This window comes from Aegilops tauschii, chromosome 1 (genome assembly GCF_002575655.3).
Source record: "Aegilops tauschii subsp. strangulata cultivar AL8/78 chromosome 1, Aet v6.0, whole genome shotgun sequence".
Lineage (NCBI taxonomy): Eukaryota > Viridiplantae > Streptophyta > Magnoliopsida > Poales > Poaceae > Aegilops > Aegilops tauschii.
In genome coordinates, this window is record NC_053035.3 from 332,393,482 (window position 1) to 332,465,570 (window position 72,089).

The 72,089-nt window shown below is 44.0% G+C and overlaps 1 protein-coding gene and 1 non-coding gene across 2 annotated transcripts; one reads left to right on the forward strand and one right to left on the reverse strand.

The window, feature by feature from the left end:
* The first annotated feature begins 11,601 nt into the window (after positions 1-11,601).
* On the forward strand, positions 11,602-13,134 carry LOC109748924 (phytochrome A-associated F-box protein). Its single transcript, XM_020307938.4, has one exon. It carries the CDS (start codon positions 11,785-11,787, stop codon positions 12,883-12,885), a length of 1,101 nt encoding a protein of 366 aa, XP_020163527.1. The 5' UTR covers positions 11,602-11,784; the 3' UTR covers positions 12,886-13,134.
* A 2,692-nt stretch (positions 13,135-15,826) lies between these two features.
* LOC109748911 (uncharacterized) lies at positions 15,827-23,251 on the reverse strand. The gene is made up of 5 exons (XR_012182909.1): positions 22,928-23,251; positions 20,699-20,859; positions 19,922-19,955; positions 16,684-16,786; positions 15,827-16,445 (listed from the first exon to the last, which is right to left on the reverse strand). It is a non-coding gene; the product is annotated as an uncharacterized protein (transcript).
* Between the last annotated feature and the right edge of the window lie 48,838 nt (positions 23,252-72,089).

A 72,089-nucleotide genomic window follows, 5' to 3' on the forward strand; every position in this document is an offset into this window, starting at 1 on the left:
CAAGTTCTATAATGAAAAATTCCCACTAGTATATGAAAGTGACAAAACAAGAGACTCTCTATCATGAAGATCATAGTGCTATTTTGAAGCACAAGTGTGGAAAAAGGATAGTAGCACTGCCCTTCTCTCTTTTTCTCTCATTTTTTTGTTTGGGCTTCTTTGGCCTCTTTTTTGGTTTGGGCTTCTTTTGCCTCTCTTTTTTTCTTTCCTCACATGGGACAATGCTCTAATGATGATCATCACACTTTTATTTACTCATAACTCAATGTTACAACTCGATACTAGAACAAAAATATGACTCTATGTGAAAGCCTCCGGCGGTGTACCGGGATATGCGATGAATCAAGAGTGACATGTATGCAAAAATTATGAAAGTGGCTTCGCCACAAATACGATGTCAACTACATGATCATGCAAAGCAATATGACAATGATGGAGCGTGTCATAATAAACGGAACGTTGGAAATTTGCATGGCAATATATCTCGGAATGGCTATGGAAATGCCATAATAGGTAGGTATAGTGGTTGTTTTGAGGAAGATATAAGGAGGATTATGTGTGCTAGAGCATATCGTATCACGGGGTTTGGATGCACCGGCGAAGTTTGCACCAACTCTCAAGGTGAGAAAGGGCAATGCACGGTACCGTAGAGGCTAGCAAATTGCGGAAAGGTAAGAGTGCGTATGATCCATGGACTCACATTAGTCATAAAGAACTCGTATACTTATTGCAAAAGTTTATTAGCCCTCGAAGCAAAGTATTAGTACGCATGCCCCTAGAGGGATAGATTGGTAGGAAAAGACCATCGCTCGTCCCCGACCGCCACTCGTAAGGAAAGCACTCAAAGAACACCACATGCTTCAAATTTGTCACACAACGTTTACTATACGTGCATGCTACGGGACTTGCCAACTTTAACACAAGTATTTCTCAATTTCACAATTACCCAACTAGCATGACTCTAACATTACCACCTTTGTATCTCAAAACTATTATCAAGTATCAAATTTATCATACTTTTTAATGCACTATATATGAAAGTTTTATTATACCTATCTTGGATGCTCATCATATTAGGACTAATTTTATAGCCAAAGCAAACTACCATGCTGTTCTATAAGATTCTCAAAATAATATAAGTGAAGCATGAGAGACAATAATTTCTATAAAATAAAACCACCACCGTGCTCTAAAAGTTATAAGTGAAGCACTAGAGCAAAATTATCTAGCTCAAAAGATATAAGTGAAGCACATAGAGTATTCTAATAAATTCCGATTCATGTGTGTCTCTCCCAAAAGGTGTGTACATCAAGGATGATTGTGGTAAACTAAAAAGCAAAGACTCAGATCATACAAGACGCTCCAAGCAAAACACATATCATGTGGTGAATAAAAATATAGCCTCAAGTGAAGTTACGGATAGACGAAGACGAAAGAGGGGATGCCTTCCGGGGCATCCCCAAGCTTAGGCTTTTGGTTGTCCTTGAATTTTACCTTGGGGTGCCTTGGTCATCCTCAAGCTTAGGCTCTTGCCACTCCTTATTCCAAAATCCATCAAATCTTTACCCAAAACTTGAAAACTTCACAACACAAAACTCAACAAAAAATCTCATGAGCTCCGTTAGTATAAGAAAACAAATCGCCACTTTAAGGTACTGTAATGAACTCATTCTTTATTTATATTGGTGTTAAACCTAATGTATTCCAACTTCTCTATGGTTCATACCCCCCGATACTAGCCATAGATTCATCAAAATAAGCAAACAACACACGAAAAACAGAATCTGTCAAAAACAGAACAGTTTGTAGCAATCTATATCAAACGTATACTTCTGTAGCTCCAAAAATTCTGAAATAAATTGGTGGACATGAGTAATTTGTCTATTAATCATATGCAAAAATAATAAACCTAAAATAACTCTCCAGTAAAAAATGGCAGCCAATCTCGTGAGCGCTAAATTTTCTATTTTTTACAGCAAGATCATAAAGACTTCACCCAAGTCTTCCCAAAGGTTCTACTTGGCACAAACACTAATTAAAACTTAAAACCACATCTAAACAGAGGCTAGATGAATTATTTATTACTAAAAAGAAACAAAAAACAAGAAACAAAAATAAAATCCGGTTGCCTCCCAACAAGCGCTATCGTTTAACGCCCCTAGCTAGGCATAAGATTCCAACGATGCTCACACGAAAGATAATAATTGAAACACAAAGAGAGCATCATAAAACATGTGAAAATCACCTCTGAGTCTAAAATACTTCCTATGCATAGGCATTTTATAGGAAAAAAATTAGCAAGACAAGCAAGATCTAGCATATGCAAGGAAGAAGAAAGAAACAATAGCAATCTCAACATAACGAGAGGAAATTTAGTGACATGAAAATTTCTACAACCATATTTTCCTCTCTCATAGTAATTACATGTAGGATCATAATCAAATTCAACAATATAGCTATCACAAAACATATTCTTAACACGATCAACATGTATGCAAAGTTGACACTCTTCCAAAATAGTGGGATTAACATTAACTAAAGTCATGACCTCTACAAACCCACTTTTATCAAAAATTTCATAAGATTGAACATTCCCCAAATATGTGGGATCTAAAGTTGACACCCTTCCAAACCCACTTTCAATATTATTGCAAACATTACTATCAATCTCATATTCATCATGGGGCTAAAATAAATTTTCAAGGTCATAAGAAGAATCACCCCAATCATGATCATTGCAACAAGTAGTGGACATAGCGAAACTAGCATCCCCAAGCTTAGGGTTTTGCATATTATTAGCACAATTGACATTAATAGAATTTATAATATCATCATTGCAATCATGCTTTTTATTCAAATATCTATCGTGAATCACTTCATAAAGTACTTCATCACAATTTTAGATTCACAAATTTCAAGCAAAACTTCATAAAGATAATCTAGTGCACAAAACTCACTAGCAATTGGTTCATCATAATTGGATCTCTTAAAAAGATTAGCAAGCGGATGAGAATCCATAGATCTTAGGTTATCTGTTTAGCAATAAATAAACAATTATTCCAACCAAACGAGCAAACGAGCCAAGTAAGACATCAAGGCAAACGAAAAGACAAAAAGAAGAAGGGCGAATAAAACGGCAAGGGTGAAGTGGGGGAGAGGAAAACGAGAGGCAAATGGCAAATAATGTAATGCGAAGGATAAGAGTTTGTGATGGGTACTTGGTATGTCTTGACTTGTGCGTAGATCTCCCCGGCAACGGCGCCAGAAATGGCTAGTTGCTGGGAGATCAAATCTTGACTTGACTTGGCGTAAGCCTCCCCAGCAACGGCGCCAGAAATCCTTCTTGCTACCTCTTGAGCATGCGTTGGTTTTCCCTTGAAGAGGAAAGGGTGATGCAGCAAAGTAGCGTAAGTATTTCCCTTAGTTTTTGAGAACCAAGGTATCAATCCAGTAGGAGGTTACACGCAAGTCGCCTTGTACCTGCACAAACAAATAAGAACCTTGCAACCAACACGATAAAGGGGTTGTCAATCCCTTCACGGCCACTTGCAAAAGTGAGATCTCATAAAGATAATAAGATAAATATTTTTGGTATTTTTCTTGTATAGATTGGAAAGTAAAGATTGCAAAATGAATAGCGGCAGAAATAGCAAATTGATAGGAAAATGATATGATGGAAGATAGACCCGGGGGCCATAGGTTTCACAAGTGGCTTCTCTCAAGATAGCATAATCTACGATGGGTGAACAAATTACTGTCGAGCAATTGATAGAAAAGCGCATAGTTATGAGAATGTCTAGGCATGATCATGTATATAGGCATCACGTCCGCGACAAGTAGACCGAAACGATTCTGCATCTACTACTATTACTCCACACATCGACCGCTATCCAGCATGCATCTAGAGTATTAAGTTCATAAGAACAAAGTAACGCATTAGGCAAGATGACATGATGTAGAGGGATAAACTCAAGCAATGTGATATAAACCCCATCTTTTTATCCTTGATGGCAACAATACAATACGTGCCTTGCTGCCCCTGCTGTCACTGGGAAAGGACACCGCAAGATTGAACCCAAAGCTAAGCACTTCTCCCATTGCAAGAAAGATCAATCTAGTAGGCCAAACCAAACTGATAATTCGAAGAGACTTGCAAAGATATCAAATCATGCATAAAAGAATTCAGAGAAGAATCAAATGTTGTCATAGATAATCTTGATCATAAACCCACAATTCATCAGATCTCAACAAACACACCGCAAAAAGAATTACATTGAATAGATCTCCAAGAGAATCGAGGAGAACTTTGTATTGAGATCCAAAGAGAGAGAAGAAGCCATCTAGCTAATAACTATGGACCCGAAGATCTGTGGTAAACTACTCACACATCATCGGAGAGGCCATGGTGTTGATGTAGAAGCCCTCCGTGATCGATTCCCCCTCCGGCGGAGCGCCGGAAAAGGCCCAAGATGGGATCTCACGGGTACAGAGGGTTGCGGCGGTGGAAATAGGGTTTCGTGGTGCTCTCGGATGTTTTCGGGGTATATGAGTATATATAGGCGAAGGAAGTACGTTGGTGGAGCCATGAGGGTGGGGGCCCGCCTACCCCCCTAGGCATGCCCTCCTACCTCGTGGCCGCCTTGTTGCTTCCTTGACGTCCACTCCAAGTCTCCTGGATTGCGTTTGTTCCAAAAACGATCCTCGCGAAGATTTCATTCCGTTTGGATTCCGTTTGATATTCCTTTCCTGCGAAACACTGAAATAGGCAAAAAAACAGCAATTTGCACTGGGCCTTCGGTTAATAGGTTAGTCCCAAAAATAATATAAAAGTGCATAATAAAGCCCATTAAACATCCAAAAAGATAATATAATAGCATGGAACAATCAAAAATTATAGATACGTTGGAGACGTATCATTGGGCCCAAATATTCGGCGAACAATTAATGGGCCAGATCTGGCTTCGGGCCGTAAATGGGCCTTATTAAATAGGTCGTTATTGGGCTGGCCCACTAGTACCTGAGTAAGTACTACGGGCCTTTGACTGGGCCGGCCTTTTTCACCTATATGGGCCTTTGTTGGGCCGTGCCACGTGTCGACGTATCATAGGCGCCTCCTGTCCAATGAATGGATGACATTTGTCCCAACGGTGAGCCAACACGTGTTTCCTCCGGCCAATGACAATTTTACACGTGGAAAATCCTCATTGGTCCGGGCTATTAACGGGTTATCGGATCCAAAACCGGACCCGATAGCTTAACAGCGACCCGTTACGGTGGATGCCACGTGTCGGTCACCCTTGATGAAAGCACTTCTATGACGCGCAATTTATCGTCATGGAAGTGGATACTTCCGTGATGATAATTTTGGTAATGTCATGGAACACTTCTACGACAGCACAGGTATGAGTATCTTGATTCTGTCATTAAATCGTCATGGATGTACATGCATGACAGAAAATGTGACCTGCTATGACAAACACGTATCATCACGGGAGTGTCTTTTTTTGTAGTGTCATGCCACAAAACTCCTAGCCTCGGAATCTTAGGGTCACACGAAATATTCTGGTGCAAATAGTTCTGGTTCTGCTCTCAAGCCGGATGTCCGGGCCACACACCGGATGTCCGGGCCACACGCCGGATATCCGGCCCGCACGCCGGATATCCGACACCTACTGTCCAGAATGCACCATATGCTGGTGTTTACGCCGGATGTCCGGCCCTCCATGCCGGATGTCCGGGCCTTTCATGTTCCCCGGATATCCGGGCTACCCAAGCCGGATGTCCGGCCCCGTCTATCTAGAGTGCTGCTGAAGCATATGATTTCGCCGGATGTCCAGGTCTTCCAGCCATTCCGGATGTCTGGACTTTGCCCCGGATGTCCGGCCCCTCTGTCTTATCCTCTGCTTTCTATTTCACTTCACTTGTGCTACACCAGGCCAGACATCCGGCCCCTGACCCGGATGTCCGGCCTGCCCTGTCACTTACACTACAACGGCCATATTTGGAGCACTACTATACATAGCCCTCTTCCTCCTCGGGAGAGGGTTGCCATTCACTTCAAGCAAACCCTAGAACACATTTCACTCTCTCTCTCTCTCTGTCTCACTCTCCTACACCAAATCTTAGATCCCTAAGGGATTTGAGAGCATTTGAGAGAAGTTGTCCACCCAAGTGATAGATCCACTCCTTCCCCTTCTTTGCACCAAAGAAATCCGTGATTTGAGCAAGTCTTGAGCTTTTCCCCATCGTTCTTGTTACTCTTGGAGGTTGGAGACTCCTAGGCGGTAGGAGTCTTTCGGAGAGGAATTGACCATTGTGATTTCCCCCGGAAAGTTTGTGAGGGTTTGGAGACCACCCCAAGGTCTACCACTAGTGGTTGAGAAATGCCTTCATGGTGTTGTCTCAAAGGGAGAATAGGGTGGTCCTTCGTGGCATTGGTGTGCCTTCGTGGTAACATCCACCTCTCTAATGGTGATGTAGCTTCCCTCCAAGGAAGTGAACATCGGCATACATCCTCGTCTCTCGGAGTTGCGGTTATCCCTAACCCTAACTTCCTACTTGTGGTTACTTGTCTCTTAGGCCTTACTTATATCATATTGTGCTTGCTTACTCATATATTTGTGTTACTCGTTTACCTTGCTTAGCTCTTAGCATCTTACTTGCAATTGTTAGGCTCACTTTCATATTCCGCATTATTGCCTAAAATTGCTAAGTAATAATTAAAATTTGTAATTGTACCTATTCAGCCCCCCTCCCCTCTAGGTCCATCTCGATCCTTTCACTTGGGCATCCCCAAGCTTAGGGTCTTGCCACTCCTTATTTCGTAGTCAATCAAAATTTTACTCAAAACTTGAAAACTTCACAACATAAAACTCAACAGAAAACTCGTGAGATCCGTTAGTGAAACAAAGCAAATAACCACTTTTAGGTACGGTTTTAAACTCATTCCAAATTTATATTGGTGTTATATCTAATGTATTCTAACTTCTCCATGGTTCATACCCCTGATAGTACCCATAGATTCATCAAAATAAGCAAACAACACAATGAAAACAAAATCTATCAAAAGCATAACAGTCTGTAGTAATCCAGACATTAGCCAAACTTATGTAACTCCGAAAATTCTGAAAAATTAGGACAACGTAGGAAATTTGTATGTAAATAAACTTTAAAAAATCATAATTTTTAGTCGCTTTTGTGATTTTTAAAAATTCAGCTATTGGACGCAAAAGTTTTCGTTTTCTCACAGAATCAAATCAACTATCACCATAGATCATCCCAAAGGTCTTACTTGGAACAAACACTAATTAAAACACTAGAACACAATTATTACAGAAGTAATATTGCATATTCTAATAAAAACAGAAAAAAAATTGGGTTGTCTCCCAGCAAGCGCTATTCTTTAAAGCCTTTTAGCTAGGCATCGATAATTTTAATGATGCTTACATGAAAGACAAGAATTGAAGCACAAAGAGAGCATCATAAAACATGTAACAAACACTTTTAAGTCGAACATACTTCCTATGCATAGGAATTTTATAAGCAAACAAATTATCATAGCAAGCAAAAACTTGCATATGCAAGGAAGAAGAAAGAAACAATAGCAAGCTCAACATAACGAGAGGTAATTTAGTAACATGAAGATTTCTACAACCATATTTTCCTCTCTCATAATAATTGCATGCAGGATCGTCTTCAAATTCAACAATATAGCTATCACATAACATATTTTCTAATTGTTCCACATGCATGCAAAGTTGACACTCTTCCAAAATAGTGGGATTATCATAAAATAAAGTCATGACTTCTCCAAGCCCACTTTTATCAAAAATTTCATAAGATTGATCAATCTCCAAAGTAGTGGGATCATTGTTACCTAGAATTGACACTCTTTCAAACCCACTTTTAATATTATTGCAAACATATTCATCATGAGGCTTAAATAAATTTTTAAGATCACAAGAAGCATTATCACCCTAATCAGGATCACAGCAATAAGTAGTGGACATAGCAAAATCAGCATCCCCAAGCTTGGGGTTTTGCATATCATTAACACAATTGACATTAATAGAATTTATAATAACATCATGGAAATCATGCTATTCATTCAAGCAGTCACTTCATAAATTTCTTCTTTTAACACGTCATCACGAATTTCAGATTCACGAATTTCAAGCAAAACTTCATAAAGATAATCTAGTGCACTCAACTCACTAGCAATTGGTTCATCATTGGATCTTTTAAAAAGATTAGCAAGTGGACGAGGATCCATAAAATTTTTGCTTTATGATTTGGAATAAATATGCAATTATGCCAAGCAAACGAGCAAACAAACCAAGTAAGACATAAAGGCAAACGAAAAAGAAGGCAAATAAAATGGCAAATAACGTTTTAGAAGTGGGGGAGAGGAAAACGAGACGCAAATGGAAAATAATGTAAGTGCAACAGATGAGAATTTATGATAGGTACTTGGTAGGCTTGATGTAGAACCTCCCCGGCAACGGCGCCAGAAATTCTTCCTGCTACTTCTTGAGATTGCGTTAATTTTTCCCTTGAAGAGGAAAGGGTGATGCAGCAAAGTAGAGATAAGTATTTCCCTCAGTTAAGAACCAAGGTATCAATCTAGTAGGAGGTACACGCAAGTCTCCAATAGATGCACCTGCACAAACTAACAAACTCTTGCACACAACGCGAAAAAGGGGTTGTCAATCCCTTCACAGTCACTAGCAAGGGTGAGATCTGATAGAGATTGATATAAAAGATGAATAAAAGTGTAAAATAAAGTAAATATAAATAAATTGCAGCAAGGTATTTTTTGGTTTTTTGTTTTATAGATCTAAAAATAATATGATAAAAATAGACACGGGGGCCATAGGTTTCACTAGAGGCTTCTCTCTTGAAAGAAACATATGATGGGTAAACAAATTACTGTTGAGAAATTGATAGAAAAGCGCAAAGTTATGATGATATCTAAGGCAATGATCATGAATATAGGCATCACGTCCGTGACAAGTAGACCGACTCCTGCCTGCATCTACTACTATTACTCCACACATCGACCGCTATCCAGCATGCATCTAGTGTATTAAGTTAACAAGAACGGAGTAACGCCTTAAGCAAGATGACATGATGTAGAGGGATAGATCCAATCAATATGGTAAAAAACCCATCTTTTTATCCTTAATGGAAACAATACAAATACGTGCCTCGCTACCCCTACTGTCACTGGGTGAGGACACCGCAAGATTGAACCCATCACAAAGCACCTCTCCCATTGCAAGAAAGATCAATCCAGTTAGCCAAACCAAATTAATAGATCAGAGAGAAATACAAAAGCTATCTTAAGCATGCATAAAAGAGTTCAGAGAAGACTCAAATAATATTCATAGATAATCTAATCATAAATCCACAATTCATTGGATCTCAACAAACGCACCGCAAAAGAAGATTACATCGAATAGATCTCCAAGAAGATCGAGGAGAACATTGTATTGAAGATCAAAGAGAGAGAAGAAAACATCTAGCTACTAGCTATGGACCTGTAGGTCTGTGGTAAACTACTCACACATCATCGGTAGGGCAGCAAGGTTGGTGTAGAGGCCCTCTGTGATCGAATCCCCCTCCGGTAGAGTGCCAGAAAAGGCCCCAAGATGGGATCTCATGAAAACAGAAGCTTGCGGCGGCGGAAAAAGTACTTTTGGTGTGCCCCTCTGGTATATGGGGAATATTTGGGTATTTATGGAGCTGAGATTAGGGTTAGGGGAGTCCCGAGGGGCCTACAAGCCTGGGCGGCGCCCCCCCCCCCCCGGGGGCGCGCCCTACGAGCTTGTGGCTCCCTCATGGCCCCTCTGGCCTCCTCCCAAAGCTTCGTGGTTGTCTTCTGGTCCAAGAAAAATCCTCAAAAAGTTTCAATCTGTTTGGACTCCGTTTGGTATTGATTTTCTGTAAAAGACAAAAACAAGGAAAACACAACAACTGGCACTAGGCACTAGGTTAATAAGTTAGTCCCAAAAAATGATATAAAATAGCATATTAATGCATATAAAACATCCAAGGTGGATAATATAGTAGCATGAAACAATCAAAAATTATAGATACATTGGTGACGTATCAGCGGTATAAGTCATGCAGAAGTTAGAATACAATAGGTACTATGCAATAATAAAATATGAATGGGTTCATAACAGTACCTAAAGTTTATGATTTTCTTGTTATAGTAATGGATCTCACGAGGTTTCTGTTGAGTTTTGTGTGCTGAAGTTTTTAAGTTTTGGGTGAGATCACAATGGATAAAGGAACAAGGAGCAGCAAGACCGTAAGCTTGGGGATACCCAAGGCACCCCAGGGTAATATTCAAGGAGAACCAAGCATCTATGCCTCGGATGGCATCCTCTCTTTCGTCTACAATCCATCGGCATATAATTGGAGCTATATTTTTATTCATCACATGATATGAGTTTTGTCTGGAGCGTCTTGTATTATGGTAGTCTTTGCTTTGTTTGCTTTTTAGTTTTCCACAATCATTGTTTTGTCGCACACACCTTTTGAGAGGGGCACACATTTATACGTGATTTGTTAGAATACTCTATGTGCTTCACTTATATCTTTTGAGCTAGGCAGTTGCTCTAGCGCTTCACTTATATCTTTTAGAGCACGGCTCTCATGCTTCACTTATATATTTTTGAGAGTCTAATAAATAGTAGGGACCCTAAATAGTAATGGCAATATGCACAAGTTATGAAATTGGTCCTGATATGATTTGTATTCAAGAGGGATATAATAAAAACTTTCATGTAGATCACTGAATATGATAAGTTTGATTCCTTGCAGTAGGTTTGCGACATTGAGATGGTAATATGTGGGAGGTACTAGTGAATGATTGTTGTTTAGTAAGAATATTGATGTTAAGGTTTGTATATATGTGGGATGTATAGGTGAACAATTACGGATTTACCTGGTTTGGTTACACGAAGGATTAGTGTTGAAGCTAGGGAGGAGGGAGGGGACCCACCCATTTGAAATTAGCGCGGGGGGGGGGGGGGGGGGTGTTATTTGGAAGCTTTTGTGAAACGGACGTAGATCACCCGTAGGTTCAGAATTATCGTTTGAGGTACTATTATGCACCTATGTGATTGTAATAGCGTGTGCCATTATATTAATATGTATTAAAAATAGTGTGTTCCACGTAGCTTATGTGAAGCGCACGCTGGGTGCCCTTTGAGATAAATGTTATCCGCGTGGCAAGATTTGTTTTGAGATGTAATTGTATTCTCTCTCTTTAACCATCCAACACCGCACATGGCCTTATTCAGCCTGGTCCTTTTTCTAGAAGGAGGTGATTTTTTTTCTCGTACCTGAAACCCTTCGATACACGTCGGTAGTGTGTGGGTGTGATGGAGTTGTGTTGTGCCTGCATGGTGTTCCTGGGACTGGGAGGGGTGAGAGACAAGGCTCTGTTGGAAGAATGTTGAGCCCCTCGTTTCAATCGAATAAAATAATCCCGGAGGTTGACACACGGGGGCCGAGAGTGACCGCTCATCGTTCGGCACACCCGCGCAGCCTACATCCACACGTTGCGATTGCAGGCAAGAGTTTTGTAACGACAAGAAAAGCATCATCTCATCCGTCTCCACAGCCCCCAGCCCAGGCCACCACCACAGAAAAACGGACACAACCACCCCGAAAGTTAAACCAGCCTCGCTCGCACCCGAACGGCCGAACGGTCCGCAGCGCAGCCACTCACTCACTCGCCAAGAAAGCAGGAGCGCGACGCGGGCCGCAGCCATGAGCGGCGCGGAGCACAAGGAGATCGCCGTCGTCGCCGCCAAGAGGCGGAGGGACGGCAAGGAGGAGGCTGCGGCGGCGGCGGAGGAGGCGGAACCGCTGTCGGCGCTAGCGGACGACGTGCTGCTGCAGATCCTGGGCCGCCTCGAGGGGGACCCGCGCGACTGGGCGCGCGCGTCCTGCGCGTCCCCGCGCCTCGCCGCGCTCCTCCGGGCCGCCTGCTTCCCGCCGCGTCTCTCCCGGGCGCTCCCCGCCGAGCTGCTCCCCGCGGACGGGGCGCCCGCCGCGTGGGCCGCGCTCCACAAGATGTCCGTCTGCTGCCCCGGCCTCCTCCGCGCCGGGGTCCTCCTCGAGCCCTCCGACGACTTCGGCCTCGAGCTCGACATCGGCCCCGACCTCACCGTCCCCGCCTCCTCATCCTCATCCCTCGAGCCCACGGCCACCTCCTCGCTCCAGCCGCCCAAGGCCGCCGCGCAGGCCGAGCCGAGACCCAGCGACGACACACTAGCCACCGCGGACGCCGCCGCGTGGTCCCTCTACGATGACCTGTACCTGGACGCGGCCTACGACTGCTCCGAGACGCAGATCGCCGCCGCGCCCGCGCCAGCGGCAACGGCAGAGGAGAAGGAGGCGCCGCCGGCAGCCAATGCCGTCCGGCGCGGCGTAGTGTCGGGCACCCGCCGGCGGGCGCGGCGGTGGCTGGGGCCCGTGGGCGCGCACCTGGCGTCGGGGTCCTGGACGCTGAGCCGCGAGCAGGGCAACAAGCTGCTGGCCAGCCGGTTCCGCGGCGACCGGCTGTACATCTGCGAGTGGCCCGGGTGCGTGCACGCGGAGGAGCGGCGCAAGTACATGGTGTTCCGCGGCGTGTTCCAGGACTTCGCGCGCTCCCAGGTGCGGCGCGCGCTGCGGGACACGCGCCGCCCCACCGTCGCCGTGGACTGCGCCTTCTGCGGCTGCACGGAGGCGTGGGACCTCTACTCCGCCTTCTGCCTCCGCAGCTTCTACGGGTACCACGACGACGGCGAGCCCGTGGTGCGCGCCTACGTCTGCGAGAACGGCCACGTCGCCGGCGCCTGGACCGAGCGCCCGCTCTACGCCTGACCGCCTGCTCCAGTGCAGCGGCGGCGACATGACAGGCATACTAGAGACGCTCTGCCATTGTTGAATCGATCGCCAAACAGCATATCTCGCAGGCTCTTACGATAAGTTCGGTGTGTGCATGGCCGCGATGTGGATCTCGGCGAGCTCCGAGTGATGCATCTGTTCTCTTGTATCTTTTCATCTGATGTAGTAACTCTGGCTGATGCTTAGCATAAAAGAAGAATGAAAGCTCATGGATTTTTTACATAATTACATTGGCGCCATATGTATATTATACCCTGACGAGTTCTGATTCACAATCCGCGTCCTATGCAACTTATGTTCTACAATTACCGAACGCCGATTACGCTCTTTGCTCCACACCACACTGCTAGGTTAATTAGGGTAGGGTTGATCATCCTTGTTGGCATACTGGGCTTTTGAATCCTCCCCTTTCTGATTATTATCTTAAGCCTCAACTTGCAAGTTAGGGCGAGCATCAAGAGGATCCATGCGTGTCAGAGATTGTCAATATGATAATCAAAATTACCGAAAAAAGAAGTTGTCTGTGTGCACGATTGGTAGTTACTCCACCCCCATTTGGCAATTGGCACTGATCCTCTGGGATTGCGTTGCGTGGGATTCCTCACCAGAAGCAATAACAAAATAAGCTCCCCGTCCATGGCCGTCACTGCTTCCATGCAACTAAGTTAATATTCATTCCCTTTGCCATCACGTGGTGCCGCGACATCCACCCCCGTCCGATTGTTTATAAGTGGCGAGTTCTCCGACTCGGTCACCATCCAAGCGGCAGGCAGATGTTCGGTGACCTGTTGGTTCGTACGGATGGATGATAGTGGGGAGGAGATATGAGATGCCTTTCATCTTTCTGCGGCCCTTCGTTATCCACACAGATTTGCCGTGGAGATTGCAGATATTTGATGCGTTGCTTCTCCGAGGTTTCTTTTTCTTTTTCTTTCGAGTAAATCCTTATTGCTTACTTAATCAGGCATACAATCACGATACAACCCGCGCTAGAAAAAACAGGGACGGGATTAAGCCACAAACATCTTTTCCTCATCCTAATCCTAATCCTAATCCTAATAATAATAATAATAATAATAATAATAATAATAATAATAATAATAAAACTCTATTAAAGGGAATAGGTATTCTTGGTTTGGTTTAGTCCTTTTCGTTTGGTTTGAGTGCACACTAAAGTTTTGTAATGTTGGCTCGTACACAGGCTAAGGGATTTGGGCCAGGTATTTGTATGTTGATGGGTCTTTTATGGGCTTTCATAGAGACCGCGAAAAATAGTTGGATCAAAATAAATTAACATTGTGGGAATTGATCACAGGACCTCCTATCTGGATCTTCGATGTAATAACCAATGATCTATGCACCATTCACATTTAATAATCCCAACTCTCTCTAAATATACAAGTGGCAGTCCTCCTGTTTAGGGCGAGCTAATTAAGCGAATGAGAAAAATTAAAGGAAGGATTGTGGGCGGAAATAAAAGGGTCTGTCTATGTCACATCTAAGCTGATGTCTATTTTGTTTGTGGTCTATTTTTTCTTTCTAGTTTTTTTTTTGCTTCTTGTTGTTGCATTATATATTTGTGGGAGCTTAGATGTGACATCCTTAAAAAACATTTAGATGTGAATTAGACAAACTGTAAATAAAATATTTAAACAGATGTGGCTAATTAAAGAAAGAATTAACGGTAAACCGGTGGAATAAATAAAAGAAAGAATGTTGTCTTGATAAATAGAACATTCAAATAGATGAGGCTAATTAAAGAAAGTACTTGAGGTAAAATGTAGGATAATTAAAAGAAAAGATCTGTAGGCTTCAATGTGTTGCGGCTATTAAATTAGAAAAGGAAGAATTTGATTCCCGACTAAAACGGGTGAGGACGTCAGGGTAATTAAAGGAAGGATTATACTTAAAATGAAATCAATGGAAGATTATGCCAGACAAAGAAAATATAACACGGCTAAATTGCATCATTTTTTTATGTTCATTTTGTAGAAGGATTTGATTCCAGACTAAAACGGGTGAGGACGTCATGGTATTTTTTTATCTTCATTTTCTCCATAGTGAATCCGGCGCCGTGGGACATTGCTTGCATAAAACATCAATTTTTTCCGTTGCAACGCACGGGCATATGTGCTAGTCTTTTCCTAAACTCTATTGCCTGCTTCGCACATAAATGAGCCGCTATATTAGCGTCTTGTCGTATGAATTACTCCTTCCGTAGGAGAATATAAGAGCATTTAAATTATTAAAGTAGTGATCTAAACGCTCTTATATTTCTTTACGGAAGGAGTACACCTAAAGCTCTGAAAACGCCCACTCGGTTCTTTGATCTCCTGAAGAACGCCAGCAATCTCAGCACGACCAAAACCGTCCGTCTTCCACCAAGGCGAGATACGCCATCCAAGTTGAGAAGCAGCTTGTCCCCAACCCGGTGCTCTCGGAATTTTTTGCTTCAGGGATTCTACGTCCTCCCAAGTTGCCCCGGCGACATGCTCAGCAATGGTCCTTACACTACTGAACGATTCCCGCTTTAGACCACTCGGCTACAGAACACCGATAGCAACTTGCAAGATAGCACCACTCCTATTAGAGATGTTTGTCTGTCGTGTGTATTCCAGTTTCTTCAGTCTGATAACCTGGTTCATCAGCTCATTTACTAAAAAAGACACAAAAAAGTAGATTGACACATTATCATATTTGGATGCCATCGTCCTAAAAAACATACTCAGTTCAAACATCCAACTAAGGGGAATCCGCAAAACATAATTGATGTTTAAGCTGTCAAGCAATATATACCAGTGAAGTGTCAAAAAACGTCTTACATTATGGGACGGAGGGAGTAAATCATACTCCCTCCCCGTTCCATAATTCTTGTCGCATGATACTAGCACATGGCAATTCTCATCACAATCAAGGGTGAATGAAATGCTCCAGCATTATATAACTAGTGGACTGCATTGAGTAACCATTCTGCCTCGTGATAAGAGCTGGGCAAGGCCGCAGAGGCAAAATAGGGCAGCCGTATTTTATGTTACACTCATCTCATTTTGACAGACAAGGATAAACTGTGATACTACTACATCAACGAACATAAAAGCATGTCTGTTATCACCTCTCATCTCATTTTCAATTCAATTAGCATTACAAAGGTGTGAAATCAGTGAGCACAAAGACTCGGTAATGGTGCACCACCTTTTAGTGTCTCTGCAGAATTGCAACATACTAGAATCTGACTCTGGTCACCAAATCATTTATTCTTTCCATCACGTTGGTTTCTAAAATTTGGATATTGCCGGTTTCTGAAACTTGATTCATTTCGGAAATCCAAGATCCGAATCATGCTGATTTCAGGAACTTGGTTCATGTTGAAAACTCCAACCAGTTTGATTCATGAAATCCCAACCATGTGGACCAGAGCTGGTTTCTAGAGTACTCTGGTTTCTATGTTTGTCGAGTAAAAACCTGACCCGTTCTGGTTTCTGGCCTTTTCCAATTCTGCTGGCCAAAATTGTTCTCCATATTCATGGGTGCAAACGCTGCATCACAGGGAGACAGTAGATGAGCAAGTGAATAAACACAGATGACAGAAAAGCTCCAAGAAAAAAAAACATTAGATGCAACACTACCTAACACTAACCGTGCAAAAAGAATTTGCAGGGGTGTCAGAGGTGTGTCGAGCAGCCATTGATACTTACAACAAAGTTATAAGATTATGCAACCAATGAATAATGACAGGATAAACAAAATAATCCAGCATAAAAACATGATATTTACCTCGCTCTCTCATTCTCCTTTCTCTGTCATACTCAAACTTGTCACGAATTTGAGTAACCCTTTCCCATGTCTCACCCTGTTTGCTTTCCCCAGAACCAAGGTCCTGCAGTACAAACTTGTAAGTGACAACACATGTGATAGATGCATGACTGGACTGACTCGCAAATTTAGTGTCATTGACACGATTGTTTAATGATGTGGCAAAAGATGCACTCTTAGAGAACTGAGGACAAATGGAAGATCCAGATAAGGAAGCTACACAAATGTCACACAAATATATAATGTTCAGACAAATTTAATTCATTTAGCCATGATTATTGTCAAGGATAATTCGTCGATGCGGTACACTAGTCGCATGTGATTTATGTAGTTGCGGGAACGTCACCTCAGGTCACCAGGGGATCTAGAACACGATATATCCAGGTTGAGGCCCCCTTGCGCGGGTAATAGCTCTACTCCAACTTTTGATGGTATTATATGAGAAAAGTGTACGATGTCGATTAATATCAGTTACAAAGAGAAGATCCAGTGAGTTGATAGGCAACTCGATGGGCAATGGTGGTCGATCTAGGCGATATGCGCCATGATCACTAGGGTTTCGAGGGCTCTGGATTGCTTGACCCCTCTTGTGGGATCATGGACGCCTTTATAAAGCTTCCAGATGGCGGTAATCTCTCCCTTCATGTCAGTACCTTCATCGTATATGGGTAGAAGTCCAGACCAGATGCGAGTAGAACTCGTGGACACTTTCCTACGTAATCCACAAGGTTTCCTTATCCTCCACCTGGAGCGTAGACCTCCTAGGTCGGTGGTACTACGTATGGACTTCCAAGCCCTGTATAAACCCAGGCCGATACGGCCCTTTTATACGATATACACAGCTTTGACTTTGCTATCATCAATTACTCTTGTGCAAAGCCCACTATTCCATTCAAGCATCACCCTTCATCCACAACCTTACAGAAGTTCGAACTACCCCATTTGCATAATGAACAAGGTAATTGTCCTTGTAAACCGAGATGCAACAATGTACTAACAGTTGTTCCAACGTGCAAATAGCCTACTAATTCAACTAAAGAATTCCCAGTAACTCTCATCATAATCAGGAAGTTGTATGCCCAAATGCCAGTTTTATGGTCCAACTGATGCACCCACACCATCACCTATGGGCACAGCCAAACATAAGCTTCAGCAGCGCACAGTGAAAACTAAGATTAATAATTTGGCTTTAAACACTTGAACAAAGGTGCTGCTCAATGTTTTTGTGATTGCAGGTGCTCACATACACTAAGGTTACAGAGGGAGGCCGACCCAGAGAAGACAACAGGAGCAGGAGCAGGAGCAGCGTTAAAGGAAGAGGGAAACATGGTCCCTTTGTTCATGTCACTGGTTTCATTGGTTTCAGCACACAACAAATCATTGATTAACTCTGTTAGTTCTAGGTGGGCTGTGAGACTCCGTTAGGCATTTGCTAGGTGATCATTCACCAATATGCATTTCTAGGTGGTAATCTTATCATACCGAGGATTCAAAAGTTCGTGGAGGTAAGACACGCCTATGCCTCAATTCACCCGAGTTGGAGCATATGAGAATAAACCTAAAGAGCGAAAAACTGGGAGTGTAAGAAGGTACACTGCAGATTTCTGTTTTCTTTAATGGTTCATGCTAGATTTGGTTCAGTTGTAGCAAAATCCAGGTAACATGTGGTAGTATGGTACTTTTAGGCAGCACTTCCAGTAGAATAGAGTACAAGGTCAAGACTGACCAGCATACAGAGCACAACTACTGTTTCCATGTCAATACCTGATGTTTGCTACTCCAACAACAACAACAACAAAGCCTTTAGTCCCAAACAAGCTGGGGTAGGCTAGAGGTGAAACCCATAAGATCTCGCGACCAACTCATGGCTCTGGAACATGGATGGCAAGCTTCCACGCACCCCTGTCCATAGCTAGTTCTTTGGTGATACTCCAATCCTTCAGGTCTCTCTTAACGGACTCCTCCCATGTCAAATTCGGCCTACCCTGACCTCTCTTGACATTCTCCGCACGCTTTAGCCGTCCGCTATGCACTGCAGCTTCTGGAGGCCTGCGCTGAATATGCCCAAACCATCTTAGACGATATTGGACAAGCTTCTCTTCAATTGGTGCTACCCCAACTCTATCTCGTATATCATCATTCCGGACTCGATCCTTCCTCGTGTGGCCACAGATCCATCTCAACATACGCATCTCCGCCACACCTAACTGTTGAGCATGTCGCCTTTTAGTCGGCCAACACTCAGCGCCATACAACATTGCGGGTCGAACCGCCGTCCTGTAGAACTTGCCTTTTAGCTTTTGTGGCACTCTCTTGTCACAGAGAATGCCAGAAGCTTGGCGCTACTTCATCCATCCGGCTTTGATTCGATGGTTCACATCTTCATCAATACCCCCATCCTCCTGCAGCACTGACCCCAAATATCGAAAGGTGTCCTTCTGAGGCACCACCAGCCCATCAAGGCTAACCTCCTCCTCACACCTAGTAGTACTGAAACCGCACATCATGTACTCGGTTTTAGTTCTACTAAGCCTAAACCCTTTTGATTCCAAGGTTTGTCTCCATAACTCTAACTTCCTATTTACCCCCGTCTGACTATCGTCAACTATTCATCCGCAAAGAGCATACACTCCCTCCGTAACAAAATGTAAGACGTTTTTTATGCCCTATGCAAAACCAAAAAACGTCTTACATTTTGGCACAGAGGTAGTACCAAATTAAGATGCCTAAGCAAGAAGAACAAAATCTAGTTGGCTTTCCCACAAATTCCCAACAAAAAGAGGTGGCTTTCCCCGACTGCCAGCTTTAAGGGCTTCCGGTGTAAGCCTAAATAATTCACTGAAACAGTTTGCTTGGGTTTTTTTTTTCAACAGATCTCTCAGCTCGAGTACTTTTCCCGCTGCCAGCTTAAATAGCTTCTGGTGTGATCATAAATATTTAACTGAAACAGTTTACTCAGTTTACTCCAACTTGTTTGGGACTAAAGGCTTTGTTGTTGTTGTTGCTGCTGCTGTTGTAGTTTACTCAGTTTTTTCTAACAGTTCTGTCAGCTTGATTCCTAACGGTGTGCAGTATGTGAAGAATATCAGAAAAGCCCACAGTATTAGCAAGCAGTCGTGCTGCACTACAGCATTCAAGTTCCGGTGCATAACGAAATGACATGTAACATGTATCAACAGTACAGGAGTAGATAAAATACCTTGTTTGGCTCTACACTGGAGCTCCTTCTCCTGCTGCAATATAAAATTGAACATATGAGACCACTTAAATGAAGATATATTCATGGCACTAATCTACTCATGTACCGTGACACATACAGAAGGGTGACTAGTTGAAAAGACTGCTAAACATTTGGAAGCTGCAATAATCGAATAATGAGAGGAAAGGGCAAAGTTTGTAGTTCTACCGGATATTTATCAAAATATTACATTTAAGTAAACTTGGGTTATGTCCTGATTCCTGAAAGAAACCAATTAAAATATATAGTAAACATGGAAATCAAAGATAAATGTCCAAGTTTAGCTAAAGGGGGAGAAAGAGAACACAGAAACAGCATGTGCACATCTTTTCATTAATCGGAGAAGGTACATCACTGAAGTTTAGAAAGGGCCAGCTCAGTCGATGGTATTTGTATTTTGGCTGAACATATCTGTGAGATGGCATTCAGCACATAAATGGAACATGGGAACTGATATTTGAATTTTCTGAATTTGCTTCTTCATGATGTGAACATAGACTAATGTCAGCCTTGGCTCCTTTGACAGTTGAGCAGATAAATTAGATGATATGACTTGGGCACTAGGAGAGAAGGGGTGCTTATGTGGCATGAACCCCGTCATGCTATCTCATGGGTCTGTGGGTGGCCCAAATTGGAAACATCGAGGACAAAAGTGGCCTATTATCCAAACTCGAGGTCGAGGGACCAACTTTGATCATTAGTGTGAAAAGAATCATAGAACTATTTAGTGTCTGGTACCTGTATGGTGAGAAGTCTAGGTCATCTTCTTCAGCAGAGTCATAATTAGCGCGATCTTCTGCGATCTTTTTTGAATAACCTTCATCCCAGTACAACCTTTCCCAGTTCTCTCTAAGCTCTTGGTACAGTTCCATATATTTTTTGCACCAAGTTTCATGTTCCTGTAAGTTTGTGATGGTTAAGTCTAGTAATATGAAAGTGAATGGTAGTATCTGAAATCGCTAATAGGATCAAACTTCTGCATAACTACGCTTAATCTGTGCGCCTAGGCTCTAGGCGTTGGCAAAACGCATTGCGCATAACTACGCTTAATCTGTGCACAACTGCGCATAAGCATGCGCTTTGGTCAGTAAAGCGCAAGGCGGTGGCAAAACGCACAATTAACGCCTAGCGCTTTTTTGAACTATGCATAATATAGTTATGTACCTACATAATATCAACAATTATTACATGTAAATGGAGGAAAAAGTTTCCCTTCACTTATTGATGCTCACGTTAACTCCATTATTACTAAAAAATGTAATTAAGCACCTGATTCCTGAATACAGTAACCCATTACAGGAGCCAGCCAAACAAACATAACAATTAACACTCAAGTCGTAATTTCCAATTGGACAATGTCAGGGAAAGGAAAGTGAGAATGTTGTAGTGCAAAACTAGGGAAGGTATTTGGTCTAAATACAACTGATTATCCTGTAAAGTACTTCAGGATAGACAGACATGAAATTTGATATGAATGGCTCCTTATCTCTTGCCAAAATGAATTAGAAGTTGGTAGGGATTAGGTCAGTATCCCCAGCCAGGATTGGGCGTCCCAAACAAGGCCTTACTATTAACAACTACTGTGAGTAGCAAAAGGCAGTTGAACGTTGCATTCCAAACAAAAATCTGATCCAAAAATACATAGATTGGAGATAAGAAAACAACATGGTTCCAGAAACATGAAATGACTGCAGTACAATGGGACTGTTTGGCTTATTGTTTGTGTAAAGAATGTTCTGAGATGCCAGTATCTTCAATGAAGTCGGTCTCCAAGCAAAAGGCTCCATGTGAATTCGCAAAACACAAACACATCAAAATCAGCAAAGGAGGTGTGGTGGTAGCCAAAGTTTGGTAATGAACCAAACAATGTTGTACTAAGGGTTGCAGCATATGCAGCAAACAGTAAGAAAATTGTATTAAATGAACCAGCAGCTGCAACACCCCAGTGGGAGCATTTACCAACTCAGGGCTCACCAAAATCAACTAAGCATAGCCTACCTTATGCGTTAGCCCTAAGTTATAGAATTGGTTCAGCTTGTTTCTCCCCAACCAAAGCATGCACTGATCATGAAATTGCTACACGCAACATGTTCTTTGGTTTACACCTGTCCTCACCAAAGTTTTAAATAGTGGGCTATGGCAAATAGCGGCCGAAGTGTTAGTGCACTAAATTGGCACTGTAGCATGCTAAATGGCTTAGCATGATGCCCCTCCAAACGCTATAGCGCCAACATAACGCGATATTTAAAACCTATGGTCCTCACAAGTTAACATGGTATCTAACTATAGCAAGTTAATGTGCTTCAGAATTTTTATGGCTTCCTATGGAACAAAACAAAGGCACTATAACAGTCTGGAAAAGTTTTGGTCAATAGTACTACATGTCGTTCATTTCATTCTATAACTCAAGTTGCATCTCATTCTACAACACATACTATGGTTCCAAACGTGTGCATGATAGGTGCCAGAATGGCCACATCATCTCTAATAGTAAAGAGGAATAAATTTAGTTGATTCTGGTGGAATTCATCCAAAATTCCTAACGAACATTAAATGGGTCCTGCCTAAAACCAACCGGCAGAAATCGTTTCATCCGACGTCATCCAAATCATTCATAAACGAATATAAAAAATAGCCAATCACAGTCAATTTGAGCCCAAATCCTGAAGCGAAAGGCCATGTTAGTTCACTCCTATCAAACCTGAACAATATGTCTGACAGAAAAGAAGACGTATGGGGACGCTGCCACCAAATCCCAATGGAACCCGTTTCAAACTTTCAACTGGATACCCCACCAACGATTCATCGAATTTGGTTTCGCTCGGAGCGATCATCCCATTTCGACCAACCATGCAGAAACGCCTATCAGCAGGAAAAATGAATCTAGGGTTGAAGGAACAGCTACCACAAGCCAGGCGGTCAGACGTGGGGAAGCGCGGAATATTTGCTAGGCGCGGCTGTGATTACCGAGTCCTTGAGGACGAGACGCGTGCGGCGCATGAACTGCTCGCGCATCTGCTTGCGGCGGCGGTTCGGGAGGTTGTCGCGCGGGATGGCGAAGCGCTCGCGGTGCGGCACGCCCTCCCCGATCTCGTGCAGCTCGCCGTCCACCGCCCACCACTCCGACTTCTTCGCGCCCATCACGGCGGCTGGGCGGGCCTTCTGCGACCAGCCAGTGCCGCCGGTGACGAAGCCGCCCCGGCGGTGCGCCCACCGCCGCTGGGTGTACACACACCGCAGCATCCTTTGGGTCATGAAATTGCTTCGCCCCCTCTTCGGTCTCAGGGTTTAGCTCGGTGCGGAGTAGGGCCAGGAATTATTAGGAGTTTTTTTTTGAGGGTTTTGTTTTTGTCACTCTAGGTTTTTTTCTCTCCAAATTTTCTTACGCCACTCTCACTCTTGACATTTCACTTTTGCCACTCTAGCCTTTTTACTAGCAGTATGTCCGTGCGTTGCTACGGGCTATTCACCATGTTATCTGGCTATCCACCATGTTATCTTTAATATCTGGGTCCAACACAAAAAACCCATCCCACGATGCATCTTCCCCTTTTCTGTCGGAACCTCCCCTTCCCACTCGGTTTCCTGTTGTAGCGAGACATTTCTTGCTGGAGCCACTTTCTTTATAACCAGATGACGTCCACCTCATCTTCTTCGTGCATTGCAACATGGATGGAATTTTTCATGTTTATAATATAATAGAGTGGGTTAACCTAACACCTACTATTGACACAAAAACAACAAGTAACTATAGAATTCTCAAAGGTCCATTCAACTTTACAAATACACACTCACGTCGAAGGTGAGTGGAAATGTGAACATATTCGTAGTCATCAATATGCTCCTAAAGGAAATATGCCCTAGAGGCAATAATAAAGTTATTATTTTATATTTCCATATATCATGATAAATGTTTCTTATTCATGCTAGAATTATATTAACCGGAAACTTGATACATGTGTGGATACATAGACATAACACCGTGTCCCTAGTAAGCCTCTACTAGACTAGCTCGTTAATCAAAGATGGTTAAGTTTTCTAACCATAGACATGTGTTATCATTTGATGAACGGGATCACATCATTAGGAGAATGATGTGATGGACAAGACCCATCCGTTAGCTTAGCATATTGATCGTTCAGTTTTACTGCTATTGCTTTCTTCATGTCATATACATATTCCTTTGACTATGAGATTATACAACTCCCGGACACGGAGGAATACCTTGTGTGCTATCAAACGTCACAACGTAACCGGGTGATTATAAAGATGCTCTACAGGTATCTCCGAAGGTGTTTGTTAGGTTGGCATTGATCGAGATTAGGATTTGTCACTCCGAGTATCGGAGAGGTATCTCTGTGTAACACCCGGATAATTAGGCTACAGTAAAACTCTCTTGATGATGCCATGTCATCTCTGTTACTGTTGCTATCAAGTGTTAGTTCAAAACATTTCAAATTCAAAAAAATGAATTAGTGACAAACACCCAAAGTTTTCAAAAGTCAAAACAAAAATGTTCGGTGGGTGCCAAATATTGCACTGGTAATTATTGTGGAGAAAACATTTTTTTAGAAAGTGCCTAAGTATTTTAAAGTGAAATAAAACAGAAAAAATAAAGAAAAGAAAAGAAAAAGAACCCCCCTCACTGGACCAGGCGGCCCAGCTCATAGGCCAGACCGGCCCACCTGGCCCAGCTGGCCAACCGCCGGCCCAGCCCCCCTGCCTCGTCTCCCTTCCCTGTTCCCCCGACCCGGGTCGGAACAGGGGCGCATCGCCACCGGACCTCCCTCGCCGGCGTCGAGGAGAGGATAAGGCCGCCACGCCCCTGCCTCCTCGATCCCGCCTCCCACTCGCCCCACTCTCGCCCTCGGTTCCTGCGCCTCTGCGCCTCCCCCTCAGATCCACCTCTCTTCCCCCCTCGATCCCCACCGCATCCGAGCGCCACCGCCGCCATGGCTCCGGCCTAGCCACGGCCACCGTGCCCACCTCGCCGCTCCACTGTGTCCCCAAGGTCCGCCGTCGTCCGCTGCTTCGACTAGTGCACCACGTTGGAGCTCGGAGCCACCGCAACGCCCACGACGCCGCCGCCTTCCTCCTCTGCTCCGACAAGCTTCGCCGCCGCTCTTCACCAACTCCGGCGACGACTCTGCAGCTACTAAACCTCCCAAGGGCCACCGTGTGTGCCGCTCGGTGAGCCCCCGCTTTCTCCTAGCTCTCGCGCGCCTCCTAGCTAGCTCGCCCGCCGTCGCCCGAGCGCGTTGCCGCCGACAAGCTCGACGCCGTGGCCATGGTCGCCTTCACATGCGGCCGAGCGCCGCATCGTGCTCCTGGGGTCCCTAGGAGCCCAACGCGCCTGCGCACGCTCCCTCCCGTGCCTCCTAACGCCGTCCCCGATGAGCGCCCGAACGCATCACTGCGGAGCTCACCGCCGGCAAGGCTCCGGTGACCTTTTGGTCACGGGCTCAACCCCGTTGCACTCCCCACGCCGCGTAGAAAACCCCCAGCCTCTCCGTTTGCTCGCTTGCGCGCCGCAGCTCCGTTGTCGTCGAACACCCGTGCACTCCGCCGCTCGCCGGCGCCGATTCTGGCCAAGTCCGGCGATGCTACGGCCACCACTGGACGCGGCGCTGTGAGCTCGTTCGAACGCACCTAGCCCCGCTCCTCCCCGAGCCCCGTAGCACGATTCCGGCCAACTCCGGCGAGGGGCCGCCGTTGTTTTGGTCGCCGGAGTCGCTCCGGCGCCGGCCGCCGACGTGGCCTGCCACTAGGGTCCAGCAGGGTCACTGCCCGGTGGCCCCAGGAGCCCGGTTGGCCCAGTTGACCGGGTCAACTGCTGACTGGGCTGCCCAGTGAGACTGACGTGCGGGTCCCACCTCTTAATCCTCTAATTAAAACATTTTAATAATTAAAACTAATTAGTTTAGTTAATTAGACACTGACAGGTGGGCCCAGTAGTTTACTAACTAAATTTAGATTAGTTTGAACTCTGTTTAACCCACTGTCTATGACAGGTGGGTCCCCCATGTCAGTTTTGACCAGTCAACCAGACTGTTGACTGCTGACGTCACTCATACATCATGCTGACGTCATATTCCTTTTCTGTTAATTTAAGTAATTCCAGAAAATGATTAAATCTTTAGAAAATCATATAAAATAATCCGTAACTCGGATGAAAATACTTTCTACATGAAAGTTGCTCGGAACGACGAGACGAATCTGAATGCGCAGCCCGTTCATCCGCCACACATCCCTAACATATCGAACTCGCAACTTTCCCCCTCCGGTTCATCTGTCCAAAAACGCGAAACACCGGGAATACTTTCCCGGATGTTGTCCCCCTTTGCCGGTATCACCTAGTACCGCGTTTGGGCACACCTAGCATCACGCTTTGTCATGTCATGCATCGCCATGCATTTGTTTGCATTGTATTTATTAGTTCTCCCCCCTCTTCTCTCGCTAGACACCGAGACCGACGCCGCTGCTACCCAGTACAACTACGGTGTTGACGACCCCTCCTTCTCGGCTGAGCTTCCAGGCAAGCCCCCCCCCTCCCGTGATCACCAGATATCGCCTATTCTTCTCTATACTACTTGCATTAGAGTAGTGTAGCATGTTACTGCTTTCCGTTAATCCTATCCTGATGCATAGCCTGTCCTTGCTACTACTGTTGTTACCTTTACCTGCAATCCTACATGCTTAGTATAGGATGCTAGTTTTCCATCAGTGGCCCTACATTCTTGTCCGTCTGCTGTGCTATACTATCGGGCCGTGATCACTTGGGCGGTGATAACGGGTATATACTTATATACTCTATACATGATACCTGTGGGTGACTAAAGTCGGGTCGGCTCGTAGGAGTACCCGCGAGTGGATCTTGTGGCGGAGCGACAGGGCAGGTTGAGACCACCTAGGCGAGAGGTGGGCCTGGCCCTGGACGGCGTCCGCGGTTACTTCAAAATAACACGCTTAATGAGTTCTTGGTATTTGATCTGAGTCTGGCCATTTGGTCTATACGCACTAACCAACTACGCGGGAACAGTTATGGGCACTCGACGTCGTGGTATCAGCCGAAGCCTTCGTGACGTCAGCGACTGAGCGGCGCGCGCTGGATTGGACTGGAACGCCTGCTAGGCTAGGTCTGCTTCCGGCCGCGTTCACAACATGCAGGTGTGCAATGGGCGATGGGCCTAGACCCCTGCGCCATAGGATTTAGACCAGCGTGCTGACCTCTCTGTTGTGCCTAGGTGGGGATGCGACGTGTTGATCTTCCGAGGCCGGGCATGACCCAGGAAAGTGTGTCCGGCCAAATGGGATCGAGCGTGTTGGGTTATGTGGTGCACCCCTGCAGGGAAGTTTATCTATTCGAATAGCCGTGTCCCTCGGTAAAAGGACGACCCGGAGTTGTACCTTGACTTTATGACAACTAGAACCGGATACTTAATAAAATACACCCTTCCAAGTGCCAGATACAACCCGGTGATCGCTCTCTAACAGGGCGACGAGGAGGGGATCGCCGGGTAGGATTATGCTATGCGATGCTACTTGGAGGACTTCAATCTAGTCTCTTCTACATGCTGCAAGATGGAGGCTGCCAGAAGCATAGTCTTTGACAGGACTAGCTACCCCCCCTTATTCTGGCATTCTGCAGTTCAGTCCACCGATATGGCCCTTTACACATATAACCATGCATATGTAGTGTAGCTCCTTGCTTGCGAGTACTTTGGATGAGTACTCACGGTTGCTTTTCTCCCTCTTTTCCCCTTTCCTTTCTACCAGGTTGTCGCAACCAGATGCTGGAGCCCAGGAGCCAGACGCCACCGTCGACGACGACTCCTACTACACCGGAGGTGCCTACTACTACGTGCAGCCCGCTGACGACGACCAGGAGTAGTTAGGAGGATCCCAGACAGGAGGCCTGCGCCTCTTTCGATCTGTATCCCAGTTTGTGCTAGCCTTCTTAATGCAAACTTGTTTAACTTATGTCTGTACTCAGATATTGTTGCTTCCGCTGACTCGTCTATGATCGAGCACTTGTATTCGAGCCCTCGAGGCCCATGGCTTGTATTATGATGCTTGTATGACTTATTTATGTTTTAGAGTTGTGTTTTGATATCTTCCCGTGAGTCCCTGATCTTGATCGTACACGTTTGCGTGCATGATTAGTGTACGATTTAATCGGGGGCGTCACACTCTGGCCCCTCTCGGTAATGCACATCATAAGAAGCCTTGCAAGCAAAGTGATTTGCGGGATGATGCATTACGGAACGAGTAAAGAGACTTGCCGGTAACGAGATTGAACTAGGTATGAAGATATCGACGATCGAATCTCGGGCAAGTAACATACCGATGCAAAGGGAATATCGTATGTTGTCATAACGGTTCGACGATAAAGATCTTCGTAGAATATGTAGGAACCAATATGAGCATCCAGGTTCCGCTATTGGTTATTGACCAGAGAGGTGTCTTGGCCATGTCTACATAGTTCTCGAACCTGTAGGGTCCGCACGCTTAACGTTTGATGACGATTTTGTATTATATGAGTTATGTGATTTGGTGACCGAATGTTGTTCGGAATCCCGGATGAGATCACGGACATGACGAGGAGTCTCCAAATGGTCGAGAGGTAAATATTGATATACAAGACGATAGTATTCGGACACCGGATGTGATCCGGAGGGTACCGGGTATATCGGGTCACTCGAAGGGGTTCCGGGCACCCCCGGCAAATATATGGGCCTAATGGGCCAAGAGGGGAAACGTAGCAGCTAGCAAGGGTTGTTGCGCCCCCCATATGTGCCGAACGAGAGGAGGAAGGAAAGAGGAGAAGAGAGAAAGGAAGGGGAGGGATTCAACCTCCCCCTTCCTTCTCTCCTCCCTCCTCCTTCCTCCCCCTTCCGAAAAATATGGTAAGGGGGGGGGGCGAATTGGACAAGGCCCCAAGTAGGATTCCTCCTACTTGGGGCGCTCCATGGCAGCTCCCCTCCCCCTCCCACCTATATATACGTGGTGAGGGGGCGCCTAGAACACACACCAACAATTGTTAGCCGTGTGCGGCGCCCCCCTCCATAGTTTACGCCTCCGGTCATATTGTCGTAGTGCTTAGGCGAAGCCCTGCACGGATCACTTCACCATCACCGTCACCACGTCGTCGTGCTGACGGAACTCATCTACATCCTCGACACTTTACTGGATCAAGAGTTCGAGGGACGTCATCGAGCTGAACATATGCAGAACTCGGAGGTGCCGTATGTTCGGTGCTTGATCGGTCGGAACAAGAAGAAGTTCGACTACATCAACCGCGTTGTCAAACGCTTCCGCTTTCGGTCTACGAGGGTACGTAGACACACTCTCCCCCTCTCCTTGCTATGCATCTCCTAGATAGATCTTGCGTGAGCGTAGGAAATGTTTTGAAATTGCATGCTACGTTTCCCAATAGTGGTATCAGAGCTAGGTCTATGCATAGATGATATGCACAAGTAGAATGCAAAGTGTTGTGGGCGGTGATCGTCATACTGCTTACCACCAATATCTTATTTTGATTCAGCGGTATTGTTGGATGAAGCGGCCCAGACCAACCTTACATGACCACGTTCATGAGACCGGTTCCACCGCAGACAGGCAACTAGTTTTGCATAAAGGTGGCTGGTGGGTGTCTGTTTCTCCAGCTTTAGTTGAATCAAATTTGACTGCGGCCTGTCCTTGTTGAAGGTTAAAACGGCAAACTTGATAAATCACCGTTGTGGTTTTGATGCGTAGGTAAGAACAGTTCTTGCTAGAAGCCCGTAGCAGCCACGTAAAACTTGCAACAACAAAGTAGAGGGCGTCTAACTTGTTTTTGCAGGGCATGTTGTGATGTGATATGGTCAAGACATGATGTGATATACGTTATTGTATGAGATGATCATGTTTTGTAAAAGTTACTGGCAATCGGCAGGAGCCTAATGGTTGTCTCTTTATTGTATGAAATGCAAACACCATGTAATTGCTTTACTTTATCACTATGCATTAGCGATAGTTGTAGAAGCAATAGTTGGCGAGACGACCACGACGTTACGATGGAGATCAAGGTGTCAAGCCAGTGACGATGGAAATCATGACGATGCTTTGGAGATGGAGATCAAAAGCACAAGATGATGATGGCCATATCATGTCACATATTTTGATTGCATGTGATGTTTATCTTTTATGCATTTTATTTTATGTAGTACGGCGGTAGCATTGTAAGATGATCCCTTAACTAAAATTTCAAGGTATAAGTGTTCTCCCTGAGTATGCACCGTTGCGACAGTTCATCGTGCTGAGACACCACACGATGATCGGGTGTGATAGGCTCTACGTTCACATACAACGGGTGCAAGACAGTTTTGCACATGCAGAATACTCGGGTTAAACTTGACGAGCCTAGAATGTACAGACATGTCCTCGGAACACTGGAGACTGAAAGGTCAAACGTGAATCATATAGTAGATATGATCAACATAAAGATGTTCGCCATTGATGACTACTCCATCTCACGTGATGATCGGACATGGTTTAGTTGATTTGGATCACGTATCATTTAGATGACTTGAGGGATGTCTATCTAAGTGGGAGTTCTTAAGTAATATGATTAATTGAACTTAATTTATCATGAACTTAGTCCTGATAGTATTTGCATATCTATGTTGTAGATCAATAGCTCGCGATATAGCTCCTATATATTTTTGATATGTTCCTAGGGAAAAGTGGAAGATGATAGTAGCAATGATACGGACTGGGTCCGTGATCTGAGGATTATCCTCATTGCTGCACAGAAGAATTATGTCCTTGATGCACCACTAGGTGATAGACCTATTGCAGGAGCAGATGCAGACGTTATGAACGTTTGACAAGCTCGGTATGATGACTACTTGATAGTTTAGTGCACCATGCTTTACGGTTTAGAACCGGGACTTCAAAAACGTTTTGAACGCCATGGAGCATATGAGATGTTCCAAGAGTTGAAATTAGTATTTCAGACTCATGCCCATGTTGAGAGGTATGAGACCTCTGACAAGTACTTTGCCTACAAGATGGAGGAGAATAACTCAGCCAGTGAGCATATGCTCAAAATGTCTGGGTACTACAATCGCTTGAATCAAGTGGGAGTTAATCTTCTAGATAAGATAGTGATTGACAGAGTTCTCTAGTCATTATCACCAAGTTACTAGAACTTCGTGATGAACTATAATATGCAAGGGATGACAAAAACAATCCCCAAGCTCTTCGCGATGCTGAAATCAACGAAGGTAGAAATCAAGAAATAACATTAAGTGTTGATGATTAACAAGACCATTAGTTTCAAGAAAAAGGCAAGGGAAAGAAAGGGAACTTCAAGAAGAATGGCAAGCAAGTTGTCACTCTCGGGAAGAAGCCCAAAGCTGGACCCAAGCCTGAAACTGAGTGCTTCTACTGCAAAGGAAATGGTCACTGGAAGCGGAACTGCCCCAAATACTTGGTGGATAAGAAGGATAGCAAAGTGAACATTGGTATATTTGATATACATGTTATTGATGTGTACTTTACTAGTGTTCATAGTAACCCCTGGGTATTTGATACCGGTTCAGTTGCTAAGATTAGTAACTCGAAATAGGAGTTACAAAATGAACAGAGACTAGTTGAGCGCAAAGTGACGATGTGTGTTGGAAGAGATTCCAAGGTTGATAAGATCACCATCGCATACTCCCTCTACCTTCGGGATTAGTGTTGAACCTAAATAAATGTTATTTGGTGTTTGCGTTGAGCATGAATATGATTGGATCATGTTTATTGCAATACGGTTATTCATTTAAGTAGGAGAATATTGTTGTTCTGTTTACATGAATAAAACCTTCTATGGTCATACACCCAATGTAAATGATTTATTGAATCCTGATCGTAGTAATACACATATTCATAATATTGATGCCAAAAGATGCAAAGTTGATAATGATAGTGAAGGAAATATGCCCTAGAGGCAATGATAAAGTTGTTATTTATATTTCCTTATATCATGATAAATGTTTATTATTCATGCTAGAATTGTATTAACCCGAAACTACATGTGTGGATACATAGACAAAACAGAGTGTCCCTAGTAAGCCTCTACTTGAGTAGCTCGTTGATCAAAGATGGTTAAGCTTCCTAACCATAGACATGTGCTGTAATTTGATGAACGGGATCACATCATTAGAGAATGATGTGATGGACAAGACCCATCCGTTAGCTTAGCATAATGATCGTTTAGTTTTATTGCTATTGCTTTCATCATGACTTATACATGTTCCTCTGACTATGAGATTATGCAACGCCCGAATACCGGAGGAACACCTTGTGTGCTATCAAACATCACAATTTAACTGGGTGATTATAAAGATGCTCTACAGATGTCTCCAAAGGTGTTTTTTGGGTTGGCATAGATCGAGATTAGGATTTGTCACTCCGTGTATCGGAGAGGTATCTTTGGGCCCTCTCGGTAATGCACATCACTATAAGCCTTGCAAGCAATGTGACTAATGACTTAGTCACGGGATGATGCATTACGGAATGAGTAAAGAGACTTGCCGATAACGAGATTGAACTAGGTATGATGATACCGACGATCGAATCTCGGGCAAGTAACATACCGATGACAAAGGGAACAACGTATGTTGTTATGCGGTTTGACCGATAAAGATCTTCGTAGAATATGTAGGATCCAATATGAGCATCCAGGTTCCGCTATTGGTTATTGACCGGAGATGTGTCTCGGTCATGTTTACATAGTTCTCGAACCCGTAGGGTCCGCACACTTAACGTTCGATGACGATTTGTATTATGAGTTATGTGATTTGATGACCAAAGTTTGTTTGGAGACCCGGATGAGATCACGGACATGACGAGGAGTCACAAAATGGTCGAGAGGTAAACATTGATATATTGGAAGGTAGTATTCGGACACCGGAAGGGTTCCGAAGTGTATCAGGTACATACCGGAGTACCGGAGGGGTTACCGGAAACCCCCGGGGAAAGATATGGGCCTTATGGGCCATAGGAGGGAGGCTAACCAGCCCACAAGGGGCTGGTGCGCCCCCCACAAGGGAGGAGGCCGAATTGGACTTGGGAAGAGGGCGCCACCCCCCTTTCCTTCTCCTACTCCCTCTCCTTCCCCTTTTCCCCCTCCGGTAGAAGGAAAAAAGGGTGGGGCCGAATCCTACTAGGACTGGAGTCCTAGTAGGACTCCCCTCTCCCTGGCGCGCCCCTTGTTGGCCGGCCTCCTCCTCCCCTCCTTTATATACAGGAGCAGGGGGACACCCCAAAGACACACAAGTTTCTCTTAACCGTGTGCGGTGCCCCCCTCCAGAGTTACACACCTCGGTCATATCATCGTAGTGCTTAGGCGAAGCCCTGTGCTGGTAACTTCATCATCACCGTCACCACACCGTCGTGCCGACGGAACTCTCCCTCGGCCTCAACTGGATCAAGAGTTCGAGGGACGTCATCGCGCTGAACGCGTGCTGCCGCGGAGGTGCCGTACGTTGGTACTTGGATCGGTTGGATCGTGAAGACGTTCTACTACATCAACCACGTTACTAAACGCTTCCGCTTTCGGTCTACGAGGGTACGTGGACACACTCTCCCCGCTCGTTGCTATGCTTCTCCTAGATAGATCTTGCATGATCGTAGGAAAATTTTGAAACACTACGTTCCCTAACAGTGGCATCAGAGCCAGGTCTATGCGTAGATGTTATATGCACGAGTAGAACACAAAGAGTTGTGGGCGATAATAGTCATATTGGTTACCACCAACTTGTTACTTTGATTCGGCGGTATTTTTGGATGAAGCGGCCTGGACCGGCATTACATGACCGCGTTCATGAGATTGGTTCTACCGACGTGCTTCGCACACAGGTGGCTAGCGGGTGTCAGTTTCTCCAACTTTAGTTGAATCTAGTTTGACTACGGCCGGTCCTTGTTGAAGGTTAAAACAACACACTTGACGAAAAATCATTGTGGTTTTGATGCGTAGGTAAGAACGGTTCTTGGTAGAAGCCCGTAGCAGCCATGTAAAACTTGCATACAATGGGTGCAAGCCAGTTTTGCACACGCGAAATACTTGGGTTAAACTTGACGAGCCTAGCATATGCAGATATGGCCTCGGAACACTGAGACCGAAAGGTCAAACGTGAATCATATAGTAGATATGATCAACATAGAGATGTTCACCATTGAAAACTACTCCATCTCACGTGATGATCACACATGGTTTAGTTGATATGGATCACGTGATCATTTAGATGACTAGAGGGATGTCTATCTAAGTGGGAGTTCTTAAGTAATATGATTAATTAAACTTAATTTATCATGAACTTGGTCCTGATAGTATTTGCATATCTATGTTATAGATCAATAGCTTGCGATGTAGCTCCCCGTTTATTTTTGATATGTTCCTAGAGAAAAATAAGTTGAAAGATGATACTAGCAATGATGCGGACTATATCCATGATATGAGGATTATCCTCATTGCTGCACAGAAGAATTATGTCCTTGATGAACCGCTAGGTGACGGACCTATTGCAGGAGCAAATACAGACGTTATGAACGTTTGGCAAGCTCGGTATGATGACTACTTGATAGTTCAGTGTGCCATGCTTTACGGCTTAGAACCGGGACTTCAAAAATGTTTTGAACGCCATGGAGCATATAAGATGTTCCAAGAACTGAAATTGGTATTTCACACTCATGCACGAGTCGAGAGGTATGAGACCTCTGACAATACTTTGCCTACAAGATGGAGGAGAATAGCTCAACCAGTGAGCATGTGCTCAGAATGTCTGAGTACTACAATCGCTTGAATCAAGTGGGAGTTAATCTTCTAGATAAGATAGTGATTGATATAGTTCTCTAGTCACTATCACCAAGTTACTAGAACTTTGTGATGAACTATAATTTGCAAGGGATGACGGAAATGATTCCCGAGCTCTTCGCGATGCAGAAATCGGCGAAGGTAGAAATCAAGAAAGAGCATCAAGTGTTGATGGTTAACAAGACCACTAGTTTCAAGAAAAGGGGCAAAGGAAAAGAAAGGGAACTTCAAGAAAGAATGGCAAGCAAGTTGCCACTCCCGTGAAAGAAACCCAAAGCTAAACCTAAGCCTGAAACTGAGTGCTTCTACTGCAAAGGGAATGGTCACTTGAAGCGGAACTACCCCAAATACTTGGCAGATAAGAAGGATGGAAAGTGAACAAAGGTATATTTGATATACATGTTATTGATGTGTACTTTACTAGTGTTCATAGTAACCCCAGGGTATTTGATACCGGTTCAGTTGCTATAACTAGTAACTCGAAACAGGAATTGCAGAATGAACATAGACTAGTTAAGGGTGGGTTGACGATGTATGTTGGAAGTGATTCCAAGGTTGATAAGATCACCATCGCACACTCCCTCTACCATCGAGATTAGTGTTGAACCTAAATAAATGTTATTTGGTGTTTGTGTTGAGCATGAAAATGATTGGATCATGTTCATTGCAATACATTTATTCATTTAAGTCAGAGAATAATTGTTGTTCTGTTTACATGAATAAAACCTTCTATGGTCATACACCCAATGTGAATGGTTTATTGAATCCTGATCGTAGTGATACACATATTCATAATATTGATGCCAAAAGATGCAAAGTTAATAATGATAGTGCAACATACTTGTGGTAGTGCCGTTTAGGTCATATTGGTGTAAAGCGCATGAAGAAACTCCATGCAGATGGGCTTTTGGAATCACTTGATTATGAATCATTTGATACTTGTGAACCATGCCTCATGGGCAAGATGACTAAAACTCCGTTCTCCGGAACAATGGAGCGAGCCACTGACTTATTGGAAATAATACACACCGATGTATGCGGTCCGATGAGTGTTGAGGCTCACGGCGGGTATCGTTATTTTCTGACCTTCATAGATGATTTGAGCAGATATGGGTATATCTACTTAATGAAACACAAATCTGAAACATTTGAAAAGTTCAAAGAATTTCATAGTGAAGTTGCGACACATCGTAACAAGAAAATAAAGTTTCTACTATCTGATCGCGGAGGCGAATATTTGAGTTACGAGTTTGGCCTTCATTTGGAACAATGTGGAATAGTTTCGCAACTCACGCCACCTGGAACACCACAGCGTAATGGTGTGTCCGAACATCGTAACCGTACTTTATTAGATATGATGCGATCTATGATGTCTCTTACCGATTTACCACTATCGTTTTGGGGTTATGCATTAGAGACAGCTGCATTCACGTTAAATAGGGCACCGTCTAAAAATCCGTTGAGACGACACCGTATGAACTGTGGTTTAGCAAGAAACCTAAGATGTTGTTTCTTAAAGTTTGGGGTTGCGATGCTTATGTGAAAAAGCTCCAGCTTGATAAGCTCGAACCCAAATCGGAGAATTGCGTCTTCATAGGATATCCAAAAGAAACTGTTGGGTACCCCTTCTATCACAGATCCGAAGGCAAGATATTTGTTGCTAAGAATGGATCCTTTCTAGAGAATGAGTTTTTCTCGAAAGAAGTGAGTGGGAGGGAAGTAGAACTTGATGAGGTAATTGTACCTTCTCCCGAATTGGAAAGTAGTTCATCACAAAAATCAGTTCGACTGATTCCTACACCAATTAGTGAGGAAGCTAATGATGATGATCCTGAAACTTCTGATCAAGTTACTATTGAACCTCGTAGGTCAACCAGATTACGATCCGCACCAGAGTGGTACGGTAATCCTGTTCTCTGAGGTCATGCTACTTGACCATGACGAACCTACGAACTATGAGGAAGCCATGATGAGCCCAGATTCCGTGAAATGGCTTGAAGCCATGAAATCTGAGATGGGATCCATGTATGAGAACAAAGTGTGGACTTTGGTGGACTTGCTCGATGATTGGCAAGCCATTGAGAATAAATGGATCTTCAAGAGGGAGACGTACGCTGATAGTAGTGTTACTATCTACAAAGCTCGACTTGTCGAAAAGGGTTTTTGAAAAATTCAAGATGTTGACTACGATGAGATTTTCTCACTCGTATCGATGCTTAAAGTCTGTTCGAATCATGTTAGCAATTGCCACATTTTATGAAATCTGACAAATGGATATCAAAATTGCATTCCTTAATGGATTTATTAAAGAAGAGTTGTATATGATACAACTAGAAGGTTTTGTCAATCCTAAAGGTGCTAACAAAATGTGCAAGCTCCAGCGATCCATCTATGGACTGGTGCAAGCATCTCAGTGTTGGAATATACGCTTTGATAAGTTGATCAAAGCATATAGTTTTATACAGACTTGCGGTGAAGCCTGTATTTACAAGAAAGTGAGTGGTAGCACTACAACCTTTCTGATAAGTATATGTGAATGACATATTGTTGATCGGAAATGATGTAGAATTTTCTGGAAAGCATAAAGGAGTGTTTGAAAGGAGTTTTTTCAAAGAAAGACCTCGGTGAAGCTGCTTACATATTAAGCATCAAGATCTATAGAGATAGATCAAGACGCTTGATAAATTTTGCAATGAGTACATACCTTGACAAGTTTTTTGAAGTAGTTCAAAATGGAACAATCAAAGAAGGAGTTCTTGCCTGTGTTGCAAGGTGTAAAGTTGAGTAAGGCTCAACACACGACGACGACAGATAATAGAAAGAGAATGAAAGTCATTCCCTATGCCTCAGCCATAGGTTCTATAAAGTATGCTACGCTGTGTACCAAACCTATTGTGTACCTTGCCATGAGTTTGGCAAGGGGGTACGATATTGATCCAGGAGTGGATCACTTGACAACGGTCAAAATTATCCTTAGAAGACTAAGGAGATATTTCTCAGTTATGGAGGTGATAAAGAGTTCGTCGTAAAGAGTTACGCCGATGCAAGATTTTACACCGACCCGGATGACTCTGAGTCTCAATCTGGATACATATTGAAAGTGGGAGCAATTAGCTGGAGTAGCTCCATGCAGAACATTGTAGACATAGAAAATTTGCAAAGTACATACGGTTCTGAATGTGACAGACCCATTGACTAAGCTTCCCTCACAAGCAAAACATGATCACACCTTAGTACTCTTGTTGGAAATATGCCCTAGAGGCAATAATAAATTGGTTATTATTATATTTCCTTGTTCATGATAATCGTTTATTATCCATGCTAGAATTGTATTGATAGGAAATTAAGATACATGTGTGGATACATAGACAACACCATGTCCCTAGTAAGCCTCTGGTTGACTAGCTCGTTGATCAATAGATGGTTACGGTTTCCTCACCATGGACATTGGATGTTGTTGATAACGGGATCACATCATTAGGAGAATGATGTGATGGACAAGACCCAATCCTAAGCCTAGCACAAGATCGTGTAGTTCGTTTGCTAAGAGCTTTTCTAATGTCAAGTATCATTTCCTTAGACCATGAGGTTGTGCAACTCCCGGATACCGTAGGAATGCTTTGGGTGTACCAAACGTCACAACGTAACTGGGTGGCTATAAAGGTGCACTACAGGTATCTCCGAAAGTGTCTGTTGGGTTGGCACGAATCGAGACTGGGATTTGTCACTCCATGTAAAACGGAGAGGTATCTCTGGGCCCACTCGGTAGGACATCATCATAATGTGCACAATGTGACCAAGGAGTTGATCACGGGATGATGTGTTACGGAACGAGTAAAGAGACTTGCCGGTAACGAGATTGAACAAGGTATCGGGATACCGACGATCGAATCTCGGGCAAGTACTATACCGGTAGACAAAGGGAATTGAATACGGGATTGATTGAATCCTCGACATCGTGGTTCATCCGATGAGTTCATCGTGGAACATGTGGGAGCCAACATGGGTATCCAGATCCCGCTGTTGGTTATTGACCAGAGAGTCGTCTCGGTCATGTCTACATGTCTCCCGAACCCGTAGGGTCTACACGCTTAAGGTTCGGTGACGCTAGGGTTATAGAGATATTAGTATGCGGTAACCCGAAAGTTGTTCGGAGTCCCGGATGAGATCCCGGACGTCACGAGGAGTTCCGGAATGGTCCGGAGGTAAAGATTTATATATGGGAAGTCTTATTTTGGTCGCCGGAAAAGTCTCGCGCATTATCGGTATTGTACCGGGAGTGCCGAAAGGGGTCCGGGGGTCCACCAGCCCCGGGGGGCCACATGGGCTGTAGGGGTGTGCGCCTTGGCCTATATGGGCCAAGATCACCAGCCCCAAGAGGCCCATGCGCCAAGAGATAAGGGAAAGGGAGAGTCCTAAAGGGGGAAGGCACCTCCGAGGTGCCTTGGGGAGGATGGACTCCTCCCTGGCCGCACCCTTCCTTGGAGGAAGGGCCAAGGCTGCGCCCCCCCTCTCCCTTGGCCCTATATATAGTGGGGGGAGGGAGGGCAGCAATACCTAAGCCCTGGCGCCTCCCTCTCCCTCCCGTGACACCTCTTCCTCCCCGCTTGCGCTTGGCGAAGCCCTGCCGGGATCCCGCTACTTCTACCACCACGCCGTCGTGCTGCTGGATCTCCATCAACCTCTCCTCCCCCCTTGCTGGATCAAGAAGGAGGAGACGTCGCTGCTCCGTACGTGTGTTGAACGCGGAGGTGCCGTCCGTTCGGCGCTAGGATCATCGGTGATTTGGATCACGACGAGTACGACTCCATCAACCCCGTTCTCTTGAACGCTTCCGCTCGCGATCTACAAGGGTATGTAGATGCACTCCTTCCCTCTCGTTGCTAGTAAACTCCATAGATTGATCTTGGTGATGCGTAGAAAATTTTGTATTTCTGCTACGTTCCCCAACAGTGGCATCATGAGCTAGGTCTATGCATAGTTTCTATGCACGAGTAGAACACAAAGTAGTTGTGGGCGTCGATTTTGTCAATTTACTTGCCGTTACTAGTCTTATCTTGATTCGGCGGCATCGTGGGATGAAGCGGCCCGGACCGACCTTACACGTACTCTTACGTGAGACAGGTTCCACCGACTGACATGCACTAGTTGCATAAGGTGGCTAGCGGGTGTCTGTCTCTCCCACTTTAGTCGGATCGGATTCGATGAAAAGGGTCCTTATGAAGGGTAAATAGAAATTGGCATATCACGTTGTGGCTTTTGCGTAGGTAAGAAACGTTCTTGCTAGAAACCCATAGCAGGCACGTAAAACATGCAACAACAATTAGAGGACGTCTAACTTGTTTTTGCAGGGTATGCTATGTGATGTGATATGGCCAAAAGGATGTGATGAATGATATATGTGATGTATGAGATTGATCATGTTCTTGTAATAGGAATCACGACTTGCATGTCGATGAGTATGACAACCGGCAGGAGCCATAGGAGTTGTCTTAATTTATTGTATGACCTGCGTGTCAATGAATAACGCCATGTAATTACTTTACTTTATTGCTAACCGTTAGCCATAGTAGTAGAAGTAATAGTTGGCGAGACAACTTCATGAAGACACGATGATGGAGATCATGGTGTCATGCCGGTGACGAAGGTGATCATGCCGCGCCTCAAAGATGGAGATCAAAAGGCGCAAGATGATATTGGCCATGTCACGTCACTTTATGATTTGCATGTGATGTTTATCATGTTTACATCTTATTTGCTTAGAACGACGGTAGCATAAATAAGATGATCCCTCACTAAAATTTCAAGAGATGTGTTCCCCCTAACTGTGCACCGTTGCGAAGGTTCGTTGTTTCGAAGCACCACGTGATGATCGGGTGTGATAGATTCTAACGTTCGAATACAACGGGTGTTGACGAGCCTAGCATGTACAGACATGGCCTCGGAACACATGCGAAACACTTAGGTTGACTTGACGAGCCTAGCATGTACAGACATGGCCTCAGAACACAAGAGACCGAAAGGTCGAACATGAGTCGTATAGTAGATATGATCAACATGGAGATGTTCACCGATGATGACTAGTCCGTCTCACGTGATGATCGGACACGGCCTAGTTTGACTCGGATCATGTATCACTTAGATGACTAGAGGGATGTCTATCTGAGTGGGAGTTCAATAATCAGATGAACTTCATTATCATGAACATAGTCAAAAGGTCTTTGCAAATAATGTCGTAGCTTACGCTTTAGTTCTACTAAGATATGTTCCTAGAGAAAATTTAGTTGAAAGTTGATAGTAGCAATTATGCGGACTGGGTCCGTGAACTGAGGATTGTCCTCATTGCTACACAGAAGGCTTATGTCCTTAATGCACCGCTCGGTGTGCTGAACCTCAGCGTCGTCTGTAGATGTTGCGAAACATCTGACATACACGTTTTGATGACTACGTGATAGTTCAGTGTGTAATGCTAACGGTTTAAAATTGTGGCGACAAGACGTTTTTGAAACGTCGCAGAACATATGAGATGTTCCGAAGACTGAAATTGGGATTTCAGACTAGTGCCCACGTCAAGAGGTATGAGACCTCTGACAAGTTTCTTAAGCCTGCAAACTAAGGGAGAAAAGCTCAATCGTTGAGCATGTGCTTAGATTGTCTGAGTACCACAATCGCTTGAATCGAGTGGGAGTTAATCTTCCAGATGAGATAGTGATGGTTCTCCATAGTCACTGCCACCAAGCTATTAGAGCTTCGTGATGAACTATAACATATCAGGGATAGACATGATGATCCTTGAGCAACTCGCGATGTTCGACACCGCGAAAGTAGAAATCAAGAAGGAGCATCAATTGTTGATGGTTAGTAAAACCACTAGTTTCTAGAAGGGCAAGGGCAAAAGGGATACTTCATGAAACAGCAAATCATTTGCTGCTCTAGTGAAGAATCCCAAGGTTGAACCCAAACCCGAGACTAAGTGCTTCTGTAATGAGGGGAACGGTCACTGAAGCAGAGCTACCCTAGATACTTGGTAGATGAGAAGGCAGGCAAGGTCGACAGAAGTATATTGGATATACATTATATGAATGTGTACTTTACTAGTACTCCTAGCAGCACCAGTGTATTAGATACCGGTTCGGTTGCTAAGTGTTAGTAACTCGAAATAAAAGCTGCGGAATAAATGGAGACTAGCTAAAGGTGAGATGACGATGTGTGTTGGAAGTGTTTCCAAGGTTGATGTGATCAAGCGTCGCATGCTCCCTCTACCATCGAGATTGGTGTTAAACCTAAATAATTGTTATTTGGTGTTTGCGTTGAGCATAAACATGATTGGATTATGTTTATCGCAATACGGTTATTCATTTAAGGGGAATAATGGTTACTCTGTTTATTTGAATAATACCTTCAATGGTCTTGCACCTAAAATGAATCTCGATCGTAGTGATACACATGTTCGTGCCAAAAGATATAAAATAGTAATGATAGTACCACATACTTGTGGCACTGCCATTTGAGTCATATTGGTATAGAACGCATGAAGAAGCTCCATGTAGATGGATCTTTGGACTCACTCGTTTTGAAAAGATTGAGACATGCGAACCATGTCTATTGGTATATATGCATGAAGAAACTCCATGCAGATGGATCGTTTGGACTCATTTGATTTTGAATCACTTGAGACATGCAAATCATACCACATGGGCAAGATGACTGAAAGGCCTCGTTTTCAGTAAGATGGAACAAGAGAGCAACTTGTTGGAAGTAATACATTTGATGTGTGCAGTCCAATGAGTGCTGAGGCACGCAGTGGATATCGATATGTTCTTACTTCACAGATGATTTGAGTAGATGCTGAGAATATTTACTTGATGAAACACAAGTCTGAATTATTGAAAGGTTCAAGTAATTTCAGAGTGAAGTTGAAGATCGTCGTGACAAGAGGATAAAATGTCTATGATATGATCATAGAGATATCTAAGTTACGAGTTTGGCACACAATTAAGACATTGTGGAAAGTGTTTCACAATTAATACCGCCTGGAACACCACAGTGTGATGGTGTGTCCGAACATCATAACTGCACCCTATTGGATATGGTGCATACCATGATGTCTCTTATCGAATTACAACTATCGTTTATGGGTTAGGCATTAGAGACAACCGCATTCACTTTAAATAGGGCACCACGCAATTCTGTTGAGACGACACCGTATGAACTATGGTTTAGAGAAACCTAAGCTGTCGTTTCTTAAAAGTTTGGGGCTGCGACGCTTATGTGAAAAAGTTTCAGGCTGATAAGCTCGAACCCAAAGCGGATAATGCATCTTCATAGAATACCCAAAACAGTTGGGTATACCTCCTATTTTAGATCTGGAAGCAAAAGCAATTGCTTCTAGAAACGAATCCTTTCTCGAGGAAAAGTTTCTCTCGAAAGAATTGAGTGGGAGGATGGTGGAGACTTGATGAGGTTATTGAACCATAACTTCAACTAGTGTGTAGCAGGGCACAGGAAGTTGTTCCTGTGGCACCTACACCAATTGAAGTGGAAGCTTATGATAGTGATCATGAAACTTCGGATCAAGTCACTACCAAACTTCGTAGGACGACGAGGATGCGTACTACTTCAGAGTAAGGCGTAATCCTGTCTTGGAAGTCATGTTGTTGGACAACGATGAACCTATGAGCTGTGGAGAAGCGATGGTGGGCCCGGATTCCGACGAATGGCTCGAGGCCATGAAATCCGAGTTAGAATCCATGTATCAGAACAAAGCATGGACTTTGGTGAACTTGCCCGATGATCGGCAAGCCATTGAGATAAATGGATCTTTAAGAAGAAGACGGACATGGACGGTAATGTTACCGTCTATGAAGCTCGACTTGTGGCAAAGAGTATTTTCACAAGTTCAAGGAGTTGACTACGATGAGATTTTCTCATCAGTAGCGATGCTTAAGTCCGTCGGAATCATGTTAGCATTAGCTGCATTTATGAAATCTGGCAGATGGATGTCAAAAACAAGTTTCCTTACCAGTTTTCGTAAGGAAAGGTTGTATGTGATACAATCAGAAAGGTTTTGTCGATCCTAAGGATGCTAAAAGGTATGCTAGCTCCAGCGATCCTTCCATGGACTAGAGCAAGCATCTCGGAGTCAGAATATACGCTTTGATGGAGTGATCAAAGCTTTTGGGTTTATACAAAGTTTGTTAGAAACTTGTATTTACAATAAAGTGAGTGGGAGCGCTACAACATTTCTGATAAGTATATGTGAATGACATATTGTTGATCCGAAATGATGTAAAATTTCTGGAAAGCATAAAGGGTTGTTTGAAAGGAGTTTTTCAAAGGAAGACCTGGATAAAGCTGCTTACGTATTGGGCATCAAGATCTATAGAGATAGATCAAGATGCCTGATGATACTTTCAAAGAACGCACACCTTGACATGATTTTGAAAGAGTTCAAAATAGATCAGCAAAGAAGGAGTTCTTGGCTGTGTTATAAGGTGTGAGTATTGAGTAAGACTCAAGACCTGACCACAGCAGAAGAGAGAGAAAGCACGAAGGTCGTCCCCTATGCTTTAGACGTAGGCTCTACAGTATGCTATGCTGTGTACCGCACATGAAGTGTGCCTTGCCATGAGTTGGTCAAGGGATACAATAGTGATCCGGGAATGGATCACATGACAGCGGTCGAACTTATACTTAGTATCTAGTGGACTAAGGAATTTTCTCGATTATGGAGGTGAAAAGGAGTTCGTCGTAAAGGGTTACGTCGATGCGAACTTTGACACTAATCCGGATGACTCTGAGTAGTAGACCGGATTCATATAGTAGAGCAGTTATTTGAAATGGCTCCAAGTAGCGCGTGGTAGCATCCACAAGATGACATAGATATTCGTAAAGCACACACGGATCTGAAAGGTTCAGACTTGTTGACTAATAACCTCTCTCACAAGCATAACATGATCAAACCAGAACTCATTGAGTGTTAATCACATAGTGATGTGAACTAGATTGTTGACTCTAGTAAACTCTTTGGATGTTGGTCACATGGTGATGTGACCTGTGAGTGTTAATCACATGGTGATGTGAACTAGATTATTGACTCTAGTGCAAGTGGGAGACTGTTGGAAATATGCCCTAGAGGCAATAATAAATTGGTTATTATTATATTTCCTTGTTCATGATAATCGTTTATTATCCATGCTAGAATTGTATTGATAGGAAACTAAGATACATGTGTGGATACATAGACAACACCATGTCCCTAGTAAGCCTCTAGTTGACTAGCTCGTTGATCAATAGATGGTTACGGTTTCCTGACCATGGACATTGGATGTCGTTGATAACGGGATCACATCATTAGGAGAATGATGTGATGGACAAGACCCAATCCTAAGCCTAGCACAAGATCGTGTAGTTCGTTTGCTAAGAGCTTTTCTAATGTCAAGTATCATTTCCTTAGACCATGAGGTTGTGCAACTCCCGGATACCGTAGGAATGCTTTGGGTGTACCAAACGTCACAACGTAACTGGGTGGCTATAAAGGTGCACTACAGGTATCTCTGAAAGTGTCTGTTGGGTTGGCACGAATCGAGACTGGGATTTGTCACTCCGTGTAAAACGGAGAGGTATCTCTGGGCCCACTCGGTAGGACATCATCATAATGTGCACAATGTGACCAAGGAGTTGATCACGGGATGATGTGTTACGGAACGAGTAAAGAGACTTGCCGGTAACGAGATTGAACAAGGTATCGGGATACCGACGATCGAATCTCGGGCAAGTACTATACCGGTAGACAAAGGGAATTGAATACGGGATTGATTGAATCCTCGACATCGTGGTTCATCCGATGAGTTCATCGTGGAACATGTGGGAGCCAACATGGGTATCCAGATCTCGCTGTTGGTTATTGACCGGAGAGTCGTCTCGGTCATGTCTACATGTCTCCCGAACCCGTAGGGTCTACACGCTTAAGGTTCGGTGACGCTAGGGTTATAGAGATATTAGTATGCGGTAACCCGAAAGTTGTTCGGAGTCCCGGATGAGATCCCGGACGTCACGAGGAGTTTCGGAATGGTCCGGAGGTAAAGATTTATATATGGGAGTCTTATTTTGGTCGCCGGAAAAGTCTCGCGCATTATCGGTATTGTACCGGGAGTGCCGAAAGGGGTCCGGGGGTCCACCAGCCCCGGGGGGCCACATGGGCTGTAGGGGTGTGTGCCTTGGCCTATATGGGCCAAGGTCACCAGCCCCAAGAGGCCCATGCGCCAGGAGATAAGGGAAAGGGAGAGTCCTAAAGGGGGAAGGCACCTCCGAGGTGCCTTGGGGAGGATGGACTCCTCCCTGGCCGCACCCTTCCTTGGAAGAAGGGCCAAGGCTGCGCCCCCCTCTCCCTTGGCCCTATATATAGTGGGGGGGGGAGGGAGGGCAGCAATACCTAAGCCCTGGCGCCTCCCTCTCCCTCCCGTGACACCTCTTCCTCCCCGCTTGCGCTTGGCGAAGCCCTGCCGGGATCCCGCTACTTCCACCACCACGCCGTCGTGCTGCTGGATCTCCATCAACCTCTCCTCCCCCCTTGCTGGATCAAGAAGGAGGAGACGTCGCTGCTCCGTACGTGTGTTGAACGCGGAGGTGCTGTCCGTTCGGCGCTAGGATCATCAGTGATTTGGATCACGACGAGTACGACTCCATCAACCCCGTTCTCTTGAACGCTTCCGCTCGCGATCTACAAGGGTATGTAGATGCACTCCTTCCCTCTCGTTGCTAGTAAACTCCATAGATTGATCTTGGTGATGCGTAGAAAATTTTGTATTTCTGCTACGTTCCCCAACACTCTTTGGGTGTTAATCACATAGCAATGTGAACTAGATTATTGACTCTAGTAAAACCCTTTGGGTATTAGTCACATGACGATGTGAACTAATCACATGATGATGTGAACTATTGATGTTAAATCACATGGCGATGTGACTAGATTATTGACTCTAGTACAAGTGGGAGACAGAAGGAAATATGCCCTAGAGGCAATAATAAAGTTGCTATTTATATTTCCTTATATCATGATAAATGTTTATTATTCATGCTAGAATTGTATTAACCGGAAACTAGTACATGTGTGAATACATAGACAAAACAGAGTGTCCCTAGTATGCCTCTACTTGACTAGCTCGTTAATCAAAGATGGTTATGTTTCCTGACCATAGACATGTGTTGTCATTTGATGAATGGGATCACATCATTAGAGAATGATGTGATGGACAAGACCCGTCCGTTAGCTTAGCATAATGGTCGTTTAGTTTTATTGCTATTGCTTTCATCATGACTTATACATGTTCCTCTGACTATGAGATTATGCAACTCCCGAATACCGGAGGAACACCTTGTGTGCTATCAAACGTCACAACGTAACTGGATGATTATAAAGATGCTCTACAAATGTCTCTGAAGGTGTTTGTTGGGTTGGCATAGATCGAGATTAGGATTTGTCACTCCGTGTATCGGGGAGGTATCTCTGGGCCCTCTCGGTAACGCACATCACTATAGCCTTGCAAGCAATGTGACTAATGAGTTAGTCACGGGATGATGCATTACGGAACGAGTAAAGAGACTTGCCGATAACGAGATTGAACTAGGTATGATGATACCGACGATCGAATCTCGGGCAAGTAACATACCGATGACAAAGGGAACAACGTATGTTGTTATGCGGTTTGACCGATAAATATCTTCGTAGAATATGTAGGAGCCAATATGAGCATCCAGGTTCCGCTAGTGGTTATTGACCGGAGATGTGTCTCGGTCATGTCTACATAGTTCTCGAACCCGTAGGGTCTGCACGCTTAACGTTCAATGACGATTTGTATTATGAGTTATGTGATTTGATGACCGAAGTTTGTTCGGAGTCTCGTATGAGATCACGGACATGACGAGGAGTCTAGAAATGGTCGAGAGGTAAAAATTGATATATTGGAAGGTAGTATTCGGACACCGGAAGGGTTCCGGAGTGTATCAGGTACATACCGGAGTACTGGAGGGGTTACCGGAACCCCCCGGGGAAAGATATGGGCCTTATGGGCCATAGGAGGGAGGCTAACCAGCCCACAAGGGGTTGGTGCGCCCCCACAAGGGAGGAGGCCGAATTGGACTTGGGAAGGGGGCGCCACCCCCCTTTCCTTCTCCTACTCCCTCTCCTTCCACTTTCCCCCCTCATTTAGAAGGAAAAAAGGGTGGGGCGAATCCTACTAGGACTGGAGTCCTAGTAGGACTCCCCTCTCCCTGGCGCGCCCCTTGTTGGCCGGCCTCCTCCTCCCCTCGTTTATATACAGGGGCAGGGGGCACCCCAAAGACACACAAGTTTCTCTTAACCGTGTGCGGTGCCCCCCTCCGCAGTTACACTACACCTCGGGCATATCGTCGTAGTGCTTAGGCGAAGCCCTACACCGGTAACTTCATCATCATTGTCGCCACACCGTCGTGCTGACGGAACTCTCCCTCGGCCTCAACTAGATCAAGAGTTCGAGGGACGTCATCGAGCTGAACGTGTGCTGATCGCGGAGGTGCCGTGCGTTCGGTACTTGGATCGGTTGGATCGCAAAGACATTCGACTACATCAACCACGTTACTAAACGCTTCTGCTTTCGGTCTACGAGGGTACGTGGACACTGTCGGGGGGATGACCCCCGGGTATGCCCAAGACGGCGAAGCGACGCTTCAAAACATTGCCAGGGGAAGTGCCCCATAGCTGGCTGGAACTTGGCTGGTTGGAATCTGGCCGGGTTGATTTTGGCCGGGTTGACCTTGGCCGGGTTGACCTGTTCGGTTGACCTTGGCCGGGTTGACCTGTTCGGGTTGACCCTGGCCGGGTTGAGCTGTCCAGGTTGAGCTGGCCGGGTTGAGCCCATCCGGGTTGACCCTGTCCGGGTTCTGCCTGTCCGGGTTGAGCTGTCCGGGTTGAGCCCATCCGGCTGGAATCTAGCCAAGTCAACTAAGACGTCCCGTCGGACCTACGCAGACGCGACGGCCATACTCTACAGTGGAGCACTGTTCCTGCATCATGTGACACTTCACTGCGCTCCAATAGTGGTGCACTGTAGCATGCATCATCATATGACATCTCAATAGTGTAGTGGGTGTGTGGGCCACCCCTTGTCCCTGGACAGTAGTATATAAAGTGACCCAGGGGAGGCCTCACACACCCAGCCTCACCTAGCTCACACATCCATCCATCCATGGACTCACACACCATGCCACACTCATTCGGCCACTAGAGCATGCTTGCTCACTTTGGCCACACACACATACATGAGGCTAGTATCATATAGCATTCATCCAGATACAGCTCCAGGAGCAACTCTGTACTGCTACGTATACACTGCATATATCATCAGACATGTAGGAGTAGGGGTATTATCTCTCCGGAGAGCCCCGAACCTGGGTAAATCACCGTGTGCTGTTTGCCCAATCCCGTCCCTTGATCTCCAGAGCAGTCTTGCCCCCACTTCAAGCCACCCCGTGGCATCTGTCATCTCACGAACCCGCCTGGGAGATAACCACGACAGACACACTCTCCCCGCTCGTTGCTATGCTTCTCCTAGATAGATCTAGCGTGATCGTAGGAAAATTTTGAAATTCTACGTTCCCCAACAGGAAGGAGTCACTTACTTATTGGAAATAATACATATTGATGTATGCGGTCCGATGAGTGTTGAGGCTCACGGCGGGTATCATTATTTTCTGACCTTCACAGATGATTTGAGCAGATATGGGTATATCTACTTAATGAAACATAAGTCTGAAATATTTGAAAAGTTTAAAGAATTTCAGAGTGAAGTGGAAAATCATTGTAACAAGAAAATAAAAGTTTCTACGATCTGATCACGGAGGCGAATATTTGAGTTACGAGTTTGGTTTCATTTGAAACAATGCGGAATAGTTTCGCAACTCACGCCACCTGGAACACCACAGCGTAATGGTGTGTCCGAATGTCGTAACCGTACTTTATTTGATATGGTACGATCTATGATGTCTCTTACCGATTTACCACTATCATTTTGGGGTTAAGCATTAGAGACAACTGCATTCACGTTAAATAGGGCACCATCTAAATCTGTTGAGACGACACCGTATGAACTGTGGTTTGGCAAGAAACCTAAGCTGTCGTTTCTCAAAGTTTGGGGTTGCGATGCTTATGTGAAAAAGCTTCAGCCTGATAAAGCTCGAACCCAAATTGAAGAAATGCGTCTTCATAGGATACCCAAAAGAAACTGATGGGTACGCCTTCTATCGCATATCCGAAGGCAAGATATTTGTTGCTAAGAATGGATCCTTTCTAGAGAAGGAGTTTTTCTCGAAAGAAGTGAGTGGGAGGAAAGTAGAACTTGATGAGGTAGTTGTACCTTCTCTCGAAGTGGAAAGTAGTTCATCACATAAATCAGTTCCAGTGATGCCTACACCAATTAGTGAGGAAGTTAATGATCATGAAACTTCAGATCAAGTTACTACCGAACCTCGTAGGTCAACTAGAGTACATTCCACACCAGAGTGGTACGGTAATCCTGTTCTAGCAGTCATGTTACTAGACCATGAAGAACCTACGAACTATGAGGAAGCGATGATGAGCCCAGATTCCAATAAATGGCTTGAGGCCATGAAATGTGAGACAGGATCCATGTATAAGAACAAAGTGTGGACTTTGGTTGACTTGCCCAATGATCGGTGAGCCATAGAGAATAAATGGATCTTCAAGAGGAAGACGGACGCTGATGGTAGTGTTACTATCTACAAAGCTCGACTTGTCGCAAAAGGTTTTCGACAAGTTCAAGGTGTTGACTACGATGAGATCTTCTCACTCGTAGCGATGCTTAAGTCTGTCCGAATCATGTTAGCAATTGCCACATTTTATGAAATCTAGCAAATGGATGTCAAAATTGCATTCCTTAATGGATTTCTTAAAGAAGAGTTGTATATGATGCAACCAGAAGGTTTTGTCAATCCTAAAGGTGCTAACAAAATGTGCAAGCTCCAGCGATCCATCTATGGACTGGTGCAAGCATCTCGAAGTTGGAATATACGCTTTGATGAGTTGATCAAAGCATATAGTTTTATACAGACTTGCGATGAAGCCTATATTTATAAGAAAGTGAGTGGGAGCACTACAGCCTTTCTGATAAGTATATGTGAATAACATATTATTGATCGGAAATGATGTAGAATTTTGTGGAAAGCATAAAGGAGTGTTTGAAAGGAGTTTTTCAAAGAAAGACCTCAGTGAAGCTGCTTACATGTTGAGCATCAAGATCTATAGAGATAGATCAAGACGCTTAATAAGATTTTCAATGAGTACATACCTCGACAAGATTTTGAAGTAGTTCAAAATGGAAAAATCAAAGGAGTTATTGCCTGTGTTGCAAGGTGTGAAGATGAGTAAGACTAAAAAAACCAACCACGACAGAAAATAGAAATAGAATGAATGTCATTCCCTATGCCTCAATCATAGGTTCTATAAAGTATGCTATGTTGTGTACCAGACCTATTGTGTACCTCACCATGAGTTCGGCAAGAGGGTACAATAGCGATACATGAGTGGATCACTGGACAGCGGTCAAAATTATACTTGGTGGAATAAGGATATGTTTCTCGGTTATGGAGGTGACAAAGAGTTTCGTCGTAAAGAGTTACGTCGATGCAAGCTTTGACACAGATCCGGATGACTCTGAGTCTCAATCTGGATACATATTGAAAGTGGGAGCAATTAGCTACAGTAGCTCCGTGCAGAGCATTGTAGACATAGAAATTTGCAAAAATACATATGGATATGAATGTGGTAGGCCCGTTGACTAAACTTCTCTCGCAAGAAAAACATGATCACACCTTAGTACTCTTTGGTAGTTAATCACATGGCGTTGTGAACTAGATTATCGACTCTAGTAAACCCTTTGGGTATTGGTCACTGCTACCTCTTGAGCATGCGTTGGTTTTCCCTTGAAGAGGAAAGGGTGATGCAGCAAAGTAGCATAAGTATTTCCCTCAGTTTTTGAGAACCAAGGTATCAATCCAGTAGGAGGCTTCACACAAGTCCCTCGTACCTGCACAAACAATCAAGAACCTTGCAACCAACACGATAAAGGGGTTGTCAATCCCTTCACGGCCACTTGCAAAAGTGAGATCTGATAAAGATAATAAGATAATTATTTTTGGTATTTTTGTTGTATAGATTGAAAAGTAAAGATTGCAAAATAAACGGCGACAGAAATAACTAGTTGACGGGAGATTAATATGATGGAAGATAGACCCGGGGGGCATAGGTTTCACTAGTGGCTTCTCTTAAGATAGCACAATTTACGGTGGGTGAACAAATTACTGTCGAGCAATTGATAGAAAAGTGCATAGTTATGAGAATATCTAGGCATGACGTCCGTGACAAGTAGACCGAAACGATTCTGCATCTACTACTATTACTCCACACATCGATCGCTATCCAGCATGCATCTAGAGTGTTAAGTTCATAAGAACAGAGTAACGCATTAGGCAAGATGACATGATGTAGAGGGATAAACTGAAGCAATATGATATAAACCCCATCTTTTTATCCTCGATGGCAACAATACAATACGTGCCTTGCTGCCCCTGCTGTCACTGGGAAAGGACACCGCAAGATTGAACCCAAAGCTAAGCACTTCTCCCATTGCAAGAAAGATCAATCTAGTAGGCCAAACCAAACTGATAATTCGAAGAGACTTGCAAAGATATCAAATCATGCATATAAGATTCAGAAAAGAATCAAATATTTTTCATAGATAATCTTGATCATAAACCCACAATTCATCGGATCTCGACAAACACACCGCAAAAAGAATTACATCGAATAGATCTCCAAGAGAATCGAGGAGAACTTTGTATTGAGATCCAAAGAGACAGAAGAAGCCATCTAGCTAATAACTATGGACCCCAAGGTCTGTGGTAAACTACTCACACATCATCGGAGAGGCTATGGTGTTGATGTAGAAGCCCTCCGCGATGGATTCCCCCTCCGGCGGAGTGTCGGAAAAGGCCCCAAGATGGGATCTCACAGGTACAGAAGGTTGCGGCGGTGGAAATAGGGTTTCATGGTGCTCTTGGATGTTTTCAGGGTATATGAGTATATATAGGCGAAGGAAGTAGGTCTGTGGAGCCACGAGGGGCCCACGAGGGTGGGGGCGCCCCTACCCCCCTGGGCGCGCCCTCCTATCTCGTGGCTGCCTCGTTGCTTCCTTGATGTCCACTCCTAGTCTCCTGGATTGCGTTTGTTCCAAAAATGATTCTCGCGAAGGTTTCATTCCGTTTGGATTCCGTTTGATATTCCTTTTCTGCGAAACACTGAAATAGGCAAAAAAACAACAATTTGCACTGGGCCTTGGGTTAATAGGTTAGTCCCAAAAATAATATAAAAGTTCATAATAAAGCCCATTAAACATCCAAAACAGATAATATAATAGCATGGAACAATCAAAAATTATAGATACGTTGGAGACGTATATGTCACATGGGGATGTGAACTATAGGGTGTTAATCACATGACGATGTGAACTATTGGTGTTAAATCACATGGCGATGTGAACTAGATTATTGACTCCAGTGCAAGTGGGAGACTGAAGGAAATATGCCCTAGAGGCAATAATAAAGTTGTTATTTATATTTCCTTATATCATGATAAATGTTTATTATTCATGCTAGAATTGTATTAACCGGAAACTTGATACATGTGTGGATACATAGACAAAACACCGTGTCCCTAGTAAGCCTCTACTTGACTAGCTCGTTGATCAAAGATGGTTAAGTTTCCTAACCATAGACATGTGTTGTCATTTGATGAACGGAATCACATCATTAGGAGAATGATGTGATGGACAAGACCCATCCGTTAGCTTAGCATAATGATCGTTAAGTTTTATTGCTATTGCTTTCTTCATGACTTATACATATTCCTTTGACTATGAGATTATGCAACTCCCGAATGCCGGAGGAACACCTTGTGTGCTATCAAACGTCACAACATAACTGGGTGATTATAAAGATGCTCTACAGGTGTCTCCAAAGGTGTTTGTTGGGTTGGCATAGATCGAGATTAGGATTTGTCACTCCGAGTATCGGAGAGGTATCTCTGGGTCCTCTCGATAATGCACATCACTATAAGCCTTGCAAGCAATATGACTAATGAGTTAGTTGCGGAATGATGCATTACGGAACGAGTAAAGAGACTTGCCGGTAACGAGATTGAACTAGGTATGAGGATACTGACGATCGAATCTCGGGCAAGTAACATACCGATGACAAAGGGAATAATGTATGTTGTTATGTGGTTTGACAAATAAATATCTTCGTAGAATATGTAGGAACCAATATGAGAATCCAGGTTCCACTATTGGTTATTGACCAGAGATGTGTCTCGGTCATGTCTACATAGTTCTCGAACCGTTAGGGTCCGCACACTTAATGTTCGATGATGATTTGTATTATGAGTTATGTGTTTTGGTGACCAAAGTTTGTTCGGAGTCCCGGATGAGATCACGGACATGACAAGGAGTCTCGAAATGGTCGAGAGGTAAAGATTCATATACTGGAAGGTTATATACGGACACCGGAATGGTTCCGAAGAGGTTCGGGGATTTATCGGAGTACCGGGAGGCTATCGGAACCCCCCGGGAAAGTTAATGGGCCTCAAGGTCCATAGTGGAGAGGATAAGGCAGCCACAGGAGGTGGCACGCGTCCCCCCAAGCCCAATCCGAATTAGACAAGAGGTGGGGGGAGTGGCCCCCTTTCCTTCTCCCTCTCCTCCTCTTTCCCCTTTCCCCTCTCCATTGGAAGAAAGGGGGGCGAAACCTACTAGGAGTGGAGTCCTAGTAGGACTCCCCCCACTTGGCGCGCCCCTAGGGGTCGGCCGACCTCCCCTCCCCTCCTTTATATACGTGGGCAGGGGGCACCCCAAAGGCACAACAATTATTCTCTTAGCCGTGTGCGGTGCCCCCCTCCACAGTTTACTCCTCCGGTCATAGCATCGTAGTGCTTAGGCGAAGCCCTGCGCGGATCACATCACCATCACCGTCGCCACGCTGTCGTGCTGATGGAACTCTCCCTCGACCCTCTGCTGGATCAAGAGTTCGAGGGACGTCATGGAGCTGAACGTGTGCTGAACACAGAGGTGCCGTATGTTTGGTACTTGTATCGGTTGGATCATGAAGACGTTCGACTACATCAACCGCGTTAACCTAATGCTTCCGCTTTCGGTCTACGAGGGTACGTGGACGCACTCTCCCCCTCTCGTTGCTATGCATCTCCTAGATAGATCTTGCGTGATCGTAGGAATTTTTTTGAAATTGCATGCTATGTTCCCCAACATATAGTGCAACATATTTGTGGCACTGCCGTTTAGGTCATATTGGTGTAAAGCACACGAAGAAACTCCATGCAGATGGGCTTTTGGAATCACTTGATTATGAATCATTTGATACTTGCGAACCATGCCTCATGGGCAAGATGACTAAAACTCCGTTCTCCGGAACAATGGAGCGAGCCACTGACTTATTGGAAATAATACATACCAATGTATGCGGTCCAATGGGTGTTGAGGCTCGCAGCGTGTATCACTATTTTCTCACCTTAATAGATGATTTGAGAAGATATGGGTATATCTACTTAATGAAACACACGTCTGAAACATTTGAAAAGTTCAAAGAATTTCAGAGTGAAGTGGAGAATCGTCGTAACAAGAAAATAAAGTTTCTACGATCTGATCGCAGAGGCGAATATTTGAGTTACGAGTTTGGCCTTCATTTAAAACAATGTGGAATAGTTTCACAACTCACTCTACCTGGAACACCACAGCGTAATGGTGTGTCTGAACACCGTAACCGTACTTTATTAGATATGGTGCGATCTATGATGTCTCTTACCGATTTACCACTATCGTTTTGGGGTTATGCATTAGAGACAGCTGCATTCATGTTAAATAGGTCACCGTCTAAATCCGTTGAGACGACACCGTATGAACTGTGGTTTGGCAAGAAACCTAATCTGTCATTTCTTAAAGTTTGGTGTTGCGATGCTTATGTGAAAAAGCTTCAACCTCATAAGCTCGAACCCAAATCGGAGAAGTGCGTCTTCATAGGATACCCAGAAGAAACTGTTGGGTACACCTTCTACCACAAATCCGAAGGCAAGATCTTTGTTGCTAAGAATGGATCTTTTCTAGAGAAGGAGTTTCTCTCGAAAGAAGTGAGCGGGAGGAAAGTAGAACTTGATGAGGTAATTGTACCTTCTCTCGAATTGGAAAGTAGCTCATCACAGAAAACCATTCCCATGATGCCTACACCAACTAGAGAGGAAGCTAATGATAATGATCATAAAACTTCAGATCAAGTTACTACCGAACCTCGTAGGTTAACTAGAGCACGTTCCGCACCAGAGTGGTACGGTAATCCTGTTATGGAAGTCATGTTACTAGACCATGACGAACCTACAAACTATGAAGAAGCTATGATGAGCCCAAATTCTAATAAATGGCTTGAGGCCATGAAATCTGAGATAAGATCCATTTATGAGAACAAAGTATGGACTTTGGTTGACTTGCCCGATGATCGGCGAGCCATAGAGAATAAATGGATCTTCAAGAAGAAGACTGACGCTGATGGTAATGTTACTGTCTACAAAGCTCGACTTGTCATGAAAGGTTTTCGACAAGTTCAAGGAGTTGAGTATGGTGAGACTTTCTCACCCGTAGCGATGCTTAAGTCTGTCCGAATCATGTTAGCAATTGACGCATTTTATGATTATGAAATCTGGCAAATGGACGTCAAAACTGCATTCCTTAATGTATTTCTTAAATAAGAGTTCTATATAACGCAACCAGAAGGTTTTATCGATCCTAAAGGTGCTAACAAAGTGTGCAAGCTCTAGCAATCCATTTATGGACTGGTGCAAGCATCTCGGAGTTGGAATATACGCTTTGATGAGGTGATCAAAGCATATGGTTTTATACAGACTTTTGGAGAAGCCTGTATTTACAAGAAAGTGAGTGGGAGCTCTGTAGCATTTCTAATATTATATGTGGATGACATATTGTTGATTGGAAATGATGTAGAATTTCTGGATAGCATAAAAGGATACTTGAATAAAAGTTTTTCAATGAAAGACCTCGGTGAAGCTACTTATATATTAGGCATCAAGATCTATAGGGATGGATCAAGATACTTAATAGGACTTTCACAAAGCACATACCTTGACAAGATTTTGAAGAAGTTCAAAATGGATCAGTCAAAGAAAGGGTTCTTGCATGTGTTGCAAGGTGTGAAGTTGAGTAAGACTCAAAGCCCGACCACGGCAGAAGGTAGAGAGAGAATGAAAGTCATTCCCTATGCCTCAGCCATAGGTTCTATAAAGTATGCCAAGTTGTGTACCAGACATATTGTGCACCTTGCCTTGAGTTTTTCAAGGGGGGTACACTAGTGATCCAAGAGTAGATCACTGTACAGCTGTCAAAATTATGCTTAGTTACCTAAGAGGACTAAGGAAATATTTCTCGGTTATGGAGGTGACAAAGAGTTCCTCGTAAAGGGTTACATCGATGCAAGCTTTGACACTAATCTGGATGACTCAGTGTCTCAATCTGAATGCATATTGAAAGTGGGACCAATTAGCTAGAGTAGCTCCGTGCAGAGCATTGTAGACATAGAAACTTGCAAAATACATACGGTTCTGAATGTGGCTGACCCGTCGACTAAACCTCCCTCACAAGCAAAACATGATCACACCTTAGTAATCTTTGTGTATTAATCACATGACAATGTGAACTAGATTATTGACTCTAGTAAACCCTTTGGGTGTTGATCACATGGCGATGTGAACTATGGGGGTTAATCACATAAAGATGTGAGCTATTGGTGTTAAATCACATGGCGATGCGAACTAGATTATTGACTCTAGTGCAAGTGGGAGACTAAAGGAAATATGCCCTAGAGGGAATCATAAAGTTGTTATTTTATATTTCCTTATATCATGATAAATGTTTATTATTCATGCTAGAATTGTATTAACCGGAAACTTGATACATGTGTGGATACATAGACAAAACACCGTGTCCCTAGTAAGCCTCTACTAGACTAGCTCGTTAATCAAAGATGATTAAGTTTCCTAACCATAGACATGTGTTACCATTTGATGAACGGGATCACATCATTAGGAGAATGATGTGATGGACAAGACCCATCCGTTAGCTTAGCATATTGATCGTTCAGTTTTATTGCTATTGCTTTCTTCATGTCATATACATATTCCTTTGACTATGAGATTATGCAACTCCCGGACACCGGAGGAATACCTTGTGTGCTATCAAACGTCACAATGTAACTGGGTGATTATAGAGATGCTCTACAGGTATCTCCGAAGGTGTTTGTTGGGTTGGCATAGATCGAGATTAGGATTTGTCACTCCGAGTATCGGAGAGGTATCTCTGGGCCCTCTCGATAATGCACATCATAAGAAGCCTTGCAAGCAAAGTGACTAATGAGTTAGTTGGGGGATGATGCATTACGGAACGAGTAAAGAGACTTGCCGGTAAAGAGATTGAACTAGGTATGAAGATACCGATGATCGAATCTCGGGCAAATAACATACCGATGACATAGGGAATAGCGTATGTTGTCATAACGGTTCGACCGATAAAGATCTTCGTAGAATATGTAGGAACCAATATGAGCATCCAGGTTCCGCTATTGGTTATTGACCAGAGAGGTGTCTCGGTCATGTCTACATAGTTCTCGAACCCGTAGGGTCCGCACGCTTAATGTTCGATGACGATTTTGTATTATATGAGTTATGTGATTTGGTTACCGAATGTTGTTCGGAGTCCCGGATGAGATCACAGACATGACGAGGAGTCTCGAAATGGCTGAGAGGTAAAGATTGATATATAGGACGATAGTATTTGGAGATGGGATGTGATTCGGAGGGTACCGGGTACATACCGGGTCACCGGAAGGGGTTCGAGGCACCCCCGGCAAAGATATGGGCCTAATGGGCCAAGAGGGGAAACGCAGCAGCCAGCAGGGGTTGTTGCGCCCCCCATATGGGCCGAACTAGAGGATGAATGAAACAGGCGAAGAGAGAAAGGAAGGGGAGGGATTCGGCCTCCCACTTCCTTCTCTCCTCCCTCCTCCTTCCTTCCCCCTTCGGAAAAAATGGTAGGGGGGGGGAGGGGGGGCGAATTGGACAAGGCCCCAAGTAGGATTCCTCCTACTTGGGATGCCCCATGGCAGCTCCCCTCCCCCTCCCACCTATATATACGTGGGGAGGGGGCGCCTAGAACACACACCAACAATTGTTAGCCGTGTGCGGCGCCCCCCTCCACAGTTTACTCCTGCAGTCATATTGTCGTAGTGCTTAGGCGAAGCCCTACGCGGATCACTTCACCATCACCGTCACCACACCGTCGTGCTGACAGAACTCATCTACTTCCTCGACACTTTGCTGGATCAAGAGTTCGAGGGACGTCATCGAGCTGAATGTGTGTAGAACTCGGAGGTGCCGTATGTTCGGTGCTTGATCGGTCGGAACGAGAAGAAGTTTGACTACATCAACCGCGTTGTCAAGCGCTTCCGCTTTCGGTCTACGAGGGTACATAGACACACTCTCCCCCTTGATACGTCTCCAACGTATCTATAATTTTTGATTGTTCCATACTATTACATATTCTGTTTTGGATGATTAATGGGCTTTATTATAAACTTTTATATTATTTTTGGGACTAACCTATTAACCGGAGGCCCAACCCAAAATGCTTTTTTTGCCTATTTCAGTGTTTCACAGAAAAAGAATATCAAACGGAGTCCAAACGGAATGAAACCTTCGGGAACATGATTTTCGGAACAAACATGATCCAGAGGACTTGGAGTGGACGTCAAGCAAGTAACAAGGAGGCCACGAGGCAGGAGGGCGCGCCTACTCCCCTTGGGCGCGCCCTCCACCCTCGTGGGCCCCTCGTGGCTCCACCGACCTACTTCTTCCTCCTATATATACCTACGTACCCCCAAACCATCAGTAGAGGAGCCAAAACCCTATTTCCACCATCGCAACCTTCTGTACCCGTGAGATCCCATCTTGGGGCCTTTTCCGGCGCTCCGCCGGAGGAGGCATTGATCATGGAGGGCTTCTACATCAACACCATAGCCTCTCCGATGATGTGTGAGTAGTTTACCTCAGACCTTCGGGTCCATAGTTATTAGCTAGATGGCTTCTTCTCTCTCTTTGGATCTCAATACAAAGTTCTCCTCGATTCTCTTGGAGATCTATTTGATGTAATCTTCTTTTGCGGTGTGTTTGTCGAGATCCGATGGATTGTGGGTTTATGATCAAGATTATCTATGAACAATATTTGAATCTTCTCTGAATTCTTTTATGTATGATTGGTTATCTTTGCAAGTCTCTTCGAATTATTAGTTTGGTTTGGCCTACTAGATTGATCTTTCTTGCAATGGGAGAAGTGCTTAGCTTTGGGTTCAATCTTGCGGTGCTCGATCCCAGTGACAGTAGGGGAAACGACACGTATTGTATTGTTGCCATCGAGGATAAAAAGATGGGGTTTATATCATATTGCATGAGTTTATCCCTCTACATCATGTCATCTTACTTAAAGCGTTACTCCGTTCTTATGAACTTAATACTCTAGATGCATGTTGGATAGCGGTCGATGTGTGGAGTAATAGTAGTAGATGCAGGCAGGAGTCGGTCTACTTGTCACAGACGTGATGCCTATATACATGATCATACCTAGATATTCTCATAACTATGATCAATTCTATCAATTGCTCGACAGTAATTTGTTTACCCACCGTAATACTTATGCTATCTTGAGAGAAGCCACTAGTGAAACCTATGGCCCCCGGGTCTATTCTCTATCATATTAATCTACCGTTATTTCTATTATTGTTTATTTTGCTTTCTTTACTTCTAGTCTTTATCATAAAAATACCCAAAAAATTATCTTATCATCTCTATCAGATCTCACTTTTGCAAGTGGCCGTGAATGGATTGACAACCCCTTTATCGCGTTTGTTGCAAGGTACTTATTTGTTTGTGTAGGTACGAGGGACTTGAGCGTGGTCTCCTACTGGATTGATACCTTCGTTCTCAAAAACTGAGGGAAATACTTACGCTACTTTACTGCATCACCATTTCCTCTTCAAGGGAAAACCAACGCAATGCTCAAGAGGTAGCAAGAAGGATATCTGGCGCTGTTGCCGGGGAGTCTACGCACAAGTCAAGACATACCAAGTACCCATCACAAACTCTTATCCCTCGCATTACATTATTTGCCATTTGCCTCTCGTTTTCCTCTCCCCCACTTCACCCTTGCCGTTTTATTCGCCCTCTCTTTCCGTTCGCCTCTTTCCCGTTGCTTTTCTTGTGCCATGGCCGAGTCAAAAAGGGCTAAGGGCTCTCTCCAGGGTTTTAATACTTTGGATAGCCCCTCTGTCCTCTCTAAGCTCATAAATAATGATGCTATGGAAAGACCTACCGGGGTTATCAATGAGGGTTTGAATAATTTGATGAAGATGATCCTGGAATTTTTCTTTATTTACTTGACGAGTCTTTGAAAGATGCTTGGGATAGGCTTTTAAGGATTCGAGCTAGTTATGTGCCCCAATATCAAATTGAGATATACCTAAAAAGCTTTTATGTTGGGTTGCCCGCTTCGTTCAAGCAAGTTTTAGATTCTATTTTTGAAGAGGGTTTTCTTGAAGGGGATCTCATAGATACCTATGAAAAGATGAAAACTATATTTGGGCACCCCATGAGTGAGAAGGTTGAATCCACCTCTCTTTTGTGCTTTTACCAAAACGAAATTATCAAAGAGATGAAGGCTAGCTTAGATGCAAATTTCCGTAGTGTGCTTAATCTTTCTTCCACCATTAATGGCCACGTGCTTTCTCAAAATAGAAAGATAAATGCTATAGATAATAATTTTTCTCTTTTCTTTCCCAATGCCAAAGATGGCAATACTTAGATTTATCGTTGCTTTTATGCCTAGCTAGGGGCGTTAAACGATAGCGCTTGTTGGGAGGCAACCCAATTTTATTTTAATTTTTTGCTTTTTGGTTTTGTTTAGGAATAAATAATCCATCTAGCTTCTGGTTAGATGTGTTTTTATGTTTCAATTAGTGTTTGTGCCAAGTGAAACCTATAGGATCTTCTTGGATGATAGTTATTTGATCTTGCTGAAAATTCCAGAAACTTTATGTTCACGAAAACAATTGTTTAAAATCACCAGAACGTGATAAAATACTGATTCCAATTGCATCAGATCAATAAACAAATTATCTAGGTCTTCCTATTTTGGTAGATGTTTCTGAGTTCCAGAAGTTTGCGTTAGATACAGATTACTACAGACTGTTCTGTTTTTGACAGATTCTGTTTTTCGTGTGTTGTTTGCCTATTTTGATGAATCTATGGCTAGTAAAATAGCTTATAAACCATAGAGAAGTTGGAATACAGTAGGTTTAACACCAATATAAATAAATAATGAGTTCATTACAGTACCTTGAAGTGGTGTTTTCTTTTCTTTCGCTAACGGAGCTCACGAGATTTTCTGTTAAGTTTTGTGTTGTGAATTTTTCAAGTTTTGGGTAAAGATTTGATGGATTATGGAACAAGTATTGGAAAGAGCCTAAGCTTGGGGATGCCCAAGGCACCCCAAGGTAAAATTCAAGGACAACCAAAAGCCTAAGCTTGGGGATGCCCCGGAAGGCATCCCCTCTTTCTTCTTCGTCTATCGGTAACTTTACTTGGAGTTATATTTTTATTCACCACATGATATGTGTTTTGCTTGGAGCATCTTGTATGATTTGAGTCTTTTATTTTTAGTTTACCACAATCATCCTTGCTGTACACACCTTTTGAGAGAGACACACATGATTCGGAATTTGTTAGAATACTCTATGTGCTTCACTTATATTTTTTGAGCTATATAGTTTTTGCTCTAGTGCTTCACTTATATCTTTTAGAGCACGGTGGTGGTTATATTTTATAGAAATTATTGATCTCTCATGCTTCACTTATATTATTTTGAGAGTCTTAAACAGCATGGTAAATTGCTTTAATTATGAAATTAATTCGAATATGCTAGGCGTCTAAGATGAGCATAATAAAAACTTTTATATTGAGTGCATTGAATACTAGGAGAAGTTTGATACTTGATGTTTGTTTTGAGATATGGAGATAGTGATATTAAAGTCGTGCTAGTTGAGTAGTTGTGAATTTGAGAAATACTTGTGTTGAAGTTTGCAAGTCCCGTAGCATGCACGTATGGTAAACGTTGTGTGACAAATTTGAAACATGAGGTGTTCTTTGATTGTCATCCTTATGAGTGGCGGTCGGGGACGAGCGATGGTCTTTTCCTACCAATCTATCCCCCTAGGAGCATGCGCGTAGTGCTTGGTTTTTGATGACTTGTAGATTTTTGCAATAAGTATGTGAGTTCTTCATGACTAATGTTGAGTCCATGGATTATAAGCACTCTCAACCTTCCATCATTGCTAGCCTCTTCGGTACCGTGCATTGCCCTTTCTCACCTTGAGAGTTGGTGCAAACTTTACCGGTGCATCCAAACCCCGTGATATGATACGCTCTATCACACGTAAACCTCCTTATATCTTCCTCAAAACAGCCACCATACCTACCTATCATGGCATTTCCATAGACATTCCAAGATATATTGCCATGCAACTTTCCACCGTCCTGTTTATTATGACACGCTTCATCATTGTCATATTGCTTTGCATGATCATGTAGTTGACATCATATTAGTGGCAAAGCCACCATGCATAATTTTTCATACATGTCACTCTTGATTCGTTGCATATCCCGGTACACCACCGGAGGCATTCATATAGAGTCATATTTTGTGCTAGTATCGAGTTGTAATCATTGAGTTGTAAATAAATAGAAGTGTGATGATCATCATCCATAGAGCATTGTCCCAAAAAAGGAGAAAGGACAAATAAAAATGAAGGCCCAAAAAAAAAGGGGCAATGCTACTATCCTTTTTCCACACTTGTGCTTCAAAGTAGCACTGTGATCTTTATGATAGAGAGTCTCTTGTTTTGTCAGTTTTATATACTAGTGGGAATTTTTCATAATAGAACTTGGCTTGTATATTCCAACGATGGGCTTCCTCAAATGCCCTAGGTCTTCGTGAGCAAGCAAGTTGGATGCACACCCACTTAGTTTCTTTTGTTGAGCTTTCATACATTTATAGCTCTAGTGCATCCGTTGCATGGCAATCCCTACTCCTTGCATTGACATCAATTGATGGGCATCTCCCTAGCCCATTGATTAGCTGCGTCAATGTGATACTTTCTCCTTTTTTGTCTTCTCCAGACAACCCCCATCATTATATTCTATTCCACCCATAGTGCTATATCCATGGCTCACGCTCATGTATTGCGTGAAAGTTGAAAAAAGTTTGAGATTACTAAAGTATGAAACAATTGCTTGGCTTGTCATCGGGGTTGTGCATGATGAGAGCATTCTTGTGTTACGAAAATGGAGCATGACCAAACTATATGATTTTGTAGGGATGAACTTTCTTTGGCCATGTTATTTTGAGAAGACATAATTGCTTAGTTAGTATGCTTGAAGTATTATTATTTTTATGTCAATATTAAACTTTTATCTTGAATCTTTCGGATCTGAACATTAATGCCACAATAAAGAAAATTACATTGAGAAATATGCTAAGAAGCATTCCACATCAAAAATTCTGTTTTTATCATTTACCTACTCAAGGACGAGCAGGAATTAAGCTTGGGGATGCTTGATACGTCTCCAACGTATCTATAATTTTTTATTGTTCCATGCTATTATATATTCTGTTTTGGATGATTAATGGGCTTTATTATACACTTTTACATTATCTTTGGGACTAACCTATTAACCGAAGGCCCAGTCCAAATTGCTGTTTTTTTGCCTATTTCAGTGTTTTGCAGAAAAAGAATATCAAACGGAGTCCAAACGGAATGAAACCTTCGAGAACGTGATTTTCGGAACAAACGTGATCCAGAGGACTTGGAGTGGACGTCAAGCAAGCAACGAGGAGGCCATGAGGCAGGGGGCGCGCCTACCCCCTGGGTGCGCCCTCCACCCTCGTGGGCCCCTCGTGGCTCCACCGACCTACTTCTTCCTCCTATATATACCTACGTACCCCCAAACCATCAGAAGAGGAGCCAAAACCCTATTTCCACCTCCGCAACCTTCTGTACCCGTGAGATCCCATCTTGGGGCCTTTTCCGGCGCTCCGCCGGAGGGGGCATTGATCACGGAGGGCTTCTACATCAACACCATAGCCTCTCCGATGATGTGTGAGTAGTTTACCCCAGACCTTTGGGTCCATAGTTATTAGCTAGATGGCTTCTTCTCTCTCTTTGGATCTCAATACAAAGTTCTCCTCGATTCTCTTGGAGATCTATTTGATGTAATCTTCTTTTGCGGTGTGTTTGTCGAGATCCGATGAATTGTGGGTTTATGATCAAGATTATCTATGAACAATATTTGAATCTTCTCTGAATTCTTTTATGTATGATTGGTTATCTTTGCAAGTCTCTTCGAATTATCAGTTTGGTTTGGCCTACTAGATTGATCTTTCTTGCAATGGGATAAGTGCTTAGCTTTGGGTTCAATCTTGCGGTGCTCAATCCCAGTGACAGTAGGGGAAACGACACGTATTGTATTGTTGCCATCGAGGATAAAAAGATGGGGTTTATATCATATTGCATGAGTTTATCCCTCTACATCATGTCATCTTACTTAAAGCGTTACTCCGTTCTTATGAACTTAATACTATAGATGCATGCTGGATAGCGGTCGATGTGTGGAGTAATAGTAGTAGATGCAGGCAGGAGTCGGTCTACTTGTCACGGACGTGATGCCTATATACATGATCATACCTAGATATTCTCATAACTATGATCAGTTCTATCAATTGCTCGACAGTAATTTGTTTACCCACCGTAATACTTATGCTATCTTGAGAGAAGCCACTAGTGAAACCTATGGCCCCCGGGTCTATTCTCTATCATATTAATCTACCGTTATTTCTAGTACTGTTTATTTTGCTTTCTTTACTTCTAGTCTTTATCATAAAAATACCAAAAATATTATTTTATCATCTCTATCAGATCTCACTTTTGCAAGTGGCCGTGAAGGGATTGACAACCCCTTTATCGCGTTGGTTGCAAGGTCCTTATTTGGTTGTGTATGTACGAGGGACTTGAGCGTGGTCTCCTACTGGATTGATACCTCGGTTCTCAAAAACTGAGGGAAATACTTACGCTACTTTACTGCATCACCCTTTCCTCTTCAAGGGAAAACCAACGCAGTGCTCAAGAGGTAGCACCCCTCTCGTTGCTATGCATCTCCTAGATAGATCTTGCGTGAGCATAGGATTTTTTTTGAAATTGCATGCTACGTTTCCCAACAGCTCCATCTTCAGCCCACGTACCATTCATTGCTACAAGGGATAATTGTCGTTCTTCTCTTTCTCATCCTTACCTGCATCTTCTAATTCTAGCCTCTTCGTGAACCAACATCACGTCAACATTAGTGTTTTCGTCATCAATGCCTCATCATCTTCTTCTTTCTCATTCCTTGCCAGCTTTAGTTCTCATTCCGAATTGTTTTCTAGAATATTATTTCTTTCCTTTTTGTTTTATTTCTTGGAACACTCTTTCTTTCTCCAACACCGTAGACCACTTGGTGGCTTTAGTTCTTTTTCCTTCTTATGCTTAGAACACCCCTCTTTTCTACAATAGCATGAACCACCTGACCAATGTTGTGTCATGTTGTCCTCACCCGTGAAAGTTTCGAAAATAGTCGGCGTGTGCACATCCTGTAGAGCATAGACATCATCCATCATGGTGAACGCTAGATCGCCCATGTCGTGAGCTCATCGTGGTTGTTGTCCATCTTGGCAGCGGTCCTAGGCTATGTCGCTGAGAGCCTGTTGATCGTACGCCCATAAGAAAAATATATGTTATTTTGTTGTATTGGGAAACTTGTGATTGCCAATTAATAGTAGAGATGATTATAAGTGGCATAGCGCGCCAGAGTGGTGATTTGTTATGTGGGAATATCTAATTTTGTTTTGGAAAGTTATCAAGAAATATCTTATGTCTATCTTTTTGGAAGGTGATCTCACATATATGATGCAATTTCTGAATTCTTAATTACCTGTTATTTATGTAACTGAATTGAATTAGTACCTGCCAAGGCAAGCATGAAACAAGATCCCCTTAATGGGATTTGGTTTTTTAACGGGAGAGAGAAAAACCAGCGGAAGGGGTGGTGAGAGGTGGGACGAAATAAAATCGGACGAAAAAGACCATACTAGGCTACCAACTCCTCCATTAGGAGTAGAGATATTTTAGGAAGGTGATCTCACATATATGATGCAATTTCTGCATTCTTAATTACCTATTTTTTATGTAATTGAATTGAATTAGTACCTGCCAAGGCAAGCACGAAACAAGATCCCCTTAATGAGATTTCGTTTTTTAACTGTAGGGAGAAAAACCAGCGTAAGGGGTGGTGAGAGGTGGACGAAATAAAACCAGACGAAAAAAGACCATACCAGGCTACCAGCTCCTCCATTAGGAGTAGAGATAGTGGCATAAACAAACTTAATTTGCCTGGAAATTTTGATTTTGCCGCTCGGGATGAATTTTGTGATACACTAAAAAGGTAAGAGTGGCAAAAGTGCGATGTCAATTTTTAGAGTGACATGAGAAAATCGGCAAATGATAGATGTGTTAATCACATCATGCCATCAACACCCCCAGCGAAAACATCCAGGTTAACCTAGGGCATGCTAGGAGCTCATGTTCACGACAAGATTATAGAGTCGCCCGATCCTTACGAACTGACTCGATCGACAGGGGTCAACCTCTCTCACTTTTCCTTGCACAGTTACGGGGCCCTTTGGCCCCACTTCCTTCTTCATGCCGGAGAATCCGACGATCGTCGTGACTGGGATCGAGGATGCCCGGTAGGTCATCTTGGTCGTGAAGGATCACAAACGGAGATCCATTCCATCTAGATGTCGTTTGAAGATTGTAGGGAGGGGCTCGTGCCTGAAGGGGCCTCATCGACGATGATGGTGACACGGTTGATTTACCCAGGTTCAGGACCCAGATGGCTGATAGCCCTACACCCCTACCTATCATGTATTCAAGGGATACGATACAACCATTCGATCTTCTAATTGGAGGGAACAAATCTCCTACAACCAAGTCTTTGAAATGGAGCTAATGTTCTTATCCCTTAAGAGTGTAAACTCCTGCGCGACGCATGTCTCGAAAGTCCCTAGATACCCAGGCTGATGATATGATCCAATTATACCCATAAAAGCTTTTCTCTTCGGGTGGGTACCCTTACTCACTGGATTTTGGGATTATTCTTCATTGGCACAATCTCGTAAGACCCTTGTTGGACTCTCATGAAATCTTGAGTAGGTGGAGTTGATTCTCACAAAATATGTCACAGCCTGATTTTTGGCCCTTTCTTTTTCTTTTGTTTTTCTAAGATTTTTGCTTAAGTTTTCTTTTTCCGTGGCTTTGTGGTCTAGAAACTGAAGAAGATGAACTCTTCTTTGCTTCTAGAGTGGCTTGTCAACCTCAAATCCTTCCCTAGACCTTTCCATTTTCATTCTAGCCCAAATCCCAATATTCTTTTTATTGGGAATATTCCTTTTTCTATTAAAGGAATAACCCTAATTGCCCTAGGTTGTGAAGCAACCTATATTTCCATCACTCCTAAAATTCCCAAATAATTCTCATAAATTGTTTGGGTCATATATTCCTCAAATATGGCAAAATATTTCATTTGCCATGTTTATCATCATGCTCAAATAATTCATTTCCTATTCTACCCTAAATGGCACATTGTGAAGCAAGTGCTATTTTATTTTTCCCAAGTGGCCTAAAACTCCTTGGACACCTTTTCATGTCCATATCATTGCCACATGCCAAAATGCAACCTCATTTGCCTAGTAGTCATTTAATTATGATTTTCCAAAGTTTCTGTCCAGAAAGAAATTTTGTGAAGGAGGTACAAGCTAGGCATATCCAAATGAGTTGCAATTTATGCATGGCCACAATATCATCATATCATAGCCCTCCACCAAAGTTGAGCTCATGTAATGCCTCCATGTGAGCTCATCTTCAATTCTGTCCAAAATTTCAGTTTGTGAAGCAAGTATATTTTATCTTGCTCCATTATGGCTGTAAATTTTTCTAGACCCTCTCCAACCTATATAACCCATCTCCACCAAATTTGGGCATATTTTGTTTGGCCATTTTCCCTTAGGAATTTTCCTAAGCTTCTGTTCAGAGAATACCATCATGAAGGAAGTACCACTTTGGCTTTTCCAAATGGTATGAAATTTGTATGGCACTCTCACATGCCCAAATCATCCTGGCATGTCAAATTTCAGCTCAAGTGGCTTCACCATTTGAGTGCATCATCTTGATTTCTATTCTGGACCAAGTTAAGCAGTTGTGAAGCAACTATATTAATTCTTGATCCAAATCACCTCCAAATTTCCAGGATCATAGTTCTTCCGTAGCTAATCACACCATACAACCCATTTGGCTCCAAGTTCCTTCCTGTTGATCAGCAGTACTTAACCAAAACTGATACAGCAAACTTCAGGCGATCACTCACATCTCTCCTTGGCACTTCTACGCGATCTATCACCTCCCTCGGCCTCTAGTATGAAAGGACTAAACACTAGACAACGTTTCCTTGCCTCTTTGCGTCCCCTCCTTGCTGGTCACAGTGGTGACCGCGTCGTTTGCACGCGCTCTGGCAGCAATGGACGCGAGCTGAGCGTCGTTTGCTTCGGGCCCCTCCTCCTCTCGTCGTCATCGCGCGCCTCGTCGTGTCCAACAGCTAGCCCACGTCGTCGCCGTTCCCCTGGAGCCAGCTCCCCCTCTGTTCGCTTCTCCGTCGGTGCTCGTCGCCGCGCGTCCACGGGCGCACAGTGCCGACAAGGCATTAATGGCGTCGTGGCTCCTTCCCTCTCTTGTCCCCGAGCCCCTCTCGTCTCCGTGACCCTCGTCCACTTCCCCCTCGTCGCCGTTCGAGCTTGGCCGCAAGCACACGCGTCCGCGGTGGCACCCAAGCTCGAACCGCCTTGCCACGGCTATTTAAGCCAGCCCCGACCCCTCCCGAGCACACCAGCCTCCCCAACGCACTCCTCTAGGCCCTCCCCGCCTCTAGCCCGAGCTTGAGGAGCACTCTGTCTCCCCCATGGCCGCCGTGTCCGCCGCGACCTCCCTCCTAAATTAGCTCGAAGCCGGCCCCCTCCCTCCCTCATTCCTTCACCAGGGGAGTCCCCTCGACCCCCTGATCCTCCCCACCTACTTGCCCCTCGCCGGAGTGCCCCGCAGCCCCATAACCCAACTCCACCCGAAGCCCTCCTCTTCCGCGTCTGGTGTCCTGCTCCTCCCCAGCCTCCTCGGCATTCGTGCCCTACGGGGACGGGTTCACCTCGGTCTCGTCTACGCGTGGGTGGTCCGAGCGCTCCGAACGGTGGCCGGAGCCGGCCGGACGGGCGCCAGCGCCACGCTCCTCCCTCTGTCTCCGTCGGGCGGCGTCGGGAAGGAGATGAGGAAGACGACGCCCATGACCCTCCATGTCATGTTATGCTATGAGTAGTGTTCTAGTTTTGATATTCATGCTCGTCAGTATGCCATGCTCATCTGGATAATGGTTAAATGTTGTTGTTATGCTCATTGATTATGATGCACCCCCATGCTTATTTTGATATCATGTTCATGCATTGTAGTTGCATCATGTTATTTTTATCGTGGCTCAGCATATTGCATTCAAGTTTAACCGGATTTAATTGAACTTGAACAACTGTTGGCTGAGTCATGGTGCCACCATATCGATCTGACCAGTGCAACCACGTGATACGTCTCCATCGTATCTATAATTTTTGATTGTTCCATGCCAATATTATTCAACTTTCATATACTTTTTGGCAACTTTTTATACTATTTTTGGGACTAACATATTGATCCAGTGCCCAGTGCCAGTTCCTGTTTGTTGCATGTTTTATGTTTCGCAGAATATCCATATCAAACGGAATACAAACGGGATAAAAACGGACGCAGCTTATTTTTGGAATATTTGGAAAATTCCGGAAGAAAAATCCACGCGAGACGGTGCCCGAGGTGGCCACGAGGCAGGGGGCGCCCCTGCCCCTGCTGGGCGCGCCCCTGACCCTCGTGGGCCACTCGTAAGGCGGTTGATGCCCTTCTTCGGCCGCAAGAAAGCTAATTTTTGGTAAAAAATCACGGCGAAGGTTTCAGTCCAATCAGAGTTACGGATCTCCATATATATACGAAATGGTGAAAGGGCAGCAGACGAGAACGCAGAAACAAAGAGAAATAGAGAGATAGATCCAATCTCGGAGGGGCTCTCGCCCCTCCCACGCCATGGAGGCCAAGGACCAGAGGGGAAACCCTTCTCCCATCTAGTAAGGAGGTCAAGGAAGAAGAAGACGAAGGGCCCCCCTCACCCCTTCTCTTCCGGTGGCGCCGGAACGCCGCCGTGGCCATCATCATCACCGCAATCTTCACCAACAACTTCACCGCCATCATCACCAACTCTTCCCCCCTCTATGCAGCGGTGTAACCTCTCTCTTACCCGCTGTAATCTCTACTTAAACATGGTGCTCAACACTATATATTATTTCCCAATGATGTATGGCTATCCTATGATGTTTGAGTAGATTCGTTTTGTCCTATGGGCTATTTGATGATCAAGATTGGTTTGAGTTGCATGTTTTATTATTGGTGCTGTCCTATGGTGCTCTCCGTGTCGCGCAAGCGTGAGGGATTCCCGCTGTAGGGTTTCAATATGTTCATGATTTGCTTATGGTGGGTGGCGTGAGTGACAGAAGCACATACCCGAGTAAGTAGGTTGTTTGCGTATGGGATAAAGGGGATTTGATGCTTTAATGCTATGGTTGGGTTTTACCTTAATGATCTTTAGTAGTTGCGGATGCTTGCTAGAGTTCCAATCATAAGTGCATATGATCCAAGTATATAAAGTATGTTAGCTTATGCCTCTCCCTCAAATAAAATTGCAATAATGATTACCGGTCTAGTTATCGATTGCCTAGGGAGAAATAACTTTCTCGTAACAAAAAGCTCTTTACTAACTTAGTTGTGTCTTTATCTAAACAACCCCTACTTTTT

What these genes read in the sequence shown, in the direction of transcription:
- LOC109748924 (XM_020307938.4), top strand. Translation starts at nt 11,785, where the DNA reads ATGAGCGGCGCGGAGCACAAGGAGATCGCCGTCGTCGCCGCCAAGAGG.